Here is a 72,089-nt window from a genome sequence, read left to right as displayed (position 1 = left end):
ATTTAGACCTAAAATATGTCAGTTGTTTGGTACATCAACAAACAAAGAGGAACCTGATCTTATCCCTTGTATCAAGAAGCCCTCAGAGTGTGGCAAGGGGTAATCTTATCCAAATATTTTCTGATAGCAGTGCACTGACATTCCAGTGTGATAGCAGACATGTTGAACAGGTCCATTATACTACCTCTCAACATGAAGATGGCAGAAATGAGTTGTCACCAATGGGGCTAGTCTTGGTGCAAACATTTTGCAACTCCTTTGAACAGCAAGCAGCAGCTTCTTTGCTCTTATCCCCCCACCAGGGAATCGCCAAGATACACTCTACTGCATGACTGTCCCCCAGTCTCCTCTATGCATATCCTTCAATTCCCTTGATCCCCAACTTTCTACAGAAAGCTTTCCAGTTGAAGAGCAAATTCATCCTCATTGCACCTTACTGGCATTGACAGATTTGGTTCCCTTTTGTTTGGCCTTATCTAATTTACCGTATTTGAATTCTGGATCCAATCCTAGATCTTCTGTCTCAACCGATGGGCATGATTCACCTGGATATCTCAAACCTAAAGCTGACAGTGTGGTTTCTCCACTTAATTTAATAGCTAGACAACTTATGCTCTCATCCTTGTCAGTCATGTATGTTTATCTTCGAATAAAGCTTCTATAAGAAGACTTTATAGAAGTAAATGGAAGAAGTTTGTTTTTTTCGAGTGCTTCAGAAAAATACTGATCCTTTTTCAGCCCCTATATAAAATGTCCTTGAGTCTTTGGCTATGATATTCAATGCAGGAGCTAGTTCTTCAACAATTAAAGATCAATTAGCAGCCATCTCTAATTTTCACAGAGGATTTGACAACTCCATCTACTTTCTTCTAAACTTTGTAAGGCCTTCTTGAGAGGTAACCTCCTTTTGAAGTATTCTTTATAAAGATTTGACTCCTGCTTGGGGCTTTAAAATACTACAAGCTTTGGTTCATTCCCCCTTTGAGCCAGCAACAAAATGTGATCTAAAGTTTCTGACCTGGAAGACTATCTTTCTGATGGTCATCACCTCTGCTAGAAGGATTTCAGTAGTTCAAGCACTGTCTTTTAAACAAACCTCTTGATTTTTCACAGGTATAGAGTAACATTATGGACCAATCCTTCTTTCCTTCCTAAGGTGGTGTCAGAATCTAACCTCAACCATCCATTAATCTGCCAGTTTTCTTTCCTAAATTTGTAAAGTCAAGGATTTCATTAGTTCAGGCATTCCTTCTAAACCTCCCCATTTGATTTTTCACAAGGATAGAGTAACAATATGAACCAATCTTTCCTAAGATGTCATCAGAACCTAACATCAACCAGTCCATTAATCTGCCAGTTTTCTTTCCTAAATTTGTAAAGGTGAATATATGTTGTTTATTAGATGTTCACAGACAATTACATTTTTACTTGCATAGAACAAAAGAAATTAGAAAGACAGATTCATTATTTGTCTCATTTGAAGATTCTAAGTTGGGTAAATCAGTTGAAAAGGTAACTTTAGGCAGATGGCTGATGGATTGTATATAATTTGTCTACAATAATCTGGGTCTGTCCTTACCAAAACCTTTAAGAGCCCATTCAACTAGGCCCATGGCTACTACTTCCGTGTTTCTATCTAGGACTTCCATGAACAACATATGTGCGGCTGCAACTTGGACCATTCCTCATACCTTTATTTCTTATTACAAACTGGATCTGGTCTTCAGGGAAAGAATAGAGTTTGGCTCAACAGTGCTCAGGAATATCCTTCCTTAGAGTTCACCTGGGATTTTAGGTAGCTGGGGGGATTCTGTCCCAGTTGTTGAGGAATGAATGAAAATTGACAACATCAGATAAAGAAGTTAGGTACTCACCATATTGTTCCATCAGTGCTGTTCATTTTCATTCTTCCTCAACTCCCCTCCCATCGACCCCCAACCTTTTTCACAACTGATTTCTGGAAGAATGAGAATTTATAAGGACACCACTGTTCTTATGTTGAGCTCCTGATAATGGCTTAGCTCCAGATAATGGCTTCTTCTGTCAGGAATATTATGATAATATTTCTTACGTTATGTCAACCAGCACAAGATCTAAGGTATGTTGGGGTTGGTGCATTATGGGTAAGGGAGGAAATTGAGAGCTTTGTGGTGGTCACAAGCTAAAATAACATCCAAGTCAGATCTAAGGATTGGATCTGGACCCAACTGTTGAGGAAGAATGAAAATGGACAACACAGATGGAACGTTATGGTGAGTACATAACTTCTTTTTACATGTTATGGCAGTGTTCACTGTAATTTCTTGTGAGCATACCTAGCAGATTATCTCCATTTACAAGCAAAGACCTTGAACTATTGCAATGATATATGTCATGTGTGTATTTTGTTCTCCAAATTTTTTTTATTTTTCAAATACAGTTGAATAAATTCCATAGTATTTGTATATAGCATCTTAAATAATTATGTACACTATTTACATCAGCCTGACACTATAACAGAGCTCAATATATACAATTACTTTATAGGTATAACAATGCAGTTATCAGAGTGAATCTGTTCAGTTATTGTAAAGTGTCAATCAATGATAAGACTTTTTTTCATGGATTGTTAATAAATGGCTTAGGATGAATCCTTAATTCTTTAATTTTAATTTCCAACAATGATGTGGTCTTCAGTAGGCTGTAGAAGTCTTCCAAAGTCGGCATTGTGTTTGTATTTCCATCTTCTTGTTATAGACTTCCTTGAGATTGCAAGTATTGTCCATACTAGATACACATTTGACTCATTCAAATGAGGACCTTCGTATACATTTAATAATACTAGAGCTTTAGATAAGTTAAATGATTCATTAAATAAAGTTAGTAAAAAGTTTTTAATACCATTCCAAAATGGCTTAATTTTAACAGAGTCAAAAAATGTGATTCCAATCTGCATTGTGTATTTGCTCACACCTCCAACATATTCCCTTTGTGGAAGAATTAATGTTAGTAATTCTGTCTGGAGTTAAGAATGCTGTGTGCAAGCATTTCCAATTAAAAACTTTCCAGTATTGTGTAAAGGATGTATGTTTTATTGATAATAAAATATTTGATTTAATTTCTTCAGTTAGCTATAATGGGTGTCCTATTGTTATATAATTCCAATATGAGGATTTAGGTGTTTTATAATTTATCGATATCTTGTAAAATTTCGAAATACTATTTCCCATGTCATAATCATTATATATGATTTTATATAGGTATTTTGTAAGTTTAGTTATTTCTTTAAATGAAGAATTACTAATTATTCTGCATAAATCTTGCGAATGCGTCAGAATGCTTTGCATAGTTAGCCAATCTTGTTGTGGAATTTTGTATGTTTCTTTCTTGGCATATCCAGAATGTTTAGTTCATTGATACATTGAAACCAACAAACAAATCCTTTCTGTTCCCAGGAATTATTTCTCTGTATGTTTTATGTGGATAGCTCCTTGTAACTATGAATGGTGTTAAAAAATCAAACCAGATTTTGAAATCTATATTTACATTAATAATTTCCTAAGTGAGTCAATGTAATAATTAATCATACAAGTTTTAGTTAGCTTAGTTATGTTATATTGCATACTAATACATAATATGCCATGACAAATTGGTTTTTATTTGTTCTTTGAATTTTTTTGTAAATCAAATTCATTTATTGATATTACAGTTAGTAATTCTTTCCAATTTGCAGAATAATTTGGACTTCTCCAATCTGAGATTGTTTTAGATATTGATGCTTTTATATATATTTCTATATCAGGAAAGTTTAGTTCTCTGTGTTTCCATGGTCTGATATGATGTATTAAAGCTATTCTGTTTCTTTTGGGAAACCATAAAAATGTTATTAGGTATGAGTTTATTTCTTTGAGTATATTCCTTTCTGGTAACAGTAATATTGCCAAAGCTATATATATAATTTTTGGTAGTAAAACCATTTTTATTAACTGTAGTCTATCTTCAAATGTTAATATTATTTTGTTTCACTTTTCCACAGAGATTTTAATTGTATTAATGATATTATTGTAGTTTTTTGAGACTAATTCATTATTATCCTTGCATAGCTCAAGTCCTAGATATTTTAAGGTAGATTCTTGTTTCCATATAATGTGATTCCCCTTCATGTGCAATTCTTTTTTTTTTTTTTTTAAATAAAAATTTTGATTTTAATTTATTAAAATGAAGTCCTGAAGTCCTGTAAAATGTGTCAGTTAAAATAGCTAATTCTTCTAATGTCTCTTTTGTATTGGATAATGTTAATACTATGTCATCAGCAAAGAACATTACATTAGAATTGTATTGTTCATAAACATCTACTCCTTTGATTTTTGTATTGGTACGTATTGAATCTGCCAATATTTCAATAGCCAAAGCAAATAGAATTGGTGACATGGGACATCCTTGTTTAGTACCCTTTGTTATATGTATGCATTCAGAGGTGAAAAGACCTAGCTTAACGTACGCTAAATTATTTGTCTATATATTCTTTAGTAGATATACAAAGGAAGGAGGAAATTCAAATAACACCATAATTTTGAATAAATAGGCCCAATTTAGGGAATCAAAGGCTTTCTCTGTATCTAAGCCAATCATGAGTCTTTCTTTATTGACATAATATGTAAAAGAAGTTATCCTTTTAATATTGTCATGTGTGTCTATGATATATAAATTCAGTTTGATCATTATTTATTGTTTTGGATAGTGGCATTTTCATTATATTAGTTAATATTGTCATAAATATCTTATAGTCATTATTTAATAATGATATAGGTCTATATGAGGTACAGAGGTTTGGGGATTTGTTTTCCTTTAGGTTTGGTGTGATTAAGGAATATCAACAAGAGGTTGGTATTAAAGCTTGTGACTGGATTTCTAACAGAGTTTTATGGAAGAGAGATAGTATCTTTGAAGGAAAAAGTTTATATATTTCCATAATTATGTTATCTATACCTGGAGCTTTATTATTTTACCCTATTTTATTGTATCTGTAATTTCTTTGTAGGATATGGGTGCTTGCAGATCTAGTTTTAATTTTTCTGGTATTTTTTTTTATATTAGAACATTTTTCATCTAGATTTAATTGAGCAATATATATATTTTCTTTTTGGAAATGTTCCATATAGTGATTTCTATAGGCATCAAGAATGTCATATATATCAGAGACATACTTCCTTTTCTTTTCATGGAAGATAGTTTTAATGATATTAGCATTTGATTGTATTTTGATTCTTGTGGATAAATTACATAGATATTTTGGAGAAGTAGCCAAGGTATTAATTTTTAGTTTTTCTAAAGCTAAACTAGTTTTATGTTTTAGAATTTCATTGCATTTATTGTTTAATACTTCTACTTTCTTTTTCATCTCCAAATGATTTTGATTTTTTTAGCTTTTACTGATAAAAGTTTGGCTTGTAGATCTAATAATTCAGAATCCCATTCTCTGATTTTTTTATACCAAGTTAGGGTTTTACCATATATGTAAGTTTAATGAGTCCCATATCATTATTTTATTTATCTCTGTGGTGTAATTAATATCTATTATACCATGACCCCCCCCCAAAACGTGCACGCTGATTGGCCAGCGTGCCCGTTGTAAATCGAGTTATACTAATGGAAAAAGGTCCGGTCGCCCGGACTTTTTTCCATTAGTATAACTCGCTTTTAAAACACTGTCTCGCTATGTTAAATGGGTTTAACATAGCGAGACAACTAAAGCAGCGGAGATCTCCGTTGCTTATTTTAAAGCTGTCTAAACCCATTTAAACATAGTTTTAAAACAACGGAGAAAGCAAGATCTCCGTTGCTTTTTTTAGTGTCTCGCTATGTTAAATGAGGCCCTCGGGACCAAACCACGCCAACCGTGGGTAAATTTAGCATTACCCACACCCAGGCGTGGGTTATTGCTATAAGAAGAACTGTAATCCAGATAATCACCAGGGTTTGAACTCCTTTAATTTTAGTTATATATGCTGGAATTTTGGAGTTAAAGATTAATGGTTTGTACCCATTTTGAAGTTTTAGTATCAATGAATTGTGGTCTGAAAAGTGGCAGGGAGTGATTGAGAAATTAATGATTTTAGAGTGTAAGTCATGGGCAGCAAATATTTTATCTATTCTAGTTTGGGTACCAAATCTGTGATCTTGATGGGAAAACAACAGATATGTATCTTCTTTAAATTTGAAAGTATCTACAAGATGAAATTATTCTAACCACTTTTTTAAAGCTTTTGATACAGCAGGTGTACGCAGTGGTCTTTAATTTGTAGTTTCAGAAATATCAAATATACAGTTAAAATCTCCTCCTAATATTAAGTTGCCTTTATAATTATTGGAAATGAAAATCAAGTGTTTTTTAACAGTTCCTGTTCCAATGCCTGGGAACCAGTATAGATTGGCTAGGGCTATACCTCTCAATGGTACTGTATTCCCCAGTAATTACCCCTTTTGAGGGCAAAATAATGGGGTGCCACAGCCCCCGTCAATTCCCGATTTTTTTAAGAATTTTTTTTTTTTTTTACAAATTGAAGTGGCTGATGTCATCACACAATTCCATCTTTGGGTCGGAGACTCTTGGACTGTTTGTTTACCTTTCCTGTTTTGGACGGAAGCAGAGCAGCACATAGTAGTGAGCAAAGCTGTTATCCCTGTTTACAACATTCAATTTTCTGCCAACGAGACTAGTCTAGTGACCCGGTCTGCCCAGCACCCACCTGTATCCACACAGCATTCTAAGTCTCCCGCTCGACCTCCAGGTAAATAAAAAAATAATTAAAAAAGAAAAATGTGTATCAGAGCTGTTTTTCCTGTTTAAAATGTAAAATTTTCTGCCAACTACTGCAGAGTTGAAACTTGACCGGTCCGCCCAGCGCTTACCCATGTCCACACAGCATTCCAATTCTCTGCCTGACCTCCAGGTAAATGAAAAAAGAATTAAAAAAATAAAAATGTCCGATGAACAGGTGTGCTAAGAGGACTTGTTCTACAAATTGTAGGTAAACTTTGCTCTACAGGTATCATATAAATAAGTTCCATGATTAATTTATTTTTCTTTTGTTTTACATTCGGTTGGGAAAGCACACACATTATTTGTATTTTTTCTGCTTAGCTTCATGCATTTAAACTTCATAGTAAATTAGACTCAGTTGATATAATTATAGAGCTGTAACTGTGTTTCTGCTCCGAAAATGTGTTGGCTGAAACAGTTTTCGTAAAAGCTTTTATGAATTTTGGCTACTTGGTTCAGTCCAGTGTTGCTTTTGTTATAGGCGTTTATGCATAGTTAGTAGAAACCAGGATACAGTAACTGTTTTGACTGCATCTGCACACTGCAGTGTGTTTAGTTACATCTGCATCTGAGTATTCTAGATAGAGGTTCAACTGTTCACTGTTTCATTTCCATAAAAGTTTTACAGTTGCATACAGTCAAATCGCTTCTGCAAGTTTCGGCAGCTGTGCACGAAGTTTTCATGTTTACTTAGGTGGTTAATTCAGAAGACAGTGTAGACCGTGAGTAATTTGCAGTTAACACAACAGCAGATGCCGGGATCTCTGACGTCTGCCAATTGTTGAAAGTGTTTTTTTTTTTTTCTATCATAAACTATTAAGAACATTAATAGTTACATTTAAATTAAAGAGCCAGTATCCCAATAAAATTAATTAGTAATATGATAATGTCTTTCAAGGAACATAAATTAAAGTTTAATGTTTTCGTAAGTGCTTAACATTCAGCGTTGATAGGGACCACCACTCTTTCCTTTGTACGTTTCTTTTAGTGTGGACACTTCTGTTAAAACAGACAAATAAGGAATTACTGAGTAATTGTAATCCACAGTGGTTTTACAATGGACACCACAAAATACGACTGCTGTATCTGTATGTATAATCTTTCCCATTAGTAAAGTAATCAATTGATATTGTTTAGGAATGTTAGGCAGCAGCACCTAGCTGTCAAACTATGCTGTTGCCATAACTTTTAAACTGTCATGCAAAGGAATTGTCGGAGTATTCAAATGGTCCTATCTTTCAACTGTACAGATTTTCACAGAATATCCATATTTTTGCATCATATTTTGGTTTCTTCCTCTTAAAATATGTGGTTTTCTAGCAAATCAGTGAGGATTGAATTAACTAAATAATGAGAAGTATTGGTGTTTCAGATTTCTTACCCTTCAATTGCATGGTACCACAAAACCTTTTATTCTAGCAACTTTATACATTTATAAGAGCAATATTTAAAACTTGTTTTTATTTTGGACGTTTTGCACCCCATTATTTTTGGTTTGTCCAGATTTCTTGTGCTAAGAGGTTGAGAGAGATGATTGCTGTTAGTACCCCATACAGGTATACAAAGGCAAAAAAGGAATTTTCTTTAGTGGCAGAACAGAAAGATTTGGTGTAGAGAAGAAGGATAAGGGTCGATGATGAGTCTGAAGCATGTTTCAACTGTGTATGATTTTGTCTCGTATTTTTGGCCAGTTCCATATAAAATTGCAATTTTTCAGTCAAATTGTAAGGAAAAACAGAGGACATTTGAGATTCATTGTATTTATTTATATACTTGACATTTGTTTACTGGGAAATCCGAGTAGGAGACCAATGATGATGCATAGTGAAGGGTTAAAGTGAAGTTAAACTCAGATATCTTTGCTTGGAATCTTGTGGCAGAACATTGCCTGTGTTGTCCTTCCCAACAGAGATAGCATTTTAAGTAATTCATACACTGTAGCAAATACAATAATGTTGGAAGTAATTGATCAGTAATTTTTTTGTTGTAGGTCCAGTTACATATAGTGGTGAGTGTAGCAGTTCTATTTTAGTTTTGCTGTTTGCACAAGCTCAGTACAAGTAAATAGAACTCTATTCTGTTTATTTTGTGTTTCATGATCATATTTCGTGTGTTCTTCAGTTTGCATTTAAAAGTTGGTATCTCACAATTCCACCAGAGTGGGCGGATTGCATAATTATATATGCAAATTTTGTTAATCGGCATACAGATTTGTACCTATTTTCCATGGGCCTTTGCCCAGATTTTTGATGTTTCCAGGCTGAGAGGTATGGCTAGGGTCCATATTCTGTTATTATATTTAACTATTACTAATGCCATAAGGCCTTATTTATCTTCATACTTATAAATGATTTCTGGGTTAATCACATTTGTTTTCCATAAAATTGTTACCTGTTTTGTCTTTGTCTTATAAGTGGATTGTGTCAATATCATATATTCCTTAGGATTCCATTTGTAATTGTCATTTGTTTTGGAATTTGTTTTTTGAAGGAAGACAATTTGTGCTTTGTTCAGTTTTAAATATTTCAGTACATTTGATCTCTTGCTAGGATTGTTTAAGCCATTGGTATTTAAAGATAAAGTTAAATCCAAGGTTATTTAGAATATGGGCCAGATTCAGGAAGGCTTACACGGAGTTCAAGAGTAGTGTAAGCCTCCGTGTAAGCCTCCTGATTCAGGAACAGCCCAAATCTCCGTGTAAGAGACAGCTAACACATCTCTTACACGGACTGGGCTTGGAAATGCTCAATACCTCATTTGCAGCTCAAAGATATGCAAATGAGGTATTTGAGCGATCCACGAAGCAGAAACCAGTCCGTGTAACGGACGTGTTAGCTGCAGAAATGTACTCAGCTGACAACTGAGTACATTTCTGCAAAATTAAAAACGGAGCTATGTCAGCTCCAAATAAAGGGTGCATATGTTTCATTAAGCATGCCAATGGCCAAATATGTGGCCATTGGCATGAAAAAGTTTTGCAAAAATAAGTTATATAACTTTTTTTTTTTCACGGGATTTTTGTGTTTAACTGCAGCGCACACCCGCTTAAACGGGTGCGCTACCTAAAACTGAAAACCGAAGCTTATAAACCCACAATTGTGGGATTTATGTATTACATTGAATGTCAATGGAGGGACATGCAGACCAAAAACAATATGGCCTCCGTTTAGTGGTTGTCAAGGGGGGGAAGCTCCGTGTAAGACATGTAACTAGTCATTACTAGGCAATCCTATGTAAATGAGGGTTACAATACTGAATCACACTGTCACATAGGTAATGAGCACTGTCTGAGTAGTGTAAGAGTTAGAGACGGGGGAGGAACAGAGTAAGAGGTAGGTGACATCATGGGGGGGGGATGATAGCAATAAATGTACCAGATTGGAGGGCAATGTAAGGTAAGAGATGACAGACAGACATCAGGGAGAGAGGTGTGTCCCAACAGAACACTAGGGAAGTCAAGAAATTGAGGGTATATGCTATCCCTACACTCAAAGTTTCTTGATATACGTGCATGCGCGCGTGTGCAAGGCAGATTCAACATGTGGGAGCGTGTTGCAAACCGTTTACAATGGTTTGCTGGCGTGCACGTGTAAGGCAGTGTGCGCGCGTTTTAGCATGAATCAGCCTAGCTAACACCGTGTAAGGATGTGTGCGCACGTGTAACACCGTGTAAGGATGTGTACGCGTGTTTAAGTGACTGTAAGCGTGTTTAAGCTGGTGTGCACATTGCTCCCCCTCAGGAAACAGAAAGGAAACAGGAAACAACTAAAATCCAGGGAAACTGCCAGAGGATACTACTGGAGTTAATTGGTGGAAACAATTAGAAGCAGGCAATTACACAGGCAGACTAGAAGCCCAACCCAGCACTTAAAACACTGCAAGGAGCAGTGCAGGCTGTTTCTCACAACAGATACTGCCAGAAACTAAGCTATCAGAATTGAAAACTGAAAAAGCTGAACTCAGAGCAGAAATGCTAGGGGCTGCCATAGCTATTATAGTCAGGCATAGGCGAATTGCTGAGGGTGGTGACAATGCAGATGCTGACAGACAACCCAGAGTGAGGAGAAGGAGAAGAGTATACAGGCCCAGGGTCACCTACCATGGGTTACATGAGCTGGAGATAGTAGAGCTATAGAGTGGACAGAGAGCTCCTGCAGCAGATTGTTGAGCTGTGCAGGCCACGCCTCACACACAGAACCAACAGAGGGAACCCATCCCAGTGGAAACCAAGGTATGTGTTGGCCTAAGAATACTAGCAACAGGTACCTTCCAGAGACCAACTGGCGATATGATGGGGATATCACAGGCATCAGCCTCCAGGGTACTACACCAGTTCCTGGATGCCATGTCAGCACATGTCGGTGATCATGTATATTTCCCCAATGCCCGTGAGGTATTGGCCAGCAATATCGCCTCTTCCAGCAAATAGCGGAATACCCTGAGGTACTGGGTGCTATAGACTGCATGCACATACGCATCAAAGCACCAGCAGGAGAGCGGGGTAGAGCCTACATTAACCGCAAGGGATACCCCTCCATCAACTGCCAGGTCATGTGTGATGCCCAGGGCATAATAATGAATGTGTGTGCTGGCTGCCCTGGGAGCTACCACGATTCCCATATCTGGCATCTGATGCAGCTGTACCAATCATTTGCCAATGGGGACTTCCCACACGGACACCTAGTGGGGGATGCAGGTTATGCACTTGAGCCGTGGCTGATGACACCCATCAGAAATGCACACACACCTGAACAGGAACGCCATAATGAGGCACACGCACAAACACGTAATATCATAGAGCGTGTGTTTGAGCTGCTCAAGTCACGGTTCCGGTGTCTGGACACATCTGGTGGAGCCCTGCAGTACACACCAACTACATGTACCCAAATGATCATGATATGTGCTATGCTACATAATATGATCCTGCGGAAACAGCTGCAGCAGGACCAGCACAGGGCTGGGCCAAACATCCATTGCCAAGGCCACCACAGGCAGGGGGTGACTCGGAGGAGGAACAACCTGACCTTGTCCCAGTAGGCAGAAGGAGGCGTGCCCAGTATGCCCTGGCCTTGGCAAAGAGGCAACGCATAGCACATACGCTTGGTCAGTAGGAACACTGGGACTGATACCCGCTCTGACTCACTCATACAGTAACAGGGATGCCTAACATGACACAACCTGCTGCCAAACATGTACAGGGAGTGTAGTATGTGTATCCGACAGAGGTGGCCCTGCAGCACCACCTGAGGCATGAATGCCATGTGTTAAGTAATGTAATATCATGTACCACATGCACACCTGAGGACCCCAACTAACATCCACCTGCAAGAATCATAAACCACAAAAACACAAACCCACCTCATGGGTACCACAAGGGATAGGAACCTAGATGTAATGCTACCCAATGCCAGAAGTATAAACATCAAGATGTGTGCAGTGTAAACACACACAGTATAGAGAATGTAGATATCAGTGCTGTAATAGAAAACAGGGTCAAAGCCCACATCAGCACCCTGACACTACCAGGTCACACGTCATACAGTGATGTACATGTGCAAAAACATGGAACAAGATACAAAATGAGGGTGACTAGCAATAAATAGCATGGATAACCACACACCCATGTCTGTACCACAACAAGAAGCAACATGGAATAGCCATGGTCAAAAACCAATGGCTAAAACCCACTACTACTATATAGCTTGCTGCAGACCACTGTCCTAATAGCAGGAACTGCCCCAGGCCTATGTGCATAGGTTCATAGGTTCATACTAGGCTATCTGCCCTAGGGCATTAATAAGCCTAGCCAGACTTTTGTGGCTTCTGCCACCCCTTCAAGTTGATGGATAATATGCCCATTATTTTGCTGTGCCTCTGTCAAGCAGTGATACTGAGGTTATCCCTGGGGTATACCTGCAATCTCCCATCCATTGGTCAAGATCTCACTTGAACGAAGCCAGTGAGGTGCTCAGCCTCACATGTACCAGGATGTTGTTCCACAGCATAGGGACTCTCTGGGTGATGAATCTGTCCCTCCAGCACATCCTATTAATATCTGTGTTGAGGTTTAGGTCTCCTGCCCTTGTAGTTCTGATGGATGTAGAGGTCTTGAGGTGAAGCATGTTCAATAATTCTGGGTTGGACATAGCCTTGTATGTCAGGCACAGGTCACCTCTGAGCAGACGGTAAGTGACTGAATACAGCTGGAATCCCTTCAGTCGGGCAGTATAAGAAATATGTTTGAGACCCTTTCACCTCCTGTTGAGGAATTTGTGGGCCCATCCAATTGCCGCAGGTGTTGGGTCAGATACATTCTGAATGGGGCATTGTATGCAATCATTGGTCTGATGAGTGATGAGTACAGGGAACAATGACCTCCCTTGATCTAGATGTGAATCCCTGCATGATGAGGTGGCCAATGTAGAAGGCCTTCCAAACTACCCTGGCAATGTGAGTGTCAAACAAAAGGTTACTGTCAACCTAGGTGCCCAGGTCCCTGATAACCTCCTCTGTGCTTAGAGGATTGCCACCTAGATGGGAAGTAGTGGTAACCTTGTTCTTCCTGAAGGGTATGGCTATGCATTGTTTAGTGTTTAATGTACGGTCATGGCTATGGCACCAGTTATCCGTGTCTATGAGACCCTTCTGAAGGATGTCTGTGTCAGATGGGTTTCCAACTATGCTTCCCAGTTTGCAGTCATCGTCAAACTTTGTCAGCCATAATCCTCCTGTGTTTGCTCGTACTTCTGAAAAGTAGATGATGAACAAATGTGGGCCCAGGACTGAGCCCTGTGGGACACCACCTGTGACAGCTCTGGAGTGTGACATGGCACCAGCAACTTCGACCCTGTGTGTTCCGTCACTCAGCTAGTTTGCAACCCATGCTGTGATGTATGGGTTCACAATTAAGCTGGTGATGTTTTCAATGATACCTGAGTGGGGTATTGTGTCGAAAGCCTTTGCCAGGTCAAGGTAGGCTGTGTGGACTGCCCTGCCCACGCCAATGGCCTGGGTGACTGTTTTGAAAAAGTCAACCAAGTTTAAAAGGCATGATCTGCCCTTGACAAAGCCAAACTGGATTGTATCCAATGTCTGCAAGTCCCCTATGTCTTCATTTATAATTCCCATTATGATCCTCTCCATAGTTTAGCAGAACAGGCTTGTCAAGCTGATGGGATGGTAGTTTCCGGGTTGGTGGAGGCACCTCCTTTGTGAAGTGGGTCCACCATAGCCGTATGCCACTCCTTGGGCACATATCCTGAGGTGAGGCTAAGATTAAACAGCTGCCCTAACTGCGGGTGTAATTACTCATTGAGTTCATGGAGCACACAACTGGGGTCACCATCTGGTCCCATGGATAAAGTGTTTTCTGCCTTGGATAGAGCAGTTCCCACCCCAGCATTGGAGATGTATGGGGGGGCTACAATCCTCTGGTGTAGATACCCCTCCAGTTGGGGGGAGGGGGGGGAATCTGCAATGAACCTGTCAGCCAGTATGTTGGCAATGTCTGTAGGTGCAGTGATATCTACATCATTCCGAACTAATTCTGAGCATATCTGGGAGTTCCCTCCCAGGTTTCAAACATAGGCAAAAAAGGCCTTATGATTGTCCCTTGAGTCCTGAGTGGGTTTACTCTCAAAACTTGCCTCGGATGATTGTATGGGGAACCCAGTGTTTTACTCACAATGAGCAGGGGTGTCTTCCTCCCACGGATTATGCTCTATCTTGTAGTAGCCCCTTCCTTGTGTTGTAGAGCTTGTTTATGGCTAGGGTCCACCAGACTGGATGCTTGCCTGTGGTACAAAGAGTCTTTGTTTTGTTTGGGATTGCCTGATCCATGCAGTCCTGGAGGTGCTGGTAGAAGGCATTTGTAAGTGATACAGTGGCTTGGGTAATGGTGTCCGCTGGCTTGGGGGCCTTGAAAGAGACCACACCAGTCCTTAGAAATGTGAAGTCGGCATCTGAGAAGGTCTTCACTGTTTGTTTTTCCATCTGGGGTGTGGGTGGGATGTGGACTCCCACTGAGAGTAGTCCATGCTCTGATCTCACCAATGATGGGTATACTGCTGGTGTTGAGCAGTGTGACCCCATGTTCGTGATGATGATTTCTAGTATGTTGCCTCCACTTGAGGGGATTGGGACCAGTTGTTCCATGGCATTTCAGTGTATGAACTCATGGAACCTTTGTGTTAGAGTGTTGTGGCGTGATTAGTGATCCCAGTCTATATGTGGATAGTTGGAATCACCCAGTAGGATGGTGTTTGGAGATACATTTATCCCCTTCAGTGTTTGCAGGATAGCTGTGTGAGGTACCTGAGTTTGAGAGGGTTGCATGTAACATGCTACAAACTGCAGAGCAGTCTTGCCTATGGTCACTGGCACCTGGATGGTCTCTGATGCATCGTGTGTTGCCACCAACAATGAGGTGAGGGTGTCCTTGATGAATATGGACACCCACCATCCTTCTTGGTGTTGTCCGGATGCTGGTGCCAGAATGCATGATATGAGGTAACACCCGATAGTGCCGGGGTGCTGTCAGAAGCTTGAACCAGGTTTCAGGCACAGCACAGACATCAATGTGCTACATACTGAGAAGGGCATAGAGTGTGTGCAGCTTGAGGTTGAGACCTCTGGCATTGAGCAGCAGTACCCTTAGTGTCCTTCCTTTACTGTGTTCTAGGGTGGTAGGTGTAGTATCTGAATCTTGCATAAAAAAGGCACAATGGGGGTGGCAAGAGCATCATCTGAAATCCGGAAGCCCAGGGGTGACAGGTGCAAGCCGTCCCTTGCAAATCACTGTAGCCTGTCCAGCATGTCGTCCCAGGCAGACAGACATTGGACCCCCTTTGAATGACACCATAGTCTAAGCAAAATAATACAGCTGATCATCTTGTCTCTGTTTATGTGGCATCATACTTGGTGAAGGTAGGATACTGCTGAAGGTCAGGGTCATACCTGCCTGGCCTACATAATCAGAGGGATCCTCTATGTCTCTTTCCATGTAGTCCAGGGAGGTACATCTCAGGACGTTCACACCAGCATGGATAATGACTGGGTCAGACCTGTACTTGCAGTTGAGTGACCTGAGTGCTTGCATTATAGGTTCATAGGTTCATAGGTTCATACTAGGCTATCTGCCCGAGGGCATTTATAAGCCTAGCCCATTGTTTTGTGGCTTACGCCACCCCTTTAGTATGGGGAACTATACCCATTATTTTGCTGTGCCTCTGTCGAGCAGTGACACTGAGGTAATTCCTGGGGTATATCTGCGATCTCCCATCCATTGGTCAAGATTTCTCTTGAACAAGGCCAGCGAGGTGCTCTGCCTCACATGTACCGGGATTTTGTTCCACAGCATAGGGAGTCTTTGGGTGATGAATCTATCCCTCCAGCACGTCCTATTAATAGCCGTGTCGAGGTTTAAGTCTCCCCTTGTGGCTCTGATGGATCTAGATTTTTGAGGTGAAGCATATTCATCAAATCTGGGTTTGACATGGCCTTGTATGTTAGGCAAAGGTCACCTCTGAGCAATGGTAGCGACTGAATAGAGCTGGAGTTCTTTCAGTCGGGCAGCATAGGACAGATTTTGAGACCCTTTATCCTTTTGGTGAGGAACTTTTGTGGCCTCTCCAGCTGCTGCAAGTGTCGGGTCAGATACATTCCAAATGGGGCATTGTACTCAATCATTGGTCTGATGAGTGATGAGTAAAGGGAGACTATGACCTCCCTTGATCTAGATGAGAATCCCTTCATGATAAGGTGGGCAATGTAGAAGGACTTCCTAACTACTTTAGCTACATGGGTGTCGAATGACAGACTACTATCAACCTGGGTCCCCAGGTCCCTGATAACTTCTTCTGTGCTCAGTGGATTGCCACCTATTTGGTAGCTAGGGTAACCTTGTTTTTCCCAAGGGTATGACTATGCATTTTTTGACATTTAACTTTAGGCCGTGGCTCTGGCACCAGTTATCCGTTACTGTGAGACCCTTCTGAAGGATATCTGTGTCAGATGTGTTTTCTACTATGGCGCCAGTTTGCAGTCATCTGCAAACTTTGTCAGCCATAACCCTCCTGTGTTTGCTTGTACTTCGGAAAAGTAGATGCCAAACAAGAGTGGGCCCAGGACTGAGCCCTGTGGGACACCACTTGTGACAGGCTTTGAGTCTGACATGGCGCCAGCAACTCTGACCCTGTGGGTTCTGTCACTCAGCCAGTTTGCAACCCATCTTGTGATGTATGGGTTAACATTTAAGCTGATGAGTTTTTCAATGATACCCGAGTGGGGTATTGTATCGAAGGCCTTAGCCAGATCGAGGTAGGCTGTATGGACTGCCTTTCCTCATCAATGGCTTTGGTGACTGTTTCCAAAAGTCAACCAAGTTTAAAAGGCATGATCTGCCTTTGACAAAGCCAAACTGGGTTGGATCCAAAGTCTGCAAATTCCCTATGTCTTTATTTATGAGGTCCATTATGATCCTCTCCATGGCTTTGCAGATAAGGCTTGTCAAGCTAATGGGCGGGTAATTTCCAGGGTCTGTGGAGGCACCGCCTTTGTGAAGTGGGACCACAGTTGCAGTGCGCCACTCCCTGGGTACGTATCCAGAGGTAAGACTTTGATTAAACAGCTGCCCTAGCTGTGGGTTTAATTCCTCATTGAGTTCGTGGAGCACACAGCCGGGGACACCATCGGGTCCCATGGATGCTGTGTTTTTTGCTTTGGAGAGAGCAGTTCTCACTTGGGCGCTGGATATGTTTGGGGGGCTGCACTCATTTGGTATAGATATCTCTCCTTTTGTGGAGGGGGAAGTTTGCACTGAACCTGTCAGCCAGTATGTTGGCAATGTCTGTAGGATCAGTAATCTTCACATCATTTTGAACTAGTTCTGAGCATATCTGGGAGTTTCCTCCTAGGTTTCTAACATAGCTAAAGAAGGCCTTATGATTGTCTTTTGAGTCTTTAGCTATTTTTCTCTCGAAATTTGCTTTGGATGATTTTATGAGAGCTCTTAGTTTTTTGCTTATAGTGATCAAGGGTGTCTTACCTTTTAAGGATTTTGCTCTATCTTGTAGTAGCTTCCTCCTTTTGTTGTAGAGTTTGTTTATGGCTGGGGTCCACCAGACTGGACGCTTGCCTTTGGTACAAAGAGTCTTTGTTTTGCTTGGGATTGCCTTATCCATGCAGTCCTGCAGGTGCTGGTAGAAGGCGTTTGTAAGTGATTCAGCGGCTTGAGTATTGTTTTCCACCGGCTCGGGGCCTGAAAGGAGACCACACTAGTCTTTAGAAGTGTGAAGTCGGCTTTTGAGAAGTTCTTTACTGTGGTCTTTTTATTTCAGGTGGGGTGGGATGAGGACCTCCAGCGAGATTAGTTTGTGATCTGATCTCACCAGTGAGGGTATACTGTGTTGAACATTGTGCTCCCATGTTCGTGATGATGAGATCAAGTATGTTATCTCCTCTTGTGGGGATGGTGACTAGTTGTTCCATGGCATTTGAGTTTATGAATTCCAGGAACTTTTGGGCTAGGGTGTTTGGGCTTGAGTAGTGTTCCCAGTCTATATTAGGGTAATTGAAGTCACCTAGTATGATGGTGTTTGGTGATACATTTATCCCCGCTAGTGTTTTCAGGAAGACCATGTGAGTTTCCTGAGTTTGTGAGGGTGGCCTGTAACATGCTACAATTTGCAGAGCAGTCTTGCCTATGGTTAATTGCACCTGGATGGTCTCCGATGCATCGTTGCCACCAGTCTTGAGGTGTGGGTGTCCTTGATGAATATGGATACCCCCCCTCCTTTCTTGGTATTGTCCGGATTTTGGGGCCGGAACGCATGATATGAGGTAAAACCTGATAGCGCTGGGGTGCTCTCAGGAGCCTTGAACCAGGTTTCTGTCACAGCACAGACATCGATGTTCTCCATACTGAGAAGGGCCTCGAGTGCGTGCATTTTGAGATTTAGACTTCTGGCATTGAGCAGCATTACCCTTAGTTTTTTTCCTTTTTTGTGTTCTAGGGTGGTAGGTTTAGAATTTGAGCCTTGCCCCAGTGCCCGATAGGCAGCTTACTGTGACCTCCTCCGTACCCGATCTGGTGAGCGGGACGTCAGTGTGTCTGACTATGGAGTAACCATAGACAAGTGTGTCTGGCATTGTTTTTGGCCTTAAGGGCTGTGACTGTTTGGCACACCGACTCTGTGGTCAATGTGTTGCATGTGCTGTGCCCTGTGGAGGCAGTTGTGTGAGTGTCTGCTGTGGTGGCCACTGCCATTCCGGTAGAATCCTGATCAGAGCCTCCGAGAGTGTCTATGTGTATGATCTTAAGTTGTTATAGTGCCATGTGAGACTGGATTTCTGATGTGTGTGTGGTTACCTTCACCTTCTCTCTGGTCTTGCTAGTCCTATGTTGAGAGAGCTCAGCCTCCACTTTGGCTATATAGTTGCATCTCTCACATGTATGTGTGTTTATGGCAGAAGGAGAGGGTTGTCAGTGTACATGAGGCAAGTGTAACATTGCCTCAATATTCCCAGGTTCACCAGCTGAGCAGGAGAGGACACTAGCAACTGATCTCTAGACATGCTAGAAGGAATAGACAAAACAATGTTGGAATACAGGGAGATATCAAGCCCCCCAAACCACATCATACTGTTTGATTGACAATAGCTACACATACACCGGTGTTTCATAGTGTCATAGTCTACTACTAGCCTATCTGCCCTAGTGCATGTATAAGCCTAGCCATAGTGATGTGGCTATTGCCACCCCTTATACTGGTAATAAGTGTACAGAATAGATTCTGATGATTGTGCCTCTGACTTAGTAGTGACACAGTATGACCCCCTTACGTAATTGAATGACATGACTGTGCCTCTGTCTAGTCTGTGCCTCCGCCTCAAATGCAGTTGTCCAGATGTCTCCTGAAGAGAGTCAGTGAGGGACTCTGTCAAACATGGACTGGGATACTCTGCTAGAGTGTGAGATGCCTCTGAGTTATGACTCTGTCCCTCCAGCATGTCCTATACATGTATGTGCTGAGGTTCAAATCCTCAGCTCTCATGGCTCTGGTGGATTTGGATTGCTTGCAGTGGAGCATGTCCACCAAATCCTGATTGGACATGGTCTTGTATGTCAGGCATAGGACACCTGTACGTATGCGTTATGACACTGAACAAAGCTGGATTTCCTCTATTCTGGAAGCATCTGACATGTGTTGAAGAACCCTGATCTTCATGGTAGGTACCTTTGGGGTGTCTCCAGCTGTTGCAATTGCTGGGTGAGGTACATACCATATGGGGCTTTGTATTCAATCATGGGCCTGATAAGGGAGAAGGATAGTGGAACAATGACCTCCTATGATCTTGATGGAAAACCCTCCATGATAAGGTGGGCAAGATAGAAAGTCTTCCTAACCACTTTGGCAACAGGGGTGTCAAAAGAGATGTCACTATCTACATGTGTCCCCAGGTGTCTGATTTGTTGTCTGTGCTCAGTGGGTTGCTGTCTATGTATTGATCTGTGGGTACTTTGTTCCTCCCAAAGGGGATGAATACACATCAGTTGCATTCAGTTTCAGGCCATGTGTCTGGCACCAGCTATCCGCTTTTGTGACGGCATTCTGTAGTATTTGTGTGCCGGCTGATGTATTCACTATGGTGCCTAGGTTGCAGTCATCTGCAAACTTTGTCAGCCACAACCCCCCTATGTTTGCTTTCACATCTGAAAAGTAAATACCAATTAAGAGGGTCCCAGGACACATCCTTGTGGGACACCACCTGTGACTGGCTTCGAATCTGACAAGGCACCTGCAATGTTGACTTTATGGGTTCTGTTTCTTAGCCATTTTGCAACCTATCCTGCGACATATGCCGTTATATGTCAGCTGTTGAGCTTGGCTATGATGCCTGAGTGTGGTATTGTGTCACAGGCCTTAGCCAAGTGCAGGTAGGCTGTGTGGACTGCGTAGCCCTCATCGATGGCCCTACTGACAGTTTCATAGTAGTCAACTAGGTGCAAAAGGCAGGATCTGCCCTGTACAAAGCTGAACTAGGTGGGAACAAGGGTCCGTGGGCCAGTAATGTGTCTGTGTAAGAGCTCCATAATGACTCTCCCCATATCTTTGCAGACAAGGCTGGTTAAGCTTGTGTGGTGGTAGTTGCCATGGTCTGTGGAGGCATCTCCTCTGTGGAGTGGGACCACTGTTGCCGCGCCACTGTTCAGGTACATATCCTGTAGCAAGACTAAGGTTAAATAGCAGTTGTATCAACGGGTCCAGCCCCTTCTGGAGTTCACATAGCATGCAACTGGAGATACCAGCAGGTCCCATGGATGCTGTGTACTTGTCTTTGCTGAGTGTGGCTCTCACATGGACATCCAAGATGACAGTGAGGTTACATACAGCAGTGATAACTATCTTCTTTGGGGGTGAGGGAGGTGGTAAATCACTGAAGCTGTCCGCCGGAATGTTGCCAATATCTGTCAGGTCACTGGAATATATGTTGTTGTGTACCAACTCTGAGCATATCTGAGGGTTCACAACCAGGTGTCTGACATAACTGAAGAAATCAGTGTGGTTACCTTCATTGTCTTTGGTGATTTATGTCCCCAAGTTGACCTTGCATGACTTTATGAGATAATCTAGCTTTCTACTAGTGCTGATCACAGCTGTCTTCCCTTTTGGAGATGTAGCTCTGTCTTGCATTAGTAACCGTCATCTGTCATACAGTCTGTTTATGGCTGGGGTCCACCAGACAGGACACTTTCCCTTTGCGTAGACGGTCCTGTTTTTATTTGTGATTGCATGGTCCATGCTGTCTGACATCTAGCTAAGGGGAGGCCATTGTGGTTCTGCAGTTATCTTTCATCAGCATTAGAAATTACCACAACAACCCCTGTGGGGTGTACCTCATGCAGACACATCCAGCACCTGTAAAGTCCACAATAGTACCTCACCAGGAGTATGACAGAGCTGGAACACATGTAATGTGTAGTCTGATTACACAGAGTGCAGCTCCACACACTGCCATGCTGTCCACCCAGATGCAAGCTGTGCCTGATGTAGAAAGCCATGTCCAAGCTGGAATCAATGCACATGCTGCACCTTGTACAATCTGAATGGCAGGGAGCTATGCACATGAGGGACCTGAACCCCAGCACTGACATATATAGGACAGGCTGTACTGCATTATCCAAAACACAGTAGCCACCCCCACACATGAGTAAACTACCAGTACAGGTTGTCCGTAGAGGCACTCGTTGAGTCCCCTCAACAGGAATCCTAATGAGTGCATGGGAGATGGGAGGTTTACCCTGGGTATCAATGTTATGTCACAGGTAGACAGAGGCACAGTATACTAAACAAGACATATGTCATGGCAAACATCACTTACAATGTGTTGATGGACAAACACACTCTCCGACTAGCATTAGAAATGGCCTAGGGCACATCGTTAGTGTTCGCCAATGTACACCCATGTTGTGGAATACACTACCGATGTTGGATGAGGCTGTTGTAAGTAGTTCACATCTGAACATAATGCAACATGGTCAGATAGGTTCATAGGTACATAGGTTTATACTAGGCTATCTTCCCTAAGGCAGGTATAAGCCTAGCACAGAGTTCATTGGCATACACCACCCCTTATATGGAAACAGTACTGTGCCCATTAGTGTGTCATGCCTCTCTCCAGCAGTGACACCGTGACAATCCCCGGGTTAAACGTATGACATTCCATCCACAGGTCAAGATACCTCTTGAACACAGCCAGCAAGGTGCTCTGCCTCACATGGACCGGGATTGTATTACACAGCATAGGAGTCTCTGGGTGATAACTTCATCCCTCCAACATGTCCAACATACAACCCTGCTAAGGTGTAAGTCACCTGCACTAGTGGTTCAGGTGGATCTGCTGATTCTGAGGTGGAGCATGTCCATTAATCCCTGTTTGGACATGGCCTCGCATGTCAGGCACATGTCACCTCTAAGCAGACAGTATGTGAGTGAATAGAGTGGGAGTGTCTTCAATCTGGCAGCATATGACAGCTGTTGGGGTTCCTTGATCCTTTAGGTGGGGACATTCAGGGTGTCTGCAATTGCTGCAGATGTTGGGTGACATACAGCCAGAATAGGGCATTTGACTCGATCACCGGTCTGATAAGTGAAGAGTACAGGGGAACAATGACCCACTAGATCTGGATGTGAATCCCATCCTGAGCAGGTGGGCAATGTACAAGGTCTTTCTAGCCACTTTAGCAATGTGAGTCTCAGAAGAACGGCGACTGTCAACCTGGGTCCCCAGGTCCATGATAACCTTCTCTGTGCTTAGAGGATTGCCACCTATATGGTAGCTTGGGGTCACCTTGCTTTTCCTGAAGGGTATGTCTACACATGTTGTGCACTTTGACTTCAGGCCATGGCCCTGGCACCAGCTATCAGTTACTGTGAGTCCCTTCTGAAGGATATCCGTGTGTGATGCACTGTCCACCATGGTGCCCAGTGTGCAGTCATCTGAAAACATTGTCAGCCAAAGTCCTCCCATGTTGGCCTGTACTTCCGGGAAGTACATGACAAACAATGGGGGCCAAGGACTGAGCCCTGTGTGACACCACCTGTGACCAGCCTGGAGTCTAACATAGTGCCAGCAACTCTAACCCTGTGGGTCCCGTCCTTAAGCCAGTTTGCAACCCATCTTGTGACATATGGGTTTACATTTCAGTTGTTAGGGTTTTCCACAATACCTGACTGGGGTATTGTGTTGAAAGTGTTTGCAAGGCCAAGGTAGGCTGTATGGACTGCCTTTCCCCAACAATGGCCTAAGTGACCAATTTGAAGATGTCAACCCAGTACAAAAGGCATGATCTGCCCCTGACCAAGCCAAAATGGGATGGGTACAATGTCTGCATGTCCCCTATATCTTTGTTTATGAGCTCAATTATGATCCTCTCCATAGATTTGCAGACTACACTTGTTAAGCTTATGGGGCAGTAATTACCAGGGTCTGTAGAGGCACTGCCTTTGTGCAGATGTGCACAACTGGACCCTAACCAGGCTGTTGTGCACACTATGGAAATGTAAAGCGGTGATAGGACTAAAGCCCAGGATACTGACCACCACAGTGAAAGTACTGAAACACTACACTATACAGTGCTACAGTGTTAAGTCAGTATGAACGGATGTTGACAATTGTGTGCAAAGTATCCCATGCAAAACCTGCAGGCACAGCATACATGTTTTGTTCACACAAAAAGCATTCGGACAGTAACTACACAACATGGCAGACAACACACAACCATAAACTGGAGGTATTTGTTGAAGGTCACACTCATCCACAAATGTGATGGGCTGCAGAGTTCAACATATGTAAAGCCCACACTGGGCATGCTCACACACTTAGATAAATGAGACATCTTTCACACAACATGCCATGGGAAGGCTGAACTGGGCATGCTCACACACTTGGTCCAAATGTTACTCCTAGCAACTGTGAAAACACACCAGAGGATGCTCATTCCCCTTTCTAGACACTGATCATGTAAGCACCCTATAAGTATATCGGAGAAAAGGAATCTCTCAGTAATCCGAATAGCACGCTCTGCTAATGCGTCCGTCTGTAGTGTCATAACATAGTTAGGTAGGGGTTTGAATCCAGCAGGTGGCAAGTGTGTGTGAAGGGGGGTAAGTGTGTGTGTAAGAAACATCCCTTTTGGCAACTGGGAAAATACACCACAGGATGATCATTCCACTTTCTAAACTCTGATGATGTCAGCACCCTATAAGTATATCAGGGGAAAGGAAACCTCCCAGTAATCCGAATAGCGCGCTCTGCTAATGCGTCCGTCTCTAGTTTCATAACATAGTTAGGTAGGGGTTTGAATCCAGCAGGGGGCAAGTGTGTGTGAAGGGGGGTAAGTGTGTGTGTATGAAAGAAACATCCCTTTTGGCAACTGTGAAAATACACCACAGGATGATCATTCCACTTTCTAAACTCTGGTGATGTCAGCACCCTATAAGTATATCAGGGGAAAGGAAACCTCCCAGTAATCCGAATAGTGCGCTGTGCTAATGCGTCCGTCTCTAGTATCATAACATAGTTAGGTAGGGGTTTGAATCCAGCAGGTGGCAAATGTGTGTGAAGGGGGGTAAGTGTGTGTGTAAGTGTGTATGAAAGAAACTTCCCTTTTGGCAACTGGGAAAGCACACCACAGGATGATCATTCCACTTTCTAAACTCTAATGATGTCAGCACCCTATAAGTATATCAGGGGAAGGGAAAACTCCCAGTAATGTGAATAGCGCGCTGTGCTAATGCGTCCGTCTCTAGTGTCATAACCTAGTTAGGTAGGGGTTTGAATCCAGCAGGTGGCAAGTGTGTGTGAAGGGGGGTAAGTGTGTGTGTATGAAAGAAACATCCCTTTTGGCAACTGTGAAAATACACCACAGGATGATCATTCCACTTTCTAAACTCTGGTGATGTCAGCACCCTATAAGTATATCAGGGGAAAGGAAACCTCCCAGTAATCCGAATAGCGCGCTGTGCTAATGCGTCCGTCTCTAGTATCATAACATAGTTAGGTAGGGGTTTGAATCCAGCAGGTGGCAAGTGTGTGTGAAGGGGGGTAAGTGTGTGTGTAAGTGTGTATGAAAGAAACATCCCTTTTGGCAACTGGGAAAGCACACCACAGGATGATCATTCCACTTTCTAAACTCTGATGATGTCAGCACCCTACAAGTTTATCAGGGGAAGGGAAAACTCCCAGTAATGCGAATAGCGCGCTGTGCTAATGCGTCCGTCTCTAGTGTCATAACCTAGTTAGGTAGGGGTTTGAATCCAGCAGGTGGCAAGGGTGTGTGAAGGGGGGTAAGTGTGTGTGTAAGTGTGTATGAAAGAAACATCCCTTTGGGCAACTGGGAAAGCACACCACTGGATGATCATTCCACTTTCTAAACTCTGATGATGTCAGCACCCTATAAGTATATCAGGGGAAGGGGAAACTCCCAGTAATGCGAATAGCACGCTGTGCTAATGCGTCCGTCTCTAGTGTCATAACCTAGTTAGGTAGGGGTTTGAATCTAGCAAGTGTGTGTGAAGGGGGATAAGTGTGTGTGTATGAAAGAAACATCCCTTTTGGCAACTGGGAAAACACACCACAGGATGCACATACCCCTTTCTAAACGATATCACAATTATGTATGGCTTTTGATTACAGACATGCCACGTGTGTTTTGCACACACAGAATGCCCATGTGTGTGGGTTGTCACTTACAATAATGCAAGACATTGATTAAACCAGTTATGGCAATGCACACATGATGTATGTGTGTACCAAATACACATATGTACCTGTGACCTTCAATAGTTACCATGTGTGATGCCTGCCACATGTGAATACATGGTATTTGCACAGAGTAACATTATGACCGTGGTCTTCTGTGCAGGTGCAGCATGTGGGATGTGTACATACAGTGTGAGATGTAGATGCTATCAGCCTAGTAGTGAGGGATGCACACCTGGTCTGGGGCATATAGTCTACATGTTGTTGATGTACAGGAGCTGCATGTTTTCACCTGTTGTGGGAGTGGTAAGACAGTATTCCATAGCAATGCAGTGACTGCATGCTAAGAACCATTCAGCTAGGGTTTTGTAGCTACACGAAGTCATTAGCATTCAGTAATTTGTCAGAATCCCTAGTGAGGGTCTGATGCCAACCAAGGTCAGGGGTCTACCAGCCTGTGTCACTTGCTCAGTGATCCCTTCCATGTTCCCTATCATGTATCCCAGTGAGGGACATCCCACATCAGCTGTGGTGGCATGGACAATGACTGAGTCATATGTGTCCATGCATCTGACTGACTTGTATGTAACTGTACCATAGAGGTGACTGACAACTGACCTTTGCACATGCTACCATAGTATTGAGATTACATTGGTGATTAACAGTACATAGGGACAATGGTGATAAAGATACATAGGTCCATAGGTTCGTACAGGGATGTCTGCCCAGGGCATGTATCCACCTAGCCAGAATGTGTGTGCCTTTCAACATGCATTGTGAATCTGTCTTGCTATGCCCTTTTCCAAGGTTAGTATACTGTGCCTCTGTCTCACAGTGACACATAAGTGATACCCAGGGTAACCCTACAATGTCACATCCTGTCATTAATATCACTCTTGAAGATAGTCACTGAGTCAGTCTGCCTAACCTCTATTGGGATAATATTCCGGAATGAAGGGAACCTCTGAGTTGTGAATGTGCCCCTCCAGCATGTCCTGTGTATATCACTCCTGAGGTTCAAGTATTTCCAGCGTGTATCCTGGTGGGATCTGGATATTCTGAGATGCAGCATGTCCATTAACTGAGGGTATGACCTGGCCTTCTATGTCAGGCACAGATTGCCTATGAAGAGGCAGTATGTCACTGAGTAGAGCTGCTGTTACTTTAACCAGTCAGTATGTGGCATCTGTTTGAGCCCTTTGATCCCCTTGTCGAGGTACATATGTGGTATCTCCAGTTGCTGCAGGTGTCTGGTAAGGTGCATGCCGAGAGGTTCATCATAGTCAATTATGGGCATGATGAGGGATGAGTAAAGGGGCACAATGTCCACCCCTGATCTACATGTGGATCCCATGATGATGTGGCCCATATAACATGCTTACCTAACCACTTTGTCCATGTTGTTGTCAAATGGTAGAATGCTATCAACCTGTGTACCCCAAGGTCCATAATTCCTTTGTCTGCACTTAATGGATTAACACATATGTGGTACGTTGTGGTCACTCTGTGTTTGACAAAGTGGATGACTATACACTTTCTGTCATTCACGTTGAGGCCATGGCTGTGGCACAAGTCGTGTTTCCAAGAGTCCCTTTTGGAGGGTGCGTGTGTTAGCTGGTGAGTTGATTATGGTGTCCGGTTTGCAGTCACCTGCGACTTGCTGTGCCACAGTACTTCCATGTTGGCCTGTACCTATGATAAATATATAATGAAGATGACAGCTCCCAGGGCTGTGCCTTGTGGGACACCACTTGTACCAGGTTGTAGGCTGACATGGCTCCAGCAATTCTACCATGTGTGTTCTGCCCTTGAGCTACTGTGCAATACCCATAGTGACATAGGGGTTAATATGTACACTGGTGAGCTTCCCTAGAATGCACAACTGGGGTATTGTATCCAAGGTTTATGCAAGGTTCAGGTAGGCTGTGTAGACCTCCTTCCCCTTGACAGTGGCCTTGGTGACTGTTTCAAAGAAATCAAACTGGTTGGAGAGGCAGGAGTTGCCATTGACAAAGCCAAACTGTGTATGGTGACATGTCTGTAGGTCCACAATATCTAGATATGTGAGGTTCATGATGATCCTTGCCATAGCTTTGCAGACAAAGCTAGTCAGACATATGGGTCGAGTAGTGTCCAGGATCCATGAAGGCACCACCTGAATGTTGAGGGACCACTGTTGCTGTATGCCACTCTCTGGCCACATACCGTGTATTAAGGCTGGGATTGAACAGTGATGTTATGTCTGGGTGTAGCTCTTCTCATGGTTCATGTAGGACACAGCCTGGGACACTGTCTGGTCCCATTGATGCAGTGTTTATTGCTTTGGGAAGGGCATCTCTTACCTGAGCATCTGTGATGTCAGGGGGGCAGCACTGTGCCACGAGACATATGTGCCCTTTTGGTGTGGTGGGGGGAGAAGGCAGCATTGAACCTGCCCACTAGGATGATGGCAATGTCTGCATGTTTTGTATTTTGTGTGACATCTTGGATTACCTCTGAGCATATCTGGGTAGTACCACCCAGGTTACTAACATAACTACAGGCAGCCTTGTGATTATCCTCAGTGGCTTGTGGAACCCTCTCTCAAAGATGGCCTTAGACAATCATATGGGTGCCTGTAGTTGTCTTCCAATACTCATCAGTGGTGCCTTCACATTTTGGGAGGTTGTTGTATCATGTAGTGGCGTCATCCTTCTATTATATAGTGTGTTTATGGCTGGTGTCCGGCACCCAGGACATCTGCCTTTGGAGAATTGGGTCATGCTTTCATATATGGCTTCATGATCCATGCATTCCTGAATGTGTCCATAGAATGCCTTTATAGAGGTATCTGCAGTCTGGTCCATATTGTCAACAGGCCTTGGGCCTTTGACGGTTTCCACATCATTTATGAGGGGTGTGAACTTGCTTGACATGAGCTGTTGACAGACGTACCGCCCTCCAGACAGAGCACGGTGAGAGTCACAGTTAGCTACTTGTCGGGTGATAGCATGTGCCACATAACACAGGCACACAGGTCACTCCACAGCAAGTACAGCTATGAGGCAGACATTGTCCATGCTGGTGCAAACAACCTGAGACGTACCTCCATGGACCACATGGCAAGAGATACAGAGGGGCTCTTACAGCACCCTCTCAAACTCAGGACTCCCACACAGCCTTCATGCTGACACAGGACAGTTTAGATTACTCTGCAAACACCATCATACTGGGTGACGTTAGCTACCCAAACATAGACTGTGAACATTACACAAGCCACAATACCGAAGCTCTAGGGTTCACATAGATCATACATTCTTTGGCTATGGAACAGGTAACCAACCTTCCCACAAGAGGGGAAGATATACTAGACCTGATCATCACAACCATGAGTACAAACAGCTCACCACTCGGAGTATGTCCCTCATTGTTGCAATCAAACCATATACTCATCACACTGGAGTACTGGATCCCCACATATGCAAACCTCAAACACATTGATGTGTGTGTTGGAAATGTCCCTATTAGCAACTGTGACAGTACAGTACAGGATGCAGATTCCCTTTGAAACACTGATGATGTCAGGACTGTATAACTATATTACCTGTAGTAAAGTCCTCCAGTAATTCGCATAGCGCACTCTGCTAATCGTCTTTCTCCAGTGTCATAACGTAGTTAGGTAGGGGTTTGAATCCTGCAAAAGGAATATATGTGTGTTAGTATGAGTGGGGTTTATGTGTGTGCACTATGCTGGGAGGGTTAACTGTTGACAACTGGGAGAACACACTACAGGGTGCACATCCCTCCTCCTACACACAGATGATGTCAGCACCCTCTAAGTACAGCATTAGTAGGGATTTCTCCAACTACTGCAAATAGCACACTCTGCTAATGTGTCTGTTTCTACTGTCATAACACAGTTAGGTATGGGTTTGAATCTTGCAAATGGAAAGTATGTGTTTTACTGTTGGTGGGGTTAGTGTGTGTGCACAATGATGGGGTGGGATGTGGCTTTTGCCACATGGGGCTATGCACTGCAGGGTGGTCATTACCCTTCACAAGCAGTGATGTTGATAGCACCCTATACAAACAAAACTACAAAAGAGAAGGTGGTGGTACCAATAACACATGTAAGGTAACACATCTTCAAGTAATGTCCACAAAACGGAGTAGGATAATCAAACAATTCTTTTATTCTATACAGACAACATGACAACAGACAACTGCCAGTACTCAGTATAGTGTTACATGCTACTGTAACACGCACATGTACCCAAATATACCTAGATAGTGCTCTGAAGCCTGAATGTGGCAAGTGTGTGGATGTGGGATGTGTCTGTGTGTGCATTTCCATATGGGAAACATGTTTGATGTGGCAATCAGGGTACTACAGTACCTGATGCACATTACATCTTTCAACCGATGAGGTTGCCTGCACCCTGTGAGTACAGGTAGAGAAGGGGACGCCAGTAGTAAACAACATAGTGCACTTCTCAAATGTGTACCTGTCATGTATCAACAGCTACTCATGTAGGGTGATAAATAATGGGAATGGCAGGTGAGCGTGTGCATGTGTGTGGGTAGCAGGGTGTGTATAAATGCATGTGTGACAGAACAGTTACATATAGCTGAATCTACGTAACAGCACAAGATGCATTGCCATAGTCAATGTTAGCATGTGATGGTGTGCAGCTGGTACACTTTGGTAAGTAGTATGGGTGCATATAACAATTGAGGACAGTCATACAGTTACTGCAGCAGGACTGCTGGGATATACACACAATTATACTGGAACAGTGAGCAGTTACCAACATGTTACTACTTATACACATCTATGTAGTCACCCTGTGCATCAGCAACGTGTTCACCTTTACCTGCACCGATGTTGTAGTATGCAGGAGGTGGCACAGTGTCATCATATGCACAGGGTGTGGGTTAGGTATGCCCAAGCCAGCCACTGGTAACACCAATTGACATGTGTGTGTATGTGTGTTTGTGAGGGGCAGCAGTACAGGGTGGACCAGTGTTGGTGCAGTGTGTGTGTGTATGTGTTTGCCCTAGGTGTTAGGTTTCTGCATGTGTGTAAGCACGCACACAGTCCCACATAATGGCTGCCATGTACAGGGTTTTGTGGACAGCCACAGACTGCACCTGTCAGGTCATCCAGATCAGTGTCTGTGGGCACGGACATGGTACCTGTGCCTGGCAGGGGTGCTACGGGCCATATCCGGTACTAACCCAGACTGGGTACTGTCATCGGAAGCAGGGGTGTGTTGACTGGACACAGTTCCCTGTTGGGACTGTCCAGAGCCACATGCACGTGGTCTCCTGGGGCGTCTTGATGACGGCACAGACCCAGCATTGCTGGGGCTGGTGCTGGCACTTGAGGTGCGCGGGTGGGCCTGTTGTCGTCCGCGGCCACTGCCAGCTGGTGCTGTTGCTGGCATACGGCCACATTGACGTCGAAAACGCACACCATGGCCCTGGCCCATGGACATCTGGTTGTGGAGCAGCTGTTCTATGCCCCCACAACGTCTGTCAATGACATCTGTGAAGTTACGGATAGCATTCGCAACGTCACGCATGCCATCTGTCATGGCTGCACGACATTCTCTCAGCTCCCTCAGACCCTGTCTGGTGTACCTTTCCATACGTGCCTGTGCCTGCATGACAGTTCGAAACATAGTGGAGGTTGACATACCTCCTTGGGCATGTCGGCCAGAGGCAGTACGGCCACGGATGCCCCCACGTGAACCCATGGGCGACTGTCTGCGTGGTACCATTGGAGGCCCCTGCTCATGGCTGCCTTGTGGGGATGCATGTACCACAGGTACCACATTACCCTGATCTATGCCCACTGCAGACTGTCCATCACCTAGGGACAATGGTGACAAAGGATGTAATGGCAGGATGACTGTGCGCATTGACGGGGTTGAAAGCTGTGTACTGTCAATTGGCTGACCAATGGTGGACCCAGACACACCTTCCTGCACCATTACAGACATTTCATCATCATCAGTACCTGGGGCACAAGATTCAGGTTCCCTGCTGCAGGTCACCAGAGCAGCACCAGAACCTACAGGAGGAAAACATGGAACACAGATTACAGTCTCCATACATATTTGACAGAGATGCATTTCAATACTAATGCACACATTCAGAAATGGACACATGCACTCATGGACACTAACACACATGCACACTTGGGCACAGGCACGCTTGCACACATGCACACCCCACAGTAAACACAAACATCAGTACCGTGTTACACTACTCAATCTACTACAACTGTATTACGGTATTGTGAACACAGTCACCAGCAAGTCTACTACAGAGTTACACTACTCTTCCTAGTTTTCTAAATTGCTTTACAGATAATGTTAAAAGACTCACCAGCATGTATGGCCTGCCTCGTTGCTAGATGGGAGGGACCTGGAAGTGTGAAGAGAGTAATGTCAGTGGGCACATGTGTGCCATTTGTTTTGCACATGATACAGTACAGTAGTACACTAGTTCCCTTATACACATCAGCTGCACATAATGTCTGTATATATATCATGATGACAGATACATACCACATGCACACCTTATGCGTGCATGAAGTAACAGTGTACAGAACAGTCATATGTACATACCAGGGGTTAACTCTAATCTCACCCTTACCTCTCTTCAAACGACACCGCAAACTGTACTTCCCAAACCACTGGCTTTGTTCTTCTTGGAGTACAGGCTAACGTCCCTCTCCCTACCCTCTCTTTACCTTTAACCCCTCATTGTGCATAGAAACTAGCTTCTACCCTGTTTCTTTCACCTTGATGTCCTTCTATGCTCTGACCTACTTCTCCCATCCCTCCCACATCCTCTTGACTGTCTTCCTTCCTTTCCTCACTTCCCTTCTTGACTCCTGCCTCTTCCATATCATTGTATCTTTCATACTCCTTCTACTTCTCTACCCTTCTGAGCCCTAACTATTATGTATCTGGCTTTTGCCTTATTGCATAACCGTTATGCTTTAGGTAGGATTGCTTTTAAACCAACGGTATATTGTGTATGACTCTAAACTGTTTGAGTTCCTTACATGTATGTTGATTTAGTTAACAGACTGGTGTACAATCCTATAATGTTGGCTGTCTGTATTAACAACTTGTCTGTCTGCCTTTATTACGTTATGTGTGGAGCTTTTCTCCACAGGCCTCTACTGAAAATGGACATATATCCAGCTAGACTATCTGGGTCAACAAATGTAAAAGTAATAACAATAAATGAATATGGCATCTTACCTGCACGCTCAGTGTGTTGCTGCTGTGTGGATCCAACCTCCATCATGATGCATGGGTGTTGCTGTTGTTGTTCTGGGGCTGGATCCACAACACTTAGCAGTAGCCCCTCCTGTCTGGTGAGGGGGGGATGTGTGGCCACCCCCCCACCTGTGGCAACCTGTTGCCTGCGGATATCTGCAGCATGCTGGCAGACATTTCTTATCAAATCACTGCAGTGATGTCTCACCTGCTCATATGTCCTATCATGCATGCCAACATCATTTATCCTGCTAACGAGGTTTTGCCACAGTGCAGACCTCTCCTGCTGATTCTGGGTGGTGCGTGAGAACAGGATGGCATAGTCACGCACCAGGCTCTAGTGAATCACGTCATCCTCTGCAGCAGAATATGATGGGTTCCTTTTTGGAGCCATGTCAAGCTGGAAAGGTACACAAACAGGTTATCAGCATAGTATCTCAACAATACATGGTACACATTCTATACAGGGAGTATTAACTTCTACTTATTACTGCTTGGTTAAAACTTGATTACAGTGTAGCTATCATTCTATGTCATTTGTACTAAGCACTTGGCCTTCAGACCAGTTGTTTTACATTAGGGAGGTTGGTGGCAAGCACTGTGGTGGCAGGACACATATCTTTCATCCATTGATGTTGGGCACTGCTGATTGAGGGCCCAGTGTACAAGTGTATTAGTTCTGGTATGGGCAGTTGGCCTTCAGGCCAGTTATTTAACATTAACAAGGTTTGTGGTCTGCACTCGTGTGTGACAATAGGCTGTACTCTGCCATTCATAGCTGGGGACATCTGGTTTCAGGTTTATAGTGCCTGCATATCTGAGCTGTATCTTACTGACATTGCTACACCTTGTTTGCTGTAGCAACCACTACATCCAGGCCTCCTGGATCTACCTTTGTTTATATGCTTGTTATTTGTTAGCTTGTTATTTCACTGGTATGCTACTTCCACATAGTACACAGCTTGTCAACACGTCTGTGACTCACTACTGATATCTGCATTGCTTACTGTACGTATTTCCATGTTACACATGACAGCAAGTGACTGCTTCTCATTGTTGCATTTACTTAATTGTGACACATTGCACTTAGGTTACCTGGCACTTGCTCACTGACGCTTTTATATCAGTCAGCAGTTGTAGGTAATGTCAGTACACCCTCACTCACCACTGTACCTTGTTTTCAATCATTAATTATTACAGAATTCAGAATAGTATTCTAGCATGCCCAGAGGTCAGTTGCCAGTTCCCTCCCCAGTCCAGCTGGTGAGTGTGGTACTCCAGAGACAATGTTGGAACAGATGCATGTACACAGACAACCCCCTCCTCCTAACAACAAATTCAAACTCATGTGAGTGATGTAACCATATACCGAACTGGAGGCTAGGCTCTGTCTACTCAATACCGCCATAACCAGTCAGGTGGCCAAGGAGACCACACACTACACTTCCAGTCTCACATAGACCTGCCACAACAGCGGACCTAACACATGATCACACATAAACATACTTGTAGGCTCGGACCACAGCTATGCCTATGCAGCAGAGACCTCCTAAGCAGACATCCATGCAACCACTACCACGGAAACGAACATGTGCAACACATATCACACAAAGCCAATGTGCTGAACACTCACAGCCATTAACAGTAAACAACACACCTCATACACCTGTACTAGGTGCCTCTATCATCAGGCACACTAACATCACGTTCACCAGGCTTAATGAGGTGAGGGTCACGGTGTGCAGCCTGTCGGCCACTATGACCTGCCACATAACACAAACACTCAGGTAACCCCAAGGCAAGTACAGGTATGACTCCGTCACTGTCCATGCTGGTGTGAATGGCCTGACACATTCCTCCCTGGACTACATGACATGAGACAGTAAAGAGCTCTCTGAGCACGTAGCCCAAGACAGTTTGACCCTGACCTTGAGTAGCATCCTACCCTCACCTAGAACCATGCCACAATATCAAGGCACGATGATCCCTTCCAACAATTGACTGACATACTGGTGTCATTCACAGGTGTGCCAATGCCTGCCATCTTGGGGTGGTATGCTTTGCTAGGGACAGCTTGCACCTGTCACCCCTGTCCCATTGGAATTTGGCGGAGACTCTTGCTACACCCATAATGCCTGTATTAGGCAAGGCTCATAAGGCAAAACCACATCCATTTGTATCACAAAGGATGAGGAAGTGAGAGTGATGCTACTCAACACCAGAAGTCTAGACCTAAGGATGCACACACTCAAAACCCTACTTGACATGCTGGACATCGATATCTGTGCAGTAACATGAACCTGTTTCAGGTTTCACAGGAGCACACCATTACTACCAGGTTATAGCTGTTACCATTCTTGTCGGCCACAACACTTGAACAAAGGAGGGGGAGTATCAGTATTCAATGCAGATTCCCACGCCTCCACATTGGTGGCACAGTACAACATAGGTGTTAGGCCATTGAGTACAGAAGACGTAGTTGGGGACCTGGGGTAGAAACATGGTAGCGGTCTGTCATTTGTCAACCACATGGCCAATGTGGATTGAAAGACATGTTATATAGCCCAGCTAATCATGAGGGATTCACATGTATGTCAGGGGAGGTCATTGTGCCTCTTTCCATCATCAAGCCTATAATTGCGTACAATGCACCTTTTGGGATGTACCTAACCAGACACCCACAGCAACTGGTACAGGACAACAGTACCTCATCAAGGGGATGCAATGGCTCACACAGATGTCATATGCTTCCCAGGTAAAGTAAATCCCGCTGGACTCAGTGGCTTATTGCCAGTTCAGAGGCAATCTGTGCGTGTCATATACAGCTATGTCCTACCCAGCAGTAATGAACATGCTGCACCTCAGGCAATCAGAGTCCCATACAGCCACATGTTCAGGAGAGCTGGACCTCAGCACTGACATCCATGGACATGCTGGAGGGGCATATTCCTGACTGAGAGGCTCCCTTCACTCTGTAATGAGCTGACACTACAGGTTAGGCAGAGTCCCTCATTGACTCTCTTCCATAGGAATCTGGATGACTGGATGTAGATCATAGTTGTACCCCAGGTATCACTTCTATGTCACTGTTAGACAGAGGCACAGTATACTAACATCGGACAAGGGCATAGCAGCATAACTTGTAATTGGGTGGTGAAAAGACAAACACATTCTACTAGGCTCACCAATGCCCTAGGGCAAATAGCCTAGTATGAACCTATGAACATGTGTGTACTGCTGTAGTACTTCTGCCATATGTTGCATGTGTGTGTGTTGTGGGGGATGCACAGGTAAAGGCCGGATACTTCTGCACAGGCGACACGTCTGACACATTCTGGGTGTTCATCCCTACATACTGGATGTGTGTTGCCATCCAACCCAACCCTGTGATGTGCACACATTACTCAGCCTGGATTTACATATCCGAACAACACCACAAGCACAGTACACTACCTTGCTATGTATGCATTTAATTACACAGTTATTCAGTAGTTATGACAGTGATGCTATCCATGCAGCCCATTGGGCCAGTGGTAGCCACAACACACACTGCCAGCACCTTTGCATATGCTTACCACAGACATCCCACATACTGCATGTACTGTGCACACACATATCTAACCCAGAACAACTACACACCACTTATTAATCATGTCCAGTGGAGTACAGATACAGGCATATTGTATAAAAATAGTAGGAGGCTACTGCAGCACAGGGCAGATTCACATGACAGCAAGGCATCTGTGGTCAGCAGTGTTAAGATGCTTCACATTCACCACATGCACAGATATTGGCAACATTGTTTCAGACAGTTTAGGTGCAGGTCCCCCCCCCCCATTCTCCTACACATGTGGTATTAGTTATCCCAAATGACTGTCACCTCCGTATCCTCTCACATGTCCAGGTGAGAGCCACCTTCATCATTGCAGAACACATAGCATCACTGTTACGAAATGGTATCCCTGGATGTGTGCTACATTCACCCCTGGAGGACATAGCACCACATGACAGACTGATATTAATCCCTGGCCATACTACAGGATATGTACCTGAACAGTGCCATACATACACAGTGGTCCCACACCATTGAGGATGAACCTCTACTGACCCTGGGAACTACTGCATCATATGCACAACTGGCCTTGTGTTCTAAGCTATGGAAGTGTTAAGTATGGGTAACATGTACAGCAATATTACATATGTTTATATTTCAGGACTATGTACACACAACCTATCTCATGCACATACCTATAGATAGTGAACTATGATACATTTGGAGGTGTCACAGTAAACGCAGTATTAACCTGCTACTTTGCATTACCTGTGTTTGTGGCAGCTGTTGGTGTGTCACTGGTGCTGCTTGAAGTTTGCTGCTGCTGCTGCTGGTTTTGCTGCTGGCTGTCTTTATTTCTGTTTTGTTCTCTCTCTCTCTCTCTCTCTTCTCTGTCGGTTTTGTGCAATGAATGTATTGCATGAGTGTAGTGTGGGTACTCATTGCTTTTGTAGGTATCTGCATAGGTCCATGTGATGGCCTCTGCACCAATTGTAAGACAGCATTTGCTAATTGCATGCAGCCAGGTGTGTACTGATTGCATGTCTCACTGTGATTTCAGGACACTGCTATAAAAGGGTATGTGAGATAGGCGTTGCCCTTTCAGATTGTAGGGCATGGACTATGCTGGTATGCTGTTGACAGTGTTCTGTGAGTGTGAAGGTTAGTACATCTCCCATGCTTCATGCTGTGTTGTAGATTCAGGTTGCTGCATTTCTCTTGCCTGTTCCCTGTAGTGAGTGTGTATGCATACTGACACCTACAACTATATGTCATATGTATTGCTATATAAATATATATATATCTGTGTACATATACATACTTTCATATATGTACATTAGCTGACATTATTGGGTACAAGCTAACAATTAGCAGGGCTGTTTCTGTTAACACTACACTAGTATGGGAAAATCCAGTAATTGGGACTATAAAAGTCTGCCTGACATGCTTTAGTTAGTAGTCATACTATATTGCCTTTATCTTCATTCCTACTATTACATGTTCCACTTATTTAGCACTATATTCCTGTATGAGAGTCATGGCTTAGTGGTAGGTCATACAGACTAGTGTTGCAATGGTCTTGGGGTAGGGCCTACTAGTATGCTTATATTCTGCTTGTGACTTGAGTATAGGGCCTATCAATCAAAGTGCTGGAGGCACCTTTAAGCAGTTAAAGGGGTTAGTAGGTCTCACAGGAGCCAGGCTGTGTTGCAGATTCTGGTTGCTGCATTTATCTTCACTGTTTCCTGTAGTGAGTGTGTATGGATACTGACACCTACAACTATATTTCATATGTATTAATATATATTTATATATCTGTATGTGTAGATATACATACCTTCATATATGTACATTACCTTACTTTATTATGTACAAGCTAACAAGTAGCAGGGCTGTTTCTGTTAACACTGAACTAGTATGGGAATCCAGTAATTTGGCCATTGAAACTCTACCTGACATGCTTTGGATAGTACACCTCCTATATTGCCTTTATACTGATTCCTACTATTATATGTTATATTTATTTTAGCACTGTGTTCTTGTAAGGCAAGCATGGCTTAGTGGTAGGTCATACAGACTAATGTTACCAAGGTCCTGGGTTCGAGACTGACAGTGGGAATTTATTTTTCTTTGCAAACTTTCAAACTGAGTACAGGACCTGTCAATCAAAGTGCCATAAAGGCACTTTTAAGCACTTTAAACCAGGTCTGCGCGTTTGCTGAGCTAACGCATGCGCACTGGCAGTTAGCTTGTGGGAGCGACGCGCAAACGGTGTGCGCTGGGATAAATCTTAATTGGCTAGTGACACACATGTTCAGCTAAGCACAGCTAGTTGCAAACAGTTTCAGCCTATTAAACCGGTGCTTAGCAACGGGCATGCAGTTTGCAGCTTGTTAAACAGTACTCAGCTACGGGCAGTCTGTCTCACAGCAGTTTAGCTATCAGTACATTTCTGACTATTTTTATTATTGTGTTACTTCAAAATATATGCTCCATTTCATTCCATTTTACAAAAGGGAATACATTTACATTTGTACAATACTGTCAGGGGCTTTTAGTGCTTATTTACAAAAAAAAAAAAAAAAGGTTGTTGTGGGGCTCAACCCTGCCTGCCTACTCTTAGGCCGGCAACTCTACCGCTAAGCTATTACTTCTTGGCTTACTCTGCATATTTAGTTCTTATATCCTTTTCCACTGACTGCTAACTGCAATTGCGCTAGTAGCACACCCAAGACGCGAGCACACTGTAGCAAACATTTACCGGGTTTTAAAAAAAAAAAAAGGTTTTAATTTAATTTTATAACATCTCTTCACTTTATACACTGATGGTCAGTCGGGGCATGTGTTGTGTAGTGTGTTTATTCACATTTCCATGGCCTCTCTCGTGGCTGTTTACTTTCAGCCATTATAGTCTTCCGGGGGCGTGTCCGCTTGCAGGGCTTAGCCTACAGACACGCCCCCTACTCTCTTACACGGACCGTGTAAGAGTTACTGGTGTGATTCAGCATGCCTCATGCACCTCATGCATATGCATGACATGCTGACATCACACCGTTTAACTGCAGCCTCCGTGTAAGAGTTATAACTCTTACACGGAGGCTTCGTGAATCTGGCCCTATGTATTTTTTGTTTTATTGTGACTATTAAACATTTTCCTGTGATAACTATAAAGTATATGTTTGAGCTTTTAAAGGAAGTTATCAGTTTTATACTTTTGAGAGTTTACCAATAAAGTAATGTTTTGGTCAGGCATACTAAAAAGTTTTTGTGAAATAAATTTAAATTAATAAATGTTAACAAAACTAAGATCTGCACTAGCCATGGAATGAAAATCATTCCTAATCTGATGGATAAACCTAAGTCCATCAGATTATTACTCATACCTTGACAATCCAAAACATTTGAGCTCCATAAATTAAATTATCATATGGAGAACATTTGTAATAAGAATAAGCAATATTTATATTATTTTGAACAGATATAGTACTATTGTAGATTAGACAGAATTCTAATACAATATAAATGTCTACTTATTGTATAAGCAATTCATATTTACATGAAAGATAGATGACAAGCAATTAAATCATAGTAAAGTAGGATGTATCATATATAAAACCTCAGTAAAAGATTATAGCACACAGTTATTTAACATATTCACCCTTATTGATGAAGTCTTTCAAAACTTATTACTTAATATAAATAGATGGTAATAATATTAATACTTAATGTTTATAATACAATGTATTTTACTGGATATATCAGAAGTTATATTTCATTGTTTGCCAGCATTTAAGTAATCACTTTATTTGTTGCTAACTTACTTAAAGCATCAATTTTGTTTTATAAAAGTTAGTGCATTTTAATTATCAGTGCATCCCTCTTCCCCCCATTTCCTACACATAAGGATTTTCATATCTGTCATTTCTTATTATAAAATGAGTGAAATTATAGGTTAAAACAACAAATTCACTTACTGTGATTAATGATTACAAGTTCCCTTTCCATATTCATAAATTGCCATTTTATGGCATATAATGAAAGTTTTTAGATTTAAATGGCAGCATTCTATTTTGTATAATCAGGAAAGGTTAAACTGAGTGATTACTGTCAATTTAATACTATTTGTTCAGAATGTGATTGTTATATTCTGTGACATTTCTAGTTCAAGCTTCTATTATTTAGCTTGAACAACTTTGTCAGTTTGATGTCATGTATAAAACATTAGTTAACTTGGTCAAGATGGGTTACAAAACCACAATTCAAGTTAAAGCAATTATATGACTTAATAACACCAAAAATGGAACAGAGAAAAGAGTGTCCAAGATAACAAATAAAACAAAACCAACACAGTCCTGGCACTCTAGGAGGTTGAAATATAAAGTTTTAAGCACAGCGAAATGTGGAACCAACAGCTTTATTGCATTAATGCAAAGGCAGAAATAATAGGAAGGAAATGGACAACCACCTGGTGGGGAATTTTGTCCTACAATATTGTATTGATACACCAGCTATAAGAGGTATAATAGCTGAACACTGGGGAAAATTTAGTGGATATTCTGATTTGGAAGTATTGTTTAAGGCTCCTTTAAAATTCAGTTATAAGAAAGGAAGAAATCTTAAGGACGTTCTGGAACAAGAAAAGAAGGTTATTAATCAGAGAAGGAAGGGAACATACAAGTGTGGGTCTTGCCCGCAGTGTCCCTATATTATTAATCAGGACAAGGTGTATATTGCAGAGAGAGGGAAGATTATTGAAGCAGACACCTTTGCCAATTGTAATAGCAAGGGGGGTCATTTACCTCGCTTCATGTAAAGTATGTGGGGCATTTTATGTGGGTAAAACCACACGTAAATTAAAGAGGAGAGTGTATGAACACATGAATGCTGTAAGGACACATGACCATAAAGTACAGTTTTGTACCTATCATAAATGTAGATGTCCGATAGGTATGCATCTGCAGTCATCACATACGGGTTGTCCTGCCTCAGGCAGCCCTTCGGTTGGCCGGATTCCAAAGTCTGGGTCCGGCGTCGGCTGAAGTCGCCCTTTCCCCGACGTCAGAGCGTCTGGGGTATAAAAGCGTAAGCCGATGCCATCTTCCTCAGTTTTTCTTGCCCCAGATGCCAGGTGCCCTCTAAGGAAGGCTAAATTTGGAGAAATGCAATAAAAATCCAAACATACACAATAATATATATATATATATATATATATATATATATATATATATATATATATATATATATATATATATATATAAACAAATACACCACAATAGATTCCCCCAGCTAGCTATTAGAGGGGTAAGTACCCAAGAATACCACAGAGGGGAAGGAGGGAGGGTAAACCTGACTGCAGATGCATACCTATCGGACATCTACATTTATAGTAGGTACAAAACTGTACTATGTCCTTCAAGGATGCATCTGCAGTCATCACATATGGTAGAATACCATAGCCAATCTGGGGGTGGAGGAACTAAGAAAAGGATGGTGTAGCTAAGATACCCTGCAGGACAGCCGTAGCAAAGCCTGCTCTGGATCTGGAATATAAAGGTAAATTGTAATGCTTGGCAAATGTATGCACGGAGCTCCATGTGGCAGCTTCTAAAATGTCCTTGGTAGCCACCCCTCTTAAGAAGGCTGTGGAGGTGGCTGTGGCTCTCGTGGAATGAGGTCTAATGTTAGTTGGTACAGTCTTTCCATGAAAGGAGTAACAAAAGCGAATGCAGTTTCCTATCCATTTTGAAATTGTCTGTTTGGAAATTGCTTTTCCTTGAGTACCAGGAGCATATGCTACCAACAGCTGGTCAGCTTTTCTGAAACTTTAGTCCTGTCCAAGTAGTAGCGCAACTGTCTGTGAATGTCCAGGGTGTGCAGAAGTTTCTCCCCTTTGTTTTGTGGATTTGGGAAGAAGGTAGGCAAGTGAATGGCTTGGTTTAATGAAACCCTGGATACCACCTTTGGCATAAATGCAGGATTAGTTCTCAATGAAACTCTGTCCCGATGAAAAATAATGAATGGCTGTACTGCCATCAGGGCCTGCAACTCCGAAACTCTTCTTGCTGAGGTTATGGCCAGAAGGAAGGCAGTCTTCCATAAAAGGTACTGTAGATCTGCAGATGCTGCTGGTTCAAAGGGAGGCAGCGTTAGTTTCTCCAACACGAAGTTAAGGTCCCAAGCAGATAGAGGTGGTTTCCGAGGAGGTTTGATGCTTTTGATTCCTCTTAGAAACTGTCTTAGGAGAGGATGAGAGAAGACAGGTGGATCAGTATTGTACTCTGCTGAAATTGCTGAAGCATGAATTTTAATAGAAGAGTAAGACAGACCATTGTGGAACATTTCTGCCAAATATTCCAGGATATGTGCCATGTTCATCACTGTCGTATCCAGGCCCTTTGTGGTGTTCCAAATGAGAAATCTTTTCCATTTTGCTGAATATGCCTTTCTTGTGGAAGGGAGGCGAGCTTCCATAATAATATCCTTCACTCTCTGGGATAGCTTATCCTGAGGAGGAGTCAAGGTATTCTCCAGGCTGTCAGTTGCAAGGTTCTCAGGTTGGAATGTAGAGTTTTGCATCTGTGCTGAGTCAGAAGAAGTGGCCATAGAGGAAGAGGCCATGGTTTCGTACGTGACATGCTCCTTAGCAGTGGGTACCAGTGCTGTCTTGGCCAGTCCGGAGCTATCAGAATTACTTTTGGCTGCTCTGTCCTGATCTTCAGTAACACCTTGGTCATTAATGGAATAGGTGGAAATGCATACACTGTTAGATTTCTCCAGCTGAAAGAGAGAGCGTCCACTTTCCACGCTTGTGGATGGTATGTCCTTGAGCAGAATTTCTTCAGTTGATGATTGTGGGGTGATGCAAATAGATCTATGTCCGGCATCCCCCAAGATTGTGTTATCTGTAAGAAAATGTCTGGGTGCAGCATCCATTCATGCGCATCGATGATATTTCTGCTTAAGCTGTCCGCCAGTGTATTGTCTTTCCCTGGCACAAACTGAGCTTGCAGCTGTATATTGAGTTTCAAGGAAAGATCCCATAGTTTCATTGCCAGTCTGCAAAGAGAGTAGGAATGGGTACCTCCTTGCTTGTTTATGTACCACATGACTGTGGTGTTGTCTGTTCTTATTAGTAGGTGGCCTTGATGCAGAAAGAGTTTGAAGGCCTCGATTGCATGTATCACTGCTAGCATTTCTTTTTGATTTATGTGCATGCGCAGCTCCTTCTGCGACCACTGTCCTTGAATACCTCTGCCCTCCATGTGTGCTCCCCAACCTAGGTCTGAAGCATCCGTTGTAATAGTTTGGGAGGTTTTTGGCTTTGTGAAGGGCAACCCCCTGTTGGACTGGCTGGCCTGAGCCCACCACAGAAATTCCTTTTGAAGGCATGGAATGAGTGGGATTAAAGCTTCTAAACTGTGACTGTGCTGAGTCCATAAACTCCTTAGGTACCACTGTAGCTTCCTCATATGTAGCCTTGCTTGTGGGATCAAAAGAATACAGGATGCCATGTAACCCAGGGCCTGCAGGATTTTCCTTGCAGTCAGCTGGGTTTGTCTTGTCAGATTCTTGAAGTAATCCGGTAGTTGTCTTTGTTTTTCTTCTGTGAGATAAGCCATTTGGGTGGTTGTATCTAGATCTGCACCCAAAAAGGTTATTCTTTGGGATGGAACAAGTCTTGATTTGTGCATGTTGACTGTATATCCCAAGGCCTGCAGAAGATTGATGGCATAATTTAAGTCCTTTACCAAAGTTTGTTGGCTGTCCGCTTGTATAAGGCAGTCATCCAGATATGGGTATATTTGAATCCCCTGAAGTCTGCAGTGTGCTATTACTGATGCCAGGCATTTCGTGAATATTCTGGGCGCAGTAGATAAGCCAAAGGGCAATGCTGAGAATTGATAATGCTCTGACCCTGCAAGAAATCTGAGGTATCTTCTGCAACTTTGTCTGATAGGGACATGCCAGGTATGCCTCCTTGAGGTCTAGAGTCACCAGCCAAGACCCCTTGCCCAGCATGGGAAGGAGTTGCTGTAGAGTCAGCATTTTGAATTTTGGCACAATGAGATAAGTGTTCAGCGTGGACAAGTCGAGAATTGGTCTCCATTGATTTTCTTTTCTTGGATCAAGGAATAGTCTGGAGTAAAATCCTTGGCCTTGTTCTGAAAGAGGAACTTTTTCTATAGCTTTCATTTGTAGTAAGCTTGAGATTTGTTTCAAAGCCTCTGCCCTTTGATTTGGTGGTAGACCGGGCATGCCTTTTCTTTTTGGCAATGTATGGAAATGGAACCTGTATCCGTTGTCTATTATTTGCAGTGTCCATTTGTCTTTTGTAATGCTGTGCCAATTTTTTGAGAATAAAGAAAGCTTTCCACCCAAAGGTGCTTCTAATTGAGCCCTGGTCGGCAGAGTCAAAGTAAAGTCATTGAGTTTGTCCTTGTGCAGCAGTTGCAGGTCCTGCACTACCTGTTTGGTTTGGAGGTTGCCTTTGACGGCCTCTGTAGGAGCCCCTAGCTTGCCCTCTACCTCTGGCACGCCTGTTCCTTCCTCTCTGAAATCTTTCTGTGTCCGGAAAGGACCAATTCTTGGAAGGCCAATTTCTGCTGAATCTTGGTGGTTGGACTTGAAGAAAATCCTTAACTGTTTGTACAGATTTTGCCTTTTCCTCAAATTTCTTTAGAACCTCTTGAGCAGTGGAACCAAATAATTTTTGCTTTTCCAGTGGAGCATCCAAAAGTTTAGCTTTAACATGGTCTGGCAGAAATTGTTCCTTCAGCCAAGCATGCCTACGTATGACTACACCTGTCATTGCTGACCTACATGAAGCTTCCAATGCATCATAACCACACTGCAAGAAATGGTTGCTAACCTGCTGGGAATTATGCACCAGATCCTGAAGGGATTTATGATCAAGGGGTTCAGTAGAAGACAGTTTCTTATGCATTTCTTCTAACAAATACTCTTGGTACTGTATCATATGAAATTGACAATTTAATGCCCTCATGGAAAGAGTGGCAGAAGTATACACTTTTTTACCCCATCTCTCTAACGCCCTGGACTCCTTTGCAGATGCGAGTGGGTTCCTAGTTGTAACAGCTGCAACCCCTTTAGGGCCCTGGGAAATAGTTTCAGGATCAGCAGAGTGGGCCTTGTAAAGAAAATTATGTGAGTCCGGGACCCTGTAATACCTATCGGGTTTAACAGGAGCCGGAGGCAGAGTGTCAGGGGTCATACTAGAGTCAGAGTTCACATCATCAATGACATTTAAAACAGGAGGGATAGCCAAAGGCCTATGCTGAGGTAAATGAAGAAAGTCTTTTTCTGGAATCTGAATATTCCTGGCCCTGCCATTTGAAATGCTCTCTCATAGAGTGAAGGGTCTCCCCAAAGGAAAGCTCTTCAAGAGGGGAGGCTGAGGGGATAGATTCCTCTGCATCCGAATCCTCGTAGGCCGAAAAAGCCTCCTCCTGGTAGTCTGAGTGATCCGAGCCATCCGAGGCCTCCTCTGAGGAGAGGGGGTCAGGGGGATCTACCCTGGGCCTTTTGTCTAGAGGAGGTTGGGAGCCCCTGTCCGGATGGGGCTGAGAGCCCCTGATTAAAGAGATAAGGTCCTCTGCCAAGGTTAGGATCTGTGAACTAGAAGAGGGTCCCTGAGGAATAACCCTGGGAGGCATGGCTTTAGTGTGCTTAGCAGCTTTAGCCCTGGTGAAGGCCTTAATGGACATGGATGCAGGAGGCCTGGCTGCACCACATGCTGGTGTAGCTTTGTCTAGTGGTATGGTGTCGGAAGCTTCCAAAACACCAGTCTCTGAAGGCAATTCCAAAACCGACTCGGCGGGAGCCTCCGGGGCCGAGGCTGTCGGTTGTACTGTTTCAGGGTTCGGAAGTTCCAAGGACTTGGTATCAGCCGAGACAGAGACACTCGCGGTAGGCCTGGCCGTGGTTTCAACCGAAACAGCGGGCCGCGTGTGTCGGTCCTTGTCTTTCCGTTTCTTAGTTAAATGCGAAGTCGGGGTCTCCGGCATTTTATAAGAAAAACTAGCCCCAAAAAACTCCTCTGCAAACTCCGACCATTGTCTAAGAGTGCGTCGGTTGAAGGAAGCACAGGCTGAACAGGCCGAAACGTTGTGGTCTGGGCCTAAGCAGGGGAGGCAGTAAGAGTGGAAATCCTTATGAGGTATTTGTTTCCCACAAGTTAAACAATTATTTACTTTATCTGACATCGGCTGAGGCAAGAAAGAGTCCCCAACGGGGTACTTAGCTTTTGAAGTCTTCGGTTAGCTGAATTACAGGAGCTGGCCGACTGGCACTTGCGAACTGCTTCTGCTTCGGGCACCACGCGGCAAGAAAGACTGGGGAAGATGGCGTCAGCTTACGGTTTTATACCCCAGACGCTCTGACGTCGGGGAAAGGGTGACTTCAGCCGACGCTGGACCCAGACTTTGGAATCCAGCCGACCGAAGGGCTGCCTGAGGCAGGACAACCCATATCTGATGACTGCAGATGCATCCTTGAAGGACATCAATGCATTGCACAAGCATACATTGGATTGTAAAAATTCCAAGTGGACATTTTTTGTTTTGGAAAAGATAGTCCCTGACCCTAGGGGTGGCACATGGGAAACAAGGATAGATGTGAGGGAGCTTTTTTGGCAGTTGGTGTTGGAGGCTAATGAGCACCCAGGAATTAATGAACATCTATCTATAGTATCCATTTTAAAGATGAGAGCTGCTAAATTATAAATAAATTTCAAAGAAACAATCTTAGCTATAGAAAATAGTAGGTTAAAGCTTGGATTATTGAGTGTCGTAGTTGGGATACTTATATTTATATATTTATACACATTTATTTATACATATTTTTTATATATTTTTATATTTAAAATTTTAACATATACTTTAATATTATATAAGTAGTTTATTATTCACCGTTGGTTTGTACATTCTGTAACATGCAAATGTCAGTTAATTAGTTCATATTGTCAACATGAGGTTTTTAAATGTATTTTATTTTAAGGAACAAAATGATTTCAAAGAACTGATTTTAATTGGTCGAATAAATAATTGTATGTATTGTGTGTTGTATAAAAGGAAGTCACAGCTTGGTAAATCCGTTTTGCATCTGAGGAAGTATAATTGAAGACGAAAACGCTACTGTGGTTTAATTGCGTTAATGCAATAAAGCTGTTGGTTCCACATTTCGCTGTGCTTAAAACTTTATTTTCAACCTCCTAGAGTGCCAGGACTGTGTTGGTTTCAATTATATGACTTGTTATGCACATTTACTTATATGAGAAAATCCTCATGCTTCCCCTTGATGTTCAGTATAGTGCATGTCATTTGTGACAAGTTAAAACAGTAGTGTTATTATACTCAAGCCCATGTTATTAAACTGAGTGTCTTTTGTCAATTTAATACTATTTGTTCAGAATATGATTGTTAAATTCTGTGACATTTCAAGTTCAGGCTTATATTGTTTTTCAAACAACTTTGTCAGTTTGATGTCATGTATAAAACATTAGTTACCTTGGTAACCGCTTAAATATTATATATGGTCAAGATGGGTTACAAAAACTACAATTCAAGTTAAAGCAATTACATGACTTGTTATGCATATTTACTTGTATAAGAAAATCATCATGCTTCCCCTTGATGTTCAGTGTAGTGTGTGTCATTTATGACAAGTTAAGACAGTGGTGTTATTATACAGAAGCCCATGTTATTAAATCCTGTCTTTAATATCTAAATTCAGCAGACTGCTTCATCGTATATGACTATTATATATGTTGTGTCTAGATTTACTAAAATCATACATTACATAACTATTGTGTGTATTTTTTTTTTTGGCTGTTTCTTAGTTATTTGAGAGACTACAAGCTGTAATGTTTATTCTTACTATTAGCTCCTTCCAAGCATGTTTATATAGTCCATAGACTTTAAATTATGAGACCCCTCTAGTTTCTTATTTGTTATAAGTATATTTCCATCCTTACATACACACATATCAGTACTTCAAGCATGGGCAACAATGCTCATCCAATTTTGTCAGAATGCCATTGACTAGTTCATGTGGTGTGTTTCCAGGCTGTTCTTAAAATATCCAAACCAATATTTGTCCTGTTCCATTTTACCAGCCTGTTCCATGCAGTGGCCACTCTGCCAGTGAACCACTCAACACACCTTCCATTCCCACAGATATTTCCACAAAGGAAATCTGATGTCTCTCTAGCACTTCCCGGCAACACCAAACATCTCTAGAATTAGCTATCCCCATATGCCCAACACGTCCGAGCAAGCTCACCTCCCAGACCACTGCAAAGGTTACTGCATACGACCAAGTGCTCTTAGTCTTTCACAATAACTCAGACTTCCACTCTTATGTAAGTCCTTAATGCGTTTGAACCAAAATACATTTTAAATATAAAACTGCGCTTATTGTTATTTTTTTCTAATCGAAGTGTTGGGAGACCATCAATATGTGTATATGTGATTTAAAACAGTCCTTTTAATATATATATATATATATTTTTTTTTTTTTAAACAAAAACGTCATTGCCGAGAATCATCTCGGAGGCTCCTAAGAGCCTTTAAGCATTATCGTCACCCTGTCTCCGTTACCATAGCAACCGGGAAGCATCTGTTTCTGTTAGTGTGTCTGTGTACTGCATACCAGAGGCTCGCGATGCACCTGAAGCAAAGCTTCACTTCCCTGCAACTTCAAGCCTAAATTCCCTCTGTTTCAGCGAGGCAGCAGCCAGGAAAAGAACAGAGAGCAAACGGATAAAAAAAAAAAAATCTCCCAACAAGCCGTCACAACAAGAGACAACACACTCCTCCAGCTCTCCCACTTCTCACTCAGCAGATGTACAAACAAACCATTCTCTGCCAAAATATCCCAAATCACAGTTCTGTCCACCCCCTGCCCCTGGATCCAGGCTAAAACACCAAATGTCTCTACCTAATACACAAGCATCAGTAAACCTCGATCACAAGCTGCAACCCGAAGACAAAGCTATGATACCTGCCATAACTGATATTAACTGTGTTTAAACAGAATAATAATAACATTTGTACTAGCTGTCAGACACGGCTGCATCCACGCACACCATATCAGGATTAATCAAACAGCACTCGAAGCTATGATACCTTTCATAATGGATATTAACTATATTTAGACAGAATAATGATGACATTTGTACTAAGAGCTTGCTACTATTATTTAACCAGGATACACATGACATTTCTAAATCATACTTTAACTGAAGACAATAGTCTCCATGACAGCATTTTTTTCAAAACACACTACTGTTACTGCTATTATATATGATGTTAATTTGTTACATTTGAGCCTGAACTCTGATGAACGGTACCTTGTTGAATTAGTCAATTAATTACTTAAATTATTATAAGTAAAAAATCAATGAAAAATGAACTATTATAAGTAAAATCAATGAAAAATGAACAAGATACATATTCATTGACTTCAAGTAGGGGAATAGAAACTTCTATGTTTGTATTATATGTTGCTTTGTTTGGCTTATATATAATGTAAATACTAACCCATCTTGACCTACCTTTGTGAAGGATTATTGGACTCTTTGAACAGTCTGAATAAATCATTACTGTTTCTCAGTTTAGGAATCACTCCTTTTTTCATGTGTGTATTTTGAATGTTATTAGATTACTATTAAGGATGTGTATGAATGTAAAACATGTTTGTCGAATACATGTGTCAAGGTAACATACCCCTGTTTATAATTTTCAAATGACAACAAATGGTAAAACATGCCCCTTTCTGATGTGCATGACACAACAGCTGTATGGCTTATTTCTTCTTGTTTATAAATGACGAAAGGGACAATGCAGCACTGTCAATTATCACACATACATTCCCTGTATATATGTCTTATTCGATGAATGCAGTCTATGTAAATAGCCCTTATTGTATCCACTGTCCTTTCTAACTCTTTTCTCAATGCTACATGTTAGTATGAATATCACATTTACTCCTCTTTCTTACAATGTTGCATCGTGTCCCACTCACAACCATTGTTCGGATGTCTGTTTTTAGTTAAAAGAATGAATTGGGAACTGGATTAATTATTATTACATCAGTATGGAAATATTTCTGTTTAGAATGTTTCTTTATGACATAATCACATTTGACTGCATTAACTGAGTACATTTTCTCAGTTTAAACTCCCCTCGTAGTTATGCCTGGTTTATTAACATTGCATTCTGTGTACAGTCTCCCCATTTAACATTCCTTGCATCTTTTTGTAATCAACTTACCCTTACTTCATATAAGCTGTCTGTGTGTACTTGCATAATTGGTTTGCCTACAGGCAAACACTTTTGTTTACATTGTGAGCTTGTGCTTCCCTGCACTGATGTTATGTGATCCTATCTCGCCTACATTCTGAATGATGGGTTCGGAGCCGATCCCTCGGCTCCAACTCGGCACGCTTATGCTATAGAGCGAGGCCTCTAATTGGCTGAGCTATCTTTATCCCAGGATGCACCACCACTAATCCCCCAGATCTCGTTTGCCGCTTACAGAGCTTGGACGTGGTCTCAACATTGGCTGGGCTAAGTACTATATTAATAGTATATTTTCCTGTCAGTAGTTCTCTCTTTTCAAACCAAAAGCTGTTTTAACGGCTATTTTTTGTGTACGAGTGTGTCTCTGTTGTTGGATTGATTTTTTGATTTAATTTTCCTGTCAGAGAAGGTTCCGTTTCAGTTAGAGGGGCCTTCCCCTGTACTAACTACTTCAGTGGTTGTGTGTGGGTCAAGTACCCGTTTGAGTTAGAGGGTCTTGACCCTCTTTGTTTTTTCCTTTTTTCCCTTGCTGTAAAAAAAAAAAAAAAAAAAAAAAAAAAAAAGTGTTGTTGTTTCAGTTTATAATTTTTGAGTACAGGACATTCTTATTGTACTTGTGTCCCAAACTGTTTGAAGTTTACTGTTGTTTCTGTTTTTTCTGCAATGTCTAAGGAACACAAACCCTCCGGGTTTAAAAAGTGCACGAGGTGTGGGTTTAAAATGTCCATAACGGACGACCACTCCTCGTGCGTCTATTGTCTTGGCGCCAAACATCTCCAGGAATCCTGCAGTGTATGCCATACGTTTTCCTCTCGAGTCCTCCAGGAGAGGAAAAACAAATAATTAATCCTTAAAGGATTAATCAAGCCTTCTTTCGAGGAGGCTTTATCTTCCTCTCCGTCTCCTTCTAAGAAGAGGAAAGTGCCGGCTCCGACCAGTCAGTCGGAACCGACGGCTAAAAAAAGGTAAGCAGACTTCTCCATCGGCTCCACGGACTTCGGAGCCGAGGTCGGAACGGTCTGCCTCGATGCCTCCTACCTCGACCCCTCTGGTTTCGGAGCAGAGGTCTGGAGCATCGAGAGGCGGGTAACCCTCATCGGCTCCACTGATATTGGAGCCGATAAGGGTCATCGGCTCAGACACTTCCCCCTCGGAGCCGAAGTCCTTATCGGCGCCGAGAGAAATTTCCTTGAAGGTTTCCTCGGAGCCGATAATTGTGGAGTCCTTTCGGAGCCGGTCCCTGAGCCCTTCGGAGCCGATGGAGAAATCGGTTTGGGCCGGATCGGTATCCTCGAGATCTTCCAGGATGTCTGATTCGGACATCGACAGGGTGCTCCTTCGACTCTTCCAGTCTCCGGTGTTCCAAAAGATGGTTTCGGCTCCAGCCCAGTTGGCTTCGGAGCCGATGGTCCACTCCCCTATTGTACTTCGTCCTCCAACAGCTTCGGCACCGTTGGAGCAGGTGTTGGTGAAACCAGTGGAGGTGTTAGGGTCAGGCCCGACCCTTGCTCCGACTCCGGCTCTCGGGTCGGAGTTCAGTGCACGGACTTCTTCCTTCGGCCCTGGGGGGGAGGCTTCGGGATTGATGCTTTCGGTCCCAAGTCTCCCTCTTGGTGCGTCGGCGGGAGTACCGTCCACTGTCGTGGCCACGGAGGGGGGACCTTCCCAGGATTCTGGTGGTCCCGCCTTCAGGGCTATGAGGAGTGCTCTAACCAAATCTTCATTGGCTACCTCCACAGTTTCCCCAGCTCCTTCCCTACATTTGGAGACTGGGTCATTGGCAGTCCCCCTGTCCGCAGACAGCGGAGCCCCTGGGCCTCAGGTTACCCCGCTGGGGTTTCTCCCCCTCCTGGAGGTCCTTCTGAAGCCTCTTCGGAAGAACCTCCCAGGAAGAAAACGTGCAAGAGGAAGCACGTTGACTCCCCTGACGAGTCTTTGACATCTGACACCGATCTCGATGATGCAGAGGGACACCCCAAGTCGTCCTCGGATGATGTCTCCTTTGCAGACATCCTAGAAGCCCTAAAACAACGAGGCGGCTGGCAGTCCAAACCTCCCTCTGCTGATGAGTTGGTGTTCCTGAAGGCCTTTGGGGCTCAGCCTTCCGCCTCCTGGGTGTCTCCGCCCTTCGACGAGCTCTTGGATTTGATCTGTCGAAGGGCGTGGGAACACCCGGACTCTGTGGAACCAGTGCCCGCTCGTCCAAACAAATTTCTTTCAGCACCCCCAGATAGAGAGTTCCTCACGAAAGGTGTGGTTGTGGATGCTATGGTGGTGGCATCTGCTACGCAGCAGGATGTAGCAGAGACTTCTACGTCCATCCATCCTCCTAATAAGGAGTCTAGGAGCATGGATCGGTACGGCAAGCGCACCCTAAGTTCAGCGGCCTTTACCTTGAGGTCTCTGAACTACCTAACGCACTTCACGAGATTCCAGAGGGATCTGATTAAGGAATTGTCCGATACCCTCCTAGGTAACCTGCCTGAGGAGCTGGCCCAGACGGTTGGTTCTCAGCTGGCTACAATGTCATCCATTTCGAACTCGTCCATGAGGCTCATCTCGTATGCGGCCGAAGGGGCGAGTAGAGCGGCGGGTACAGGCATTGCTCTAAGGAGACAAGCCTGGCTCCGCCTGTGTCATTTCGCGGAGGCCTTCAAGTCTTCATTCGCCGACGCCCCCTTTGATGGGTCCTCCCTGTTTGGGCCCAAGGTGAAAGACACTCTTACCCGCTGTGAGCAGGAGGGTAAGACTCTGACTGCCGTAGGGGCATGATTTTCCACTCCCTTTCGGCCTTATCCCAAGGCTAAAAGAGGGGGGAAGATGTGGTTCCGGAGATCGCAGAAGTCTTACCCCTCCCAGCAGGAAGGTTCCCCCTCCAGAGGCAGAGGAGGGGGAAATTCATCAGGAAGACGCCGTCCCAGAGGCGGCAGAGGCCCCCGCAATACTGGAGACCGCGAGTCCTTTTGTGGCTCTTCAACCTTTCATAGTCCCTGAGGGATTGCCCGACTGTGCTGCTCCGGAGCCAGTCGGGGGTCGTTTTTCGAAGCACCTAAAGGCCTGGAAAGGCATCACTCAGGACCGATGGGTGCTTCGAATTATCGCCGGAGGTTACTCCATCCCATTCTGTCGCCCCCCCCCCCCTCAGTCCAAAAGAATCCCGGACCCGCCACCCAGTCAACGGGATACCGCAGCCATAGAAATTTCAAAACTGCTGCAAAAAGGAACCATCCAACCGGTCCCCGCAGACCAGATCGGATTAGGGACTTACTCAAGATTCTTTTTAGTGCCAAAAAAGACCGGGGACTTGAGGCCCACTTTGGACCTAAGCAACCTAAACCGTTCAGTCAAGAAGTCCAAGTTCCGAATGGTCACTTTACAAACCATTCTCCCGTTGTTGGAGAAAGGTGTTTGGATGTGCTCCATAGACCTCAAGGACGCGTATTACCATATCAAAATACATCAAACGTCCAGGAGACACTTGCGCTTCAGCCTAGGAAGCAGTCATTTTCAGTTCCGTGTGCTGCCCTTTGGTCTCACCACAGCCCCCAGGGTGTTCACCAAATGCTTGGCAGTAGTGACTGCTCACTTGAGGAGTCTAGGATTCCAGGTGTTTCCGTACCTAGACGACTGGCTTCTAACTGCCACCTCCAAGCATCTACTTCTACGGAGCCTGCAAGCCACAACATCACTGGGCAATTCCCTCGGAATCACCTTCAATTGGCCAAAGTCTGTGTTACGGCCATCTCAAAGAATAAGATTCATAGGGGCAGAGATAGATTCAAACCAGATGCGGGTCTATCTACCTGCAGACAGAATTCAAATCATACAAAATCAGGTTCGAGCCTTACTCCCCAGGTCCAAAGCCCCAGCCAGAATGGTCATGCAACTTTTGGGATCGATGTCTGCCACAGTTCTGCTAGTTCCCTTGGCAAAGTTACACATGAGAATCCTCCAATGGCTTCTTTCAACTCAGTGGTCCTTTCAGGAACTCCCTCTCAATCATCTAATATGGATCACAGAATCTTGCAGGCGGGACCTTCGCTGGTGGCTAGTGTCCTCCAATTTGGATCAGGGACGACCCTTTGTTCTTCCTCCTCCGGCGGCCACTTTGACCACGGACGCCTCCCAGACGGGGGGGGGGGGGGGCATTCCCTGGGCAGGTCAGTCCAGGGCAAATGGCATCCGGAAGAGACCTCTCTCCACATCAACATTCTAGAAATGAGGGCAGTACTCCTGTCCCTTCAAGCCCTTCACTGTTACCTCCCTCAGGGCGTAATTGCTGTTCACTCGGACAACATGTCAGTTGTCTGGTACCTGAACAAGCAGGGAGGGACCAGATCCTATCCTCTTTGCAGAGAAGCGATGAGGGTCTGGGAATGGGCAATCTCAACCAAACGCTTCCTAGTGGCTACTCACATACCGGGCAAATCCAATGTCATAGCCGACAGGTTGAGCAGGACCATTCTCTCTCCACACGAGTGGTCTCTGAACATGAATATTACAAGGCAGATTTTCAGCGAATGGGGAGTTCCGCGCTGCGACCTCTTCGTGACTCCTCTAAATGCGAAGTGCGAAGATTTTTTCTCCCTAACCCCGGCTCCGGGGAAGAGCCCTATGGACGCGTTAGTCCATCCTTGGTCCACCGGTCTGCTTTATGCCTTCCCTCCAGTTCCTCTCCTACCCAAGGTAATTCAGAAGGCTTCTCTCTTAGGGAGCAAGATGATCTTAATTGCTCCTTACTGGCCTCGTCAAGTCTGGTTTCCCTTTCTTCGGAAACATGCTCTGGAAGGTCCATGGTTCCTGGACCAGGTCCCAGACCTACTGATTCATCAGTCGGGACTACTACACCAGTCCCTACACACATTAAGATTGACGGCCTGGCTCCTCCTCTTCCAACCATAGTCAGGAGACATGCACTAGACCCAGATGTAGTGCACATATTGTCTTCAGCCCACAAGTCGGCTACGAAGAAACTTTATTCTAGCAAATGGAAAAGATTTGCTATATGGGCTCAACTCCGGGCCTGGACCCTATTTCAACCCCGTAGCAGAAGTACTCAAGTTCCTAACCTTTCTTTTCAACCAAGGCTCTTCTGTTTCTACCATCAAAGTACAATTGGCAGCAATTTCTAATTTTCATGAATCCATAGACCCACCTTTAATGAGCAACAGGTTGTGTAAGACCTTCTTGAAAGGTGCTGCTCTATTAAGACCTCCAGTTTCTCATCCTGCACCTCCTTGGGATCTCGATATAGTATTACGTGCCTTGACTTCTTCCCCCTTTGAACCGGCAGCTACCTGTGATTTAAAGTTTCTATCATGGAAGACAGCTTTCCTAGTGGCAATTACTTCAGCCAGAAGGGTTTCAGAACTTCAAGCTTTATCAGTAAAACCTCCGTATTTGGTTTTTCATACAGACAGAGTTTCCCTCAGACCAAATCCTTCTTTTGTTCCTAAAGTCTGTTCTAATTTATGCTTGCAACAGTCATTAGAGCTCCCAGTTTTTTTCCCAAAATATTCCAATAAAGCGGAATTTATTTTCCACACACTAGATGTCCACAGGCAGTTACGTTTTTATTTGGATAGGACCAAACAATCAAGGAATACAGATCAGTTGTTTGTGTCCTTTGCAGAAAACAAATTGGGCAATGGGGTCACAAAGGTCACTATTGCCAAATGGATCAGGGATTGTATTACTTAAGCTTATGTTTTTTCTAACAAGGAGCTTTCCACCTCTATCAAGGCTCATTCTACAAGGGCTATGGCTACTTCGGTAGCATTTCATTCTAAGCTTGCTATTAGTGACATTTGTGCTATGGCTACATGGTCTTCCCCGCATACCTTCATTTCTCACTACAAATTAGATGTGGCATCTAGAGGACGAGCTTCATTTGGTTCCACAGTGCTCAGGAGTGTTTTCCAATGAGCCACCCGGGATTTAGGTGCTAGGGACGCTGTCCCATCATTCAGAATGTAGGCGAGATAGGATCACATAACATCTTTTAGTTATGTACTCACCATAACTTCAGATGTTTGGGATCCATCTCGCCTACATTCCTAATAACCCACCTTCCTTCCCCCTTCCTAGGAGATCAGAGGATATCAGAAGGTCCGAATCCTGTTGTTTCATCTTGAAACATCTAACAATGTTATATAAACAAGCTGTGCATGTGTGCATGAATGCGGACAAACAAGATCTGGGGGATTAGTGGTGGTGCATCCTGGGATAAAGATAGCTCAGCCAATTAGAGGCCTCGCTCTATAGCATAAGCGTGCCGAGTCGGAGCCGAGGGATCGGCTCCGAACCCATCATTCAGAATGTAGGCGAGATGGATCCCAAACATCTGAAGTTATGGTGAGTACATAACTAAAAGTTTCCTGGCCATCAAAACGGTGTTTGTAGACATGTAAGCAGAATGAGCATGCATATATTCAACAAACGCTGCTTCTCATCATGCTAACATGATGCGTTTGTGTAGACATCACCCAAGCCTACACGGATGTTAATGAATCCCAGGGTGTGTCTTTTATATATTTACTTATTTTTGTTTGAAAGAAGTCATTGTGATAAATTAAGGGAAGTTTGTATTCACAGGATTTCATGCAGTTTCCAGAAACATTTGCAGAATGAATAATAGTTTTTCCTTTAACGTGATACTGGACACATTTGCAGAATGAATAATAGTTTTTCCTTTAATATGATAACTGGCTATTTGTCAAGTGGGTTACAAATTCTATCTGGCAAATTAATGGCCTCCAGATATGCTGCTTGTAAGACAGAAAGTATGTTAATATTTGACCAGTGGTTTTCATAGTTGTATATCCAGAATTGTAGGGAAAAGGGCTTGGGGAAAAAAAGAGCTTGTACATTTTAAGTTTTACTTTTTAAAGGGTAAACAAATGTACTGCCTGTTAGTGTGAAAGATTAACATTCTAACACTTTAACAGATTGTTTCTTCTTCATTTAAGAAAACAAGCTTGATTCCTTTTATTTCCATTTGTTTGCTATGTAGATTTTAGACTGTCACATTGCTGTGTATTATTTTTGTAATGCAAAAAGAAAAAAAAAAACAGGAGGTGTTGGCCAACCCTGCCAAGGATATGGCTAAATGGCCAACTTATCAAAGCTAATGGGCACCTTCCATTGGCCCTAACTCCCAGGAATCTAATCAGAGCTCCATATAAAAAGAATTTAAAGCACCAAAGCTTCAGAGCTGCCTTGTTGCCAAAGTGAGTGCCTTCTGTGGGCTTTGCGGAACTGACAGTGAGCCTGTGATCCTTCAAGGCAGTGCAAATAAGGACTCCTCTGTGGACAACCTTCCACTGTTTTTTTTTCTCTGAGAGTAACTATAGATGTTCATCGTGTTTCACTGTTGCAGTCATTACAATTGGGTTATCCTGCTGGCAGGCTACCCGCAGTCAGCATGAGTTCCAAAGTCTAAGTCCGGCGTTGGTTGCTGTCGCCTCTTCCCTGATGTCAGTGCGCCAGGGGTATAAAAGATGCAGCCGACGCCATTTTCTTCAGTCTTTCTTGCCATGTGGTGCCCGAAGCAAAAGCAGTTTGCAAGTGCCGGTCGGCCGACTCCTGAAGTTTTCAAATTCGAATTTCAGATCCGAAGTCTTCATTAAAGCTAAATACCCCGTTGGGGAAACTTTTTTCTTGCTCCAGACCGATGTCAGAAAAAGTTAATAACTGTATTTCTTGTGGGAAGCAAATACCTCATAAGGATTTTCATTCTTACTGTATTCCTTGCCTAGGCCCTGACCATAACATTGCTAGTTGTCGGTTTTGTGCCAGATTTAACCAATGCACTATTAAGCGTCAGTACGATTTTGCATTTCATTACTTTGGCAGAAGATTTAATTATATAATGCCGTCGGATCAGCCGACTACTGGAGTTTACAAAAAACGAAAAGAAAAAGAAAAGGACAGGCATCCAAGATCCAACACCGACGACGAGGCTTCTTCTAGGCCTGTCACCGGTTCTCAGTGAGGTGCTTTCACAGCCCCTGACACCCGCTACCTCAGAGCCACAGGCGGCGTCCGACTCCCACGTGGAGCCGACTGGGCCTCTGGAAACTCAAGGTATTGGACACTCGGAAATCATTCCCTCAGATGGGTCCGGTGCCACTGAGCAGGCATCGGCTTCTGAGGGTGTTTTCAGGCCTACACAGTTATATGTAAAACCTACTTCAGCTATAAAGGCAAAGACTAAAGCAGCTCTAAAGACAAAGAAACAAGTGTAGCATTCACCTGGACAGGCCTCCATGCCTAAAAAACAGATGCTTAAAATGGCCGAAGACCTTATTACTTTGATCAGGGGTTCCCATCCCCCTCCTGAAAAAAGGCCTAGGCAAGAGTTAGACTATGAATCTTCAGACCAGGTTTCCATTTCCTCTGATTCCTCCTCTGATCAAGATTACTCTATTCCTCCCTATGAGGATTCTGATGCTGAAGAATCTATTCCTTCAGCCTCTCCTCCTGAGGATTATTATTTTGGGGAAACACTGCATACTATGAGGGAGCATTTTCACTGGGAGAGCCAAGACTACCCAAAATCCAAGAAAAGGCTCAGAGATTTCCTTTTATTGCCCCAGCGCAGGCCCCTGGCTATTCCACCTATTTTAGACATTGTAGATGATGTAGTTTCAGAGTCCACTTTTTCTCCCGACTCTTTACCACCAGCTCCGGTTAAGCCAGACAGATACTACAGGGTTCCTGATTCACATAAATTTCTCTATAAGAACCCTGCAGCAGACCCTGAAACCATTTCTCAGGGTCCCAAAGGGGTCAAGGCTACTACTGCAAAAAACCCTATCCCCTCTGATAGGGATTCTAGAGCCCTAGACAGATGGGGCAAAATGATTTATACCTCTGCTACCTTGGCTGTAAGAGCCTTAAATTGCCAATTTCATATGCTTAAGTATCAGCAATATCTTATGTCTTTGCTTAAACAGAAAATGCCGGCAGGTACAGAATGTGCAGACAATAAAGAAGTGCAAGATTTATTGCATGCAGCTGAACAAGTTGGAAAGCATACTTTGCAATGTGGTTTTGATTCTCTTGAGGCCTCCTGCAGGGCCGCTGTTACAGGTTCTGTCATTAGGAGGCATGCTTGGTTAAAAGAACACAATTTGCCGGATCATGTTAAAGCAAAACTATTAGATGCTCCTTTACAGCATGATACTTTGTTTGGTGCTAAAGCAGAAGAGGTGTTGAAGAAAATGGAGGACAAAGCTAAATCTATGCAAACAGTCAAGGATTTCTTGCAGGTATAGCCTCCCAGATTTAGCAGGAACTGACCTACAAAAAATTGGTCCTTTCCAGTGTCAGATAGACCACAAAGGGGCAGATACAGATGCCCCAGAGGCAGATCACAGCCCCAAGGCTCATACAGGCCTAAACAATGGGGTGCGTCTACCTCCAAAAGTGGAGAGGAAAAATCACGGCCATACAGAAAACAGTCTCAATGACTTCCCACTTCCAGCACCAAGCACTTATCTTTTGGCAGCCCCTTTGGGAGGAACAATAGCACTTTTTTCACAAAATTGGCACATGATCACCCAGGACAAATGGGTTCTAAATATAGTTACACAAGGCTACAGGTTCCACTTTCACACACTGCCAAGGCAAAACGGTATGCTAGATCTGCCACACAATCAATGGGCAGAGGCACAAAAACAAGTTTCATCCCTCATAGACATGAGGGCCATTCAACAAGTACCAAGACAAGAGCAGGGTCAAGGATTCTATTCAAGACCGTTCTTGGTACCCAGAAAAGACAAAGCTTGGAGACCTATACTGGACCTATCTATTCTAAACACATATCTGGACATTCCAAAATTCAAGATGTTAACTCTACGGCAGCTTCTGCCCATGTTGGGCAAGAAGGCTTGGCTTGTGACTTTAGATCTTAAAGAGGCATACCTGCATGTCCCAATCAGACAAACGTGCAGAAGATACCTCAGATTCAAAGCTGGCTCAATGCACTACAAATTCTCTACACTGCCCTTTGGCTTATCTACTGCGCCCAGGGTCTTCACAATGTGCCTGGCGCCAGTAATTGCATTCTGCAGACAAAGAGGAATACAAATATATCCTTACTTGGACGACTGCCTTATTCAAGCGGAGAACAAGGACATTCTACTACAGCATCTGGCGTTTGTAAAAATATTACTGACAAGTCTAGGGTACACAGTAAACGAAAAGAAATCAAAACTCATACCCTCTCAAGAGATAATATTCCTGGGTGCAAGCTTAAATACAACTGCCCAGATGGCTTATCTCACGCCAGACAAACACAGACAACTGACTACTTATTTCAAAATGTTGGCAACAAAGACCTAGTTATCTGCAAGAAAAATTCTGCAGGCCTTGGGTTTCATGGCATCCTGCATTCTGCTAATTCCATATGCAAGACTGCATATGAGGAAACTTCAATGGTATCTAAAAAGTGTTTGGACTCAACATTGCCACAGCCTGGAAACAGTAATTACCCTCATTCCCTGCCTGCAACAGGAGTTTCTATGGTGGGCAATAGCCTGTCACCGCAACACGGGACAGCCTTTCACCTTACCCACAGCCAGGCAGACTTTGACAACAGATGCATTAGATTACACCTGGGGGGCCCATATGGCAGGAAAATGTATTCAGGACACATGGTCTGCAAGTCAAATGCATCTACATATCAATCAAAAAGAGATGCTAGCTGTTCAGAATGCCCTAACAGCCTTCAAGGATCAACTTCACCCAGGACAACTACTAATAAGGACGAACAATACTACAGTCATGTGGTACATAAACAAGCAGGGAGGCACACATTCCTACCCCCTGTGCAGGCGCTCCATGAACTTGTGGCACACAGCATTGACTTACCAAGTACATCTGCAAGCACAATTCCTGCCAGGAAGGAAAAATACTCTGGCAGACGAACTAAGCAGAAACCTCATGGATCCACAAGTCTTCAGCATGATAACAAGGACCTGGGGATGTCCGGGCATAGACCTATTTGCCTCCCCTCACAACTACCAACTACAAAGATTCTGCACAAGGACTTATCACAAGCAAGCATGGAAAGTGGATGCACTCTCTTTCTGTTGGAAAAATCTAACAGTACATGCCTTTCTTCCTCTGCCTCTCCTCCCCAAAATACTCCTCAAGGTCAGACAAGAGAAACCAAAAATGATACTGATTGTCCCAGACTGGCCCTGCCAGCACTGGTACCCAGTCCTAAAGAGCTTGTTTCACTGCCCAGCCTGGACATTACCTCAAATGCCTCACTTATTGACCCAACAAGACAGTCAGATACTGCACAGCCAAGTCAAAACCTTAAACCTGGCGGCATGGCAGATAATATAGCCTCTCAAGACACACCTCTCTCTAAAGCAGTGATGGATGTTATTTTGGAGGCCAGGAGGCCTAGCACCAGAAAATCTTATGCAGACAAATGGAAGAGATTCTGTGCTTAGAATGAAACACAAGGTATTGACACGATTATTCCAAATATTCCTCAGATTTTACAATACTTAACTGAGATGCTGGATAAAGGCCTTTCTTTTTCATCAATTAAAATTCATGCTTCTGCCATATCAGCTCATTACAATACAGAACCACCTATTTTTTCACACCCCTTACTAAGGCAGTACCTCAGAGGGACCAAAAACATAAGACCTCCAAGGAGAGCACCAATACCTGCATGGGACCTCAACTATGTCTTGAAAAAACTCACACTACCTCCGTTTGAGCCAGCCTCTGCAGCTGACATAAAATTCTTATCCTGGAAAACAGCTCTGCTCCTAGCAATAACCTCTGCTAGAAGAGCCTCAGAGTTACAGGCACTCATGGCTGTGGAACCGTTTATCATTTTCCATCCAGACAGGGTTTCGCCGAGGAGAAATCCTACATTTATGCCTAAGGTAGTGTTCAGTGTGGCCCTTAACCAAACAATTCATTTGCCTACTTTCTATACAAACCCACAAAATAAGGGGGAGAGAATTCTGCATTCCTTGGACATTCACAGACAGCTACGCTTCTACTTGGACAGAACTAAAGCTTTCAGAAAGACTGATCAACTCCTAGTGGCCTATGCTGCAGCATCACAAGGAAAGCCTATCTCTAAACAGACTATTTCAAAGTGGATAGGCCGTTGCATTCGTTACTGCTATTCACAGCATGGCAAATCAGTGCCTAAGGACATTAGGCCACACTCAACTAGAGCAGCAGCCACTTCAGCAGCCTTTCTCGCAGTAGTACCAACCAAAGACATCTTAGAGGCTGCAATCTGGAGTTCAGTGCATACCTTTACAAAGCACTATCACTTACCTCTCTACTCTAAATCCAGGGCAGGCTTTGCCACTGCAGTTCTGCAGGGTCTTATAGCCTCTCCTAATCCTATTTAGCTCCAGCCTCCCAACCTTAGCTTTGGGATTCAACCCAATTGTAATGACTGCAACAGTGAAACACGATGAACATAGTACAGTTGTGTACCTACCATAAATGTAGATGTTCGAGTGTATTCACTGTTGCAGTCCAGGTCACCCTCCGTCCATGCTCCCTTTTCTTTGCTGGGATTTATCTGTACTTCTCTATCCTATACAACCTATGTGGTGTATTTGCTTGTAGATGAAGTAAAAGTTGTTTTATGTACATGCATGTTATATTGGCATAAATTAGCCTACCATTTTGGGGCACCTGACATCTGGGGCAAGAAAAACTGAAGAAAAAGGCGTCGACTGCATCTTTTATACCCCTGGCGCACTGACGTCAGAGAAGAGGCAACAGCAACCGACGCAGGACCTAGACTTTGGAACTCAGGCCAACTGCGGGTAGCCTGCCAGCAGGATAACCCAATTGTAATGACTGCAACAGTGAATACACTCGAACATCTACATTTATGGTAGGTACACAACTGTACTTTTTTTTCTGTGAAACTAGTATTGTTTACACTAAGGAAACTTTTTTTTTTGTTTGGGTTGTCAATCTGTACTAATGGATTTTATTACTGTGAATGCCTGTGGAAACATGTTCTGTTTAAATCTGTTTTTTTTTTTTACTTTTTCTAATGTATAAAATTTACAGGCTATGGGTAGGATTTGGTGCTTTTAGGGACTGTCAAGGTTCTTTTTTAAATACGTCAAAACCACATTTTTATCTGGCAGTGTTTGTACAGACTCTTACAAGTTTCACTAACTGCGTTTAAGACTTCCTTTGCAGTTGGATCTATGAAGCATGTATTAGTCTCCTTGCTTTCTTCTCCATCTACAAGAATAAAGTTGTCATAGTCTTTGGGTATCAGACCTGCTCTAGTTTTGTCTTAGCCACTGATGGGTGACTACTATGGCCTTAGCGTGCTTATTTTCCCCAGGTCCCTCTGGTGTAACACCTACAGTCATAAATGATTGAGAGATAAATACATCCTCAGTGTTATAGGGTTACCATCCACATGCATGGATAACCACCATTGTCAGCTTTGGAAAGGACAGGTGAAGGTCTACTGCATAGGTGGGAAAGGGAATCTGAGCCCTCTGCTCTGTGTGCCTGCTTTGAGTTGCTCCTGTTTGCAGAGAGACTGCCAGGAAAAGAAAACAGGAAGTAAACAACTTGGCTTCTCCTCTTTCTTTTTCATTTAGCACGGAAGACAGTCTGGGATTTGCTAGAGAAATGAGTCCCTTTTCTTTCTGACTCAGATTTTCAATCAAAAGAGCAGGGTTTACAGAGAGAATGTGGTGCTTCAGGATTTTCTTCACAACCTGCAGATTCTTATTTTGAAGAAAGTATTACTTCAAATTTCCCTGTAGAAGACCTTTCTTTTTCTAAAACATTATCTAAAATAAAAGTTTTTTTTTTTCAGTGGGATCAGAACAAAATTCTTATTGCCCAGCAACTGTATTGTGATTTGTTGTCATTGGATATTCCTCAATATACAGCTGTTTCCTGGCAGTCAGTTTTCTTTCTCTAAGAAGTCTGATCTGTTATATAGGGTACTTCAAACTCACAAATACTTATATATATATCCTGGTAAGCATTAGACAGCTGGTCAGGCTTCCAAAGTCTTTGCTTCCCTCCACACACATGCAACAATGCTGCTGTAGCTCAATCTCCAAAGGGAAGAAACAGCAGCATGGGTGCCAAAACCAAATACTTTCTTGCTGCCATCAAGAGCACTCCTCCTGGGCTTCATATGATCAATGGTTGGCTCTTACTTACAATTTCTTCATAGATAATTCCCAAAATGGGAATTTCTTAAACACTTATTTGTTTCTGTGTAAAATTTATACCAGGTCTCTGTAAGACTAGAGACAAGCATTTGTGTGCTATTTTTAATGTGTTGTCTATACTGTCATGTGACTGGTCTGGCAGTCTAGTTTTATATTTGTGCATGTATTTCTTACGTTTTTGTGGCAAACGTGTACTGTTGGTGCATTTAGTTTTGAGATGTTCATTAGTCACACTGCTTCAGTGGTATATAAGTTCTGTGCCTGCACAAGCCCACAGTGGCAGCTTTCTAGAGCTCAGAATTCTCTCCTGTAACTCCTGTCTGTAATAGTGGATTAGCTAAACCCCTGCCATCAGGGGAAGACTAACTTCTGTCACAGGAAGTCAGTTGCCCCTTCTTTTAGTGCCATCTATAAGAATCACACAGTTGAATCTCCTCAGTACCCTGTATTGGTGGATTACAGTTTCCAGATTCAGATAAGATCCCTTTGGGAACTTCCCTAACTTTTTATTATATACTTTGATATATGTTGTGTTTGTGTGTATGTTTTATTTTAATATACTTGTGTTTTCTACTGCTTTTAATTCCTCTGGGAATTCTAACTTACTAATGTGTTGTTTGTATGCTTAATACTACATTTGAGCAGTTATGGGACTTTTAAAGTGTTTTATGACTTGTACTGGGAAACAGGTCTGATGTTGTCAGTCTTTATCTATTCTTGACTAATGGATACAGTTCCAATCCTCAGAACTGATCCAGCCATTACACAGCTCATGTCAGCCAAAAAATCGCTCGTGCTGCAAGTCTACTCACAATTACCCTCTCTAAATTACCTCAGATCTTGTTTGCCACTTTCACGAATCAGACATATCAGCCAGTGATCTCTCACAGCTAAGTAAACTTCTGATTTTTCAGTACTTATTTTTTTCTATTAATAGTTAAAACTTATTACTGTTAATTCTATTTTTATTATCTAGTGTTTGGTCTACCTGAGTGAGTGTATTTTCCCCTCTTTTACAGCAGTAAATACTTTCCCCTACCATCGCTGGTAGTTCTTTCTCTTTACCCTTGCGGTAACCATTTTTCTACCATTGTTGGTAGAATTTTTCTCTATCCTAATCTTTTTTCTGTGTGAGTGTCTCCTTTTTTGATAGTTATGGCTGAAAAGACTAAATCCTACCACTAGTTTCAAATAATGTTCTGACTGCAGTAGAAAGCTGCGAAAATCGGATAACCACGACAAATGTGTCTTTTGCTTGGGTGTGCCCAATCTGAGTGTGGAATGTTCCATTTGCTAGGGTTTTAGTAATAGAACCATAGCTGACAGAAAGAATAAGCTGATCTCAAAGGGCTCCTTAAGGCCCCTTTCAAGGAAGCCTTATTCAAGGCCGACCATTCTCTCTGGCTCTATGTCTTCTCGATCTGTACCTTCATCCTATTCATCACCAACTGTTAAAAAACATACATATGCCTCCAAGGGTTTATCCAAGGAACCAAAACCAAAAGTTCCCAAATTATCAGAGCAGGCAAAATCTTCGGCACCGAAGACTTCTTCAGTTCAGTCTACACTGGATAAGTCTACAGTTCAGAGCCTTAGTTGTTCGGCTCTGACAATCACTATATTTCCGACTTTGGTGCTGACTGTTTCACCCTCGGTGCAATATACAGTACCAAATCCATCCACATCTTCATGAGCCCAGGTCTGTCTATTCACCTTCAGTGGATCCCTTTTTTGGACAGCTATTTAGTCCATTTGTGGAAAGACCGGCGTCTCCTTCAGCTCTACCTATGCGCTGCACCAAAAGCCTGTCTCAGCTGGACATCGTTAGGTTGGTCAACCAGATCTCGGCAGCCTGGGGTATTTCTTCCAGTGTTCAGATCACTGTCCCTCCTGGAACAGCTGGGTTCTCGCCTACAACACCCAATTACTCTCCTTCTGTAACTTCAGCTTAGGTTTTAAAGCCTTTAGCTCCATCCACCCAGCTTCCTATGACTTCAGTGCCAACTGCAACCTTGCATTCGATGCAGAGTCTGTCTCTGACCCCTTTGGTACCATTGGTGCCATCAGGCCCCCAGGACTGTGTCCTCATCATTGTGCATGGAGGGTTCGTGCTGGTTTCAAGCATTTTTATGGAGCTGACCATATCCCTTATGGCTATGGTAGAGGTAGACCCTTCCTCAGTTCTGGTCTGCCAGGCGGGGTTCTTGAGCAGGGTGTGACCCCGGTTCCGAGTTTGTCAGTCTCACTTCTAGGCTTCCATCCGTCCTTGGGGGGTCCTGCCTTTCAGACCATGGAAAGGGCTTTGGCCACTGCTTCTTCCCATGTGGCCACTGGGTTATTGGGGTCCCCCCTTTCAGAACCTAGGCTCTTCAGTTCAGACACCAACCTTTACCCCTGGACAGCGCTCATCATGTCTCTAAGACTTAACTTCTAAGGATATCACTTTTTCTGAGTCATCCTCAGATATTCCCACTGGGGAGCCTCCTTGGAAGAGATCATGCAAGAAGAAGCACATTAATTATCCTGAAGAATCTGTCACAGAGAACACTGATTTCAGTGAAGGGGAGGGTTCCCCACAATCACCCCCGGAAGACATCTCCTTTGGAGGCATTTTGGAAATCCTGAAACAGAGGGGTAGTTGGAAGCCCAAACACCCATCCTCAGAGGAATCTTTGTACTTGCAGGCCTTTGGTGCACACCCATCTACCTCCTGGGTGACCCCGCCCACTGACGATTTAATTAAGTTAATTGCTCAGCAGGCTTGGAAAGCTCCTGATGCTGTCAAACCTGTCCCCCCCGGAGACCTGATAAGATTCTTACTGCCCCAGAGGACCAGCCTCACTGGGCTAAGGGCTTAGTAGTAGATGCCATGGTGGTAGTGGCTGCTACTAAGAAGAACTCGACAAAGAAAGTTCTACTGTCCATCTGCTGAACTGAGTCCAGGACGATGGACATATTTGGGAAGTGGGTCTATGTGTCATCAACATTCTCAATCAGGTCTTTGAATTTTTTGTCACATTTTACTAGACTCCAAAGGGATCTAGTCAAGGAGCTGCCAGATACCATGGTGGGACTTGTGGCTGAGGCTGTCCAGGAGAAAGTAGCCTCCCAACTAGCTACCCTGAAGTCTATATCGAACTCGTCCATTAGGCTCATTGCACATGCAGCTGAAGGCGCACCAGGTCAACAGCTTCAGGCATTGCAATATGAAGACACACTTGGATGCACCTGTGTGAGTTTGCAGAACCATTGAAATCTTCCTTTGTCAATGCCCCCTTTGATGGGTCCTCCCTGTTTGGTCCCAATGTTAAGGAAACTCTATCCAGGTGTGAAACGGATGCAAAGACTTTGCTGTGGGCTTGCATTTTTCCACTCCTCAATGATCCTACTCTAGGAATCAGAGGAGTGGTAAAATGTGGTTCAAAAAATCCCAAAAGCCTTTCCAGGACACACGTGCCTTGGACTCCCCTCGGGGTGGTGGGGGTGGGGGGGTTCAATGGAAGATGCTGTCCAAGAGGCAGGAGTGGTCCACAGAATCAGGGTTCCAGAGATTTTGTTCTCCGGTCAGCCTTGTCAGCGCTCTTGAATGGAGGCCCAGTTGCTTACCTCTGGAAGCAGCCGAGGGAAGATTTTCCTTGCACCCAAATGTCTGGCGACACATTACCATCCTGGGTGCTAAGGATAATTACCAAAATACCATTCAACCTTTATCCAAGAACCCCTTCAAAGCTCCCCGATGTTCCACCCAACCGGAGAGTTCAAGCAGCAATAGAAGTACAAAAGCTTCTAGAAAAAGAGTCATCCAAAAAGTCCCACCAGACCAATTAGGATCCATTTTTTACTCAAGATTCTTTTTAGTGCCAAAGAAAACAGGACTGGAGACCAATTCTGGATCTCAGTATTCTAAACAAATTTGTCCAACAAACAAAATTCCGGATGGTCACAGTTCAGTCTATTCTCCCCTTCTTGGTGAAAGATGATTGGATGTGCTCTGTCGACTTTCAAGACGTGTATTACCTCATAAAAGTGATCAAACACTTGAGAAAGTTTCTCCAAAAAACATAAACTGGTAAAAAGCAAAAAACACTGGTGATGCCAAGGTAAAATCACCAAGACTTTTATTCAGAGTATAAAATATAAAAATATAAAACTCCACTGACTAAGCGCTTTCACCCTGGTAGGGCATCTTCAGAGTCAGTTTTCCATGTTTAAACACAGTCATTAAGTACACCTTTCAATTAACAATATAATCAAAAAGTAATTGATTGCAATAAGTCCATCTTCTCAAACCTTCAGAGTTTAACCCTTACATTGACCATAGAGTTGATTTTGTATGCCCTTCAACATTAACCTTCCTCATACAAAATTAATACTGTAGCAAAACACAAAATAATATAACTGTAAAAAACAAGATCTAATGTTCCTTAACCAAACACATTTATATATACAAAAGATAACAGTATGTAAAATTGGATGTGTTGAAGAATCAATGGATGTGGCCCTTATACAGTTACCCCCAAAAATAAAGAATGTTGTATTGGTTCGATGTATTAAATACAAGCCGCCTTGTGTTTCAAAATACATGCTAGAGATAGGGTATCATTAATGCCAGGTACACTGCTGGCATCCAATCGTACCTGCCAAAGGCATTCCCTAACCTCCAAGATGGTTTTGTAGTCTCCCCCGAAATCCTTAGTGTATAATCTATCTATGACAAAAAATAAAAAAATTTTAAAGTTGGTGCAATCTTTTTTATGATTGTATAGTGAATTAGTTGATTTCTTATTTTTGATATCCCTATTGTGTTCTAAAATTCTTTGTCTCAACTTTCTTGTAGTCATGCCAACATAGAAAGCTGGGCATGATAAACAAGTAGCTACGTAAATAACCATATTGGTGTTGCAATTATAATAACCCGGGCTCCTCAACGTCCTCTTGAAATTCCCCACAGAAACATAGGGGCCATCATTGATGTATTTGCATGTTTTGCAATTACCACATTTGGCCATCTTTGCAGGTCTTTGACCAAAGGTCATAGGTGTTCTCTCAAGATGCTCTTTAATATTTAAACCCCTACTGTTTATAAAAAGGGGGGATTTACCTAATGTATCATGTAAATCTGCGTGGAGTGTATTTTTCCATGTCCATTGGATAATATTTTTAACTTCCATAGCCAAAGAATTGTGTTGTAAGACCATGCCAGTTGGAATATTCTTAATTTTTTGTTTAGTAATGTTAATATTATTGTTACCAGGGTCCCTTTGACTGTCACCCAGAATGGGTCTAAATTCTATAGCCCTTCTTCTGATGACATCCTGTTGAAGTGTGGTAAGTACGTCCATGGGGTAACCCCTTTGGACAAATAGATCCATCAAAACCTCCAGTTCTTCCAGGAATTTGATGTCCTTACTTGCAACACGTGAAAACCTAATCATCTGGCCTTTGGCCACGTTCTTCTTGACATAATAGGGATGACAACTGTCATAATGTAAAAATGAGTTGCTGTTTGTTTTCTTCCTAAATAAATTAGATTCTATCTCTCCATCTTTGGTATATAATCGCAAATCAAGATAATCAATGGTCTTAGTATCCACCTTATGAGTAAATTACAAAAATTATGTAGTGTTACTCAAATACTTTTTGATTATATTGTTAATTGAAAGGTGTTCTTAATGACTGTGCTTAAACATGGAAAACTGACTGAAGATGCCCTACCAGGGCGAAAGTGCTTAGTCAGTGGAGTTTTATATTTTTATATTTTATACTCTGAACTTGAGAAAGTTTCTCTGCTTGTGAATAGGAGCCAGTCATTTCCAGTTCAGGGTGCTTCCCTTTGGTCTCACCAAAGCCCCCAGGGTGTTCGCCAAATGTATGGCAGCAGTCACAGCACATTTGAGGCTGCAAGATTCCAAATGTTCAAGCATCTACTGCAACAGACTACAGACTTCATAGTGGACCTGTCCTGCCAGTTGAGCATAACAGTCAATACTGCCAAATCCCAGTTAACTTCCAACCAAGACATATAATTCATCGGAGCTCTTCTCAACACTTCTACTTGCATTGTGTCACTTCCCTTTCATAGGTTGCAGAAAATACAGATGCAAGTCCAGCCACTTCTGTGCTCAAACAAAATACCTGCTCAGTTAATTCTACAAGCTCTGGGTTCTATAGCAGCGGCTATCACTTTGGTGCCACTAGCAAGATTCCACATGAGACTTCTCCAGTGGTTATTAGTGAACCAATGATCAGTTCTGACTCATCCCATGGACCACTTAATTTTTATTTCCAACCGATGGAAAAGCAATGTCGCTTGGTGGATGCATTCGAAAGAGATTCTTCAAGGTTGTCCATTTGTCTTCCCCCAACCCAAGGTCATAGTGACCATGGATGCTTCTCAGATGGGTTGGGGGAACATTACCTAGGGAAGACAGTCCAAGGCACTGTGTTCCCCTCCAAGGCCAGCCTGCATATCAGTGTTCTGGAGCTAAGGGCAGTGCTTCTGCCCTTGCAAGCATTTCATTCTACCGTACCGTGATAGCTATTCAATCAGACAACATGTCGGTAGTGTGGTACATCAGCAAATGGAGGAACCAAGTCCTACCCACTGTGTCAAGAAGTCCTTCAAGTGTGGCAATGGGCGATATCTTCCAACCACTT

Source organism: Protopterus annectens, chromosome 9.part0 (genome assembly GCF_019279795.1).
Source record: "Protopterus annectens isolate FY-2018-M chromosome 9.part0, PAN1.0, whole genome shotgun sequence".
Lineage (NCBI taxonomy): Eukaryota > Metazoa > Chordata > Ceratodontiformes > Protopteridae > Protopterus > Protopterus annectens.
The sequence above is the reverse complement of the archived record's forward strand: the minus strand, read 5'-3'. Positions refer to the sequence as shown.